This window comes from Xiphophorus hellerii, chromosome 11 (assembly GCF_003331165.1).
Source record: "Xiphophorus hellerii strain 12219 chromosome 11, Xiphophorus_hellerii-4.1, whole genome shotgun sequence".
In the NCBI taxonomy this organism is placed as follows: domain Eukaryota; kingdom Metazoa; phylum Chordata; class Actinopteri; order Cyprinodontiformes; family Poeciliidae; genus Xiphophorus; species Xiphophorus hellerii.
This window is the reverse complement of record NC_045682.1, coordinates 1,824,166-1,885,113: the sequence shown is the minus strand read 5'-3', so window position 1 is coordinate 1,885,113 and position 60,948 is coordinate 1,824,166. Positions and strand designations below refer to the sequence as shown.

The following is a 60,948-nucleotide window of genomic DNA, read 5'->3' as shown; positions in this document are numbered from 1 at the left end:
AAAGAAACTGGTTTTTCCGAACCCACAACTGTCCTTAGAGGAAGGAGAAAAAAATGTTTGGCAGAAAAAAGGTGCACAGAACAGGAATATTCATCACCATGGGAGGGATGTGAAGCAGAGTCAAGCATCTAGTCAAGTTCATAAAGCATTTACTGCAGCTACAAGAGCTAACGCTAGCTGCATTTCCATTGATTTTATAATTGCTCAAGTTGGAATTATGAAAATAAATTTGCTTAATAGAATCACTGCAATAGTGGATTTGCACTTGTTCAACATTTGAGAATATTGACAAAGTTTTGCTCACATTTGTGAAGGAAATGCAGGTGCAGATGCAGCCGGGTGATGAGCTGCAGCTGTGAGACACAGTTCATCTTACTGCGCCTTTCAGTTACAAACATCTGAGAAGAAGAAGACGAAGAGCCAGAACTGGATTGTAGCTCAGTGGTTCTCTGTTCAGATGAAAGTAAAGTTTGTATTTCATCTGAAAATCAAAGTCCACAATCTGGGGAAAGAGTGAGAGAAGCCATGTTGCTTGAAGTTTCCAATCAGTGATGGTTTGGGTTGCCATGTAATCTGCTGGTTCTGCTCCACTGGGTTTTCTATAATTTACAGTCAACACAACTGTCTACCAGGACAGTCGAGCCTCCAAGCTTTCTTCTGCTAACAAACTTCATGGAGATTCTGCTCCAACACATCTCAATCAAATGAATGAAGCAGGAAGTGGTTTCTGGATGATCAACAACAAAACACACAGCAATAAAACCAGCTGACCAATCTGGGTAGGCTTCCCTTGCTACGGAAGGCAGTGACATTATATTCAGAAGATTATTGAAACGACTCATTTCCTAGACACCAAAAATGAAATAACTTATCAATAAAATGGGTGTTTGTTTTTTTCAGATGCAGTCGAAACCCACGTGGAAGTACAAAATCATGTAAAATGTCAATTTTATCTAATAGAGCCCCTTTAAGATAAAATTAATGTCATTGTCATGTCATGAAATTTGGTTAAAAACATTATGATCCCACCTTCAGGAATCAGACTCCGTGTTGTGAGCTTTGAAACCTGCAGCTTTAAAGTCCCAATGACAAAAAAAAAAAAAAGTGTCCAGCCTAAACTCGACCTTTAACATGGCGCTGCTAACAAAGCTCCTGCTGCAGAGTGAGGAATGTGTTCATTTCCTCCATGGTGTGAAAGTTTACTCTCTGAATGTTTTTCCAACGCTGCCTTTATGAGTCCTGCAGGGAAGGAATGTGTGCAATTCCTCCTGAGCTCACATCTCAGAAAATATCTATAACTTCTATGATTTCATTAAATGTCAGCATTCTACTGAAGGCAAAACTTAAAAGGCTTGAAGTTAATAAAAAAAGAACAATAAATAAAATAAGATTGGAGACTGGAGTTGTATCTCTTAACAAAATGTTTATTGGTGAAGGAAATGATTATTATTTTAGGAAAATAAAATCTGAAAGACTCCCCAAAACAAACCAGATGTTCATCAAAGATTTGTTTCCATCTAGTGAGTATTTCAGGGAATCACACTTTATAGAAACTTTCTGGTCTTTTCAGGATGTAGAAACCCAGAACTTTGAAACAAGGTCTCATCTTCACTAACTAAATACAAAATCATCATAATTAAGGTTTAGAAAACCATCTGTGAGGAATTAATCTATATAACGTTTCACTTTGGGAAGCAAGTTACTAAAATAAATGATTTTAATAATCATTTATCATTTAATAATAATAATTAGAATGTTATTTCCAATAATATTCTAATTTACTGAATATGGCTGTTTCTTAAATTTTGATTTAGATCAGAAATTGGAAAAACAAATCGCTTGACGGCCAGTAGAAGAAAGAATTCTCCTACATTACACTGGAAAAACAAGAACATAAAATATTTTAATTAAAACTAACGGCTGAAGATGTCTCTAAAGATATACATTTCAGAGCAAACTAAAGTTATGACTAATTTTGAATAATTTTAGAAAATGTGCTAAATTTCTAAAAAAAAAACCCAAAATGGATCCCCTAACTTTCATAATGGAGCTCTACCATTTTTAATTTCTAAAAAATAAATAAAACCTTGAACTCAGAATTTATTAACAGATTACTTTTAATATAAATATACAGTGTTAAAATGGAATGGTACCTGACACTGAAAGCCTTTTACCATTAAAACAGGGAGGGAAAAAAATTACAAAGGAGAAAAACAAAAACAGACCATGTGCTGTAAATCAGTAACAATCAAAATAAAACATATTTTTAATCAAGCAAGAATTTTCTGGTTCCAATCCAGCGCCTCGTGGAACACCGCCAATGTCTTGAGTAAAACTTGGGAGGCCACAGTCCAGCACAGCTCGCTCTGGAAACACTCATGGAAAAGACGGTTTTATTTTACAGACAATCTGTGCGTAAATATAAGAAGGAAATAAAACATTTTCTTCTTTAATTCTTATAAAAGAGATCTCAGACAGACATTCCTATTGTGTAACATCCAGTTTGTAAAGGTGCCACATGGAGCATTTTTCACCATCTGTATTTGGTTGATTTAAGCTACTGTTGTATAAAATGGACATTTGGGAAGTTTGCTCTTCAAGACAGTCCTGAAAGCTTATGATGGTGGAGAGAGAACATTCTTTTAGATTTCAGTCAAACACATTTCTTCATTTTAGACTGAATTTCGATTCATTTCAGACAAATTTATCAATATTAAAATAATCTAAGTTCAAATTTTCCATGCACATAATCAGTTATATACTGGTATACAACAATTTGTGCTTATTTCCATAAGTTAAAGCTTAATTAAGCTTTTCGAAACAGTTTGAAAATGCATGTTTCGAACTTGCATTTTATTTTTGCAACAAGGTTACTTGGATTACAAAACCCTTTTGACATCTTTTATATCATAATGAGGCAATTTTTAGGGGAAATAACCAGAATTTAAAAAAAAAAACTACATCCAACCATGAAACTAGGTGACTTTATGAGGTTTTTTTTTATATAACTATTGAATAAATTCTGTTTAGATATCAGAGTATAAAGAGAAAACTATTTAAAAATGACTGACTTTTGAAAAAAAATAATGAAAATTTATATTTAATAGAAAAAAAAAGACTTTAGCTCCACATATTTTCATCTCCAAATCTGAAGCATTAACTGAAATTTTCACAAACCCGCAAGTTCAAAACTGTCCCAAAAATCTAATTTCTTTTAAAGTATCAATGGTCATTTTGGTTATCCAGAAACTTTTCTTCATAAATAAATCAATAAAATACATAAGAGAACATAAGGCAAATGTAAAGATATGAAAACTGAGAAGCTTTTAGGGCATTTTAGGAAGCTGCAGAAGAGTCAAATTAATTCAACAATTCAAAGACGTAAAAATGTGACATGTAGCACCTTTATTTTGATCATGTATCATCATGAATGTCCAACCGACCGCTTGCCATCCCTTTTCTTAAATCTTGTAGGTCCGGTTCAGTCCAACACACGGAGCCGAGTGTCGTTCCGGTGTCGCGGGTCTTCTCTCATTAAATCCTCAACACGAGAATTTACAAAAACCCGCAAAGGCCATAAAGTTCAACAAAACTCACCTACACTGGGACCCCTTGTTCAAGTCGATGGCATGAAGGCTAATGAGCTAATTTAACTTTCATTCGCTTACAAACATTAACTCCAAATTTAAGTATCAGGCACTTATAAGTACTTTACATGAATGAGCAGTGCCGTTCAAGACTGATGCTGGAGTAGTGTGCAAAACACTGTAAGAAATCTGTATAACATGCATAACAAACTGTAAACATTGTGAAACCTATGAAAGAAAAAAAAACTAGCTAGACTAAGCTTAAATATCCAAACAAAGAAAAAAAAATTATACTAGTTTAAGAAGCTGAAAAAAAAAGAGAATAAAATAAAATAATGAGTGGCATGTCATTATTATTCAATACATCAACAAAAAAGGAGCAAAAGAACTGAAGTCAAAGTTCAGGTGATTCTAAACTGGTCCAGTGGAGCTGCGTTTCACCTGGGAGGAACCAGAAGACTGATCAGACCCAGACCAACTTTAAAGGAACAGGTTTGGAAACTCAATTTTAAAAGCTGTGGTTATTAGAACAAGGATCAGTTTTAGGTTATGCATTTGTATGGCAAATGCATATTAAAGGCGCTCTACACAAAATGAACTGTAAGATTAACCATCTACCGTCACACTGATGATAAACAGGAGCTTTTAAAACAGTGTTGCCTGAGCAAAGCAGCAAGTTTTTAAATGTTTTGTGTTCTTAAAGCAACTGCAACTCAAGAAAAATGTTCACCATTAGCATCTTGGCGTACAAACAATTTGGTATAAACCGATTTAAGTCAAAAAGGACAATTGATTGATAGGAATAACTGTTAATATATATATATACTGTTAAATACAGAATCTTTGGAACAGTAATTACAATAAAAACTCTAAATGTCAGCATGCTAAGTTAAGAAAATGATCACCATTCTAGTAGCAGCAACTTTGAAGTGTTGTACAGATGAGTAGTCAAAAATTTTTATTTAAACATACGAAGTGAACTGGAATCCCCACATAGCAGATTTTGGGTTAAAGGTAAATCTAAGCATGGCAAGCTAGCATGTTAAGCCAAGAAATGTTCCACTGCCCGTACAGTACCTGCAGTACAGATGTTTGAAACTCATCATGGTCATAAATTCTAGTGGGCCACCAAAACAGCTACGGCCGGCTGGACTTAGCCCACGAGCCTCGAGTTTGAAACATGCTGCAGTTTGATAAAACTGTTTAGAACAACAAACAGTCCAGCAAAACCAAGAAGGTTTGGTGCCCGTGAATTAATAACCTAACAATGTCGGGTAAATCTCAATGAAACGCTAAAATGACTCAAGCTGTCAACAAGTCTAGCTGGCAAAATTATTACTATTGTATCAATGATTAACAAAACCTTTATTAGTTAATGGTAATATGTATATAACACACAAAAATTAAGAAGGTCCAAAAAACATGATTGACCCAAACAGCTATTTTTAAAATCTGACGAGTCGTTTATCTGATGCATTAGGATATTAGCATGTTCAGCTAACCAACGTATTAAACTAAATGATGTATGGTAGCATTCGGTCTTCCAATGACAGTTCATATGTTAACTCAACACTTTCAGGGAATACAAAAAATATGGTAAGCAGCTTAAAATGTGAGTCAGACATTGTTCCTAATGCTAACACCAAAGAGCATCATTTCATGTCAGTGCCGGTTGTTAAAAGCTTCTGAACAGCAGCTTTGTGGAGGACCAATATTATTTTTATCCTTCTTTCATTTTAAAATGTGATAAGCTCTTCAGTGAGCACCACTGTCCACATTATTTGTTCTACAAACGAGTTCCTTTAAAGCTCTCTGGGACCAATAAATACAGGTTTACTGATGTGATGAAGCAGAGCCAGACAGTAGTTACAGTAGTTACCCTGTTTGTGAAAAACATTACTGTGATAAAGAATATATGACATTTGTAGTTTTTTTTTTGCCCAATAATTATTTTACAATAAAGAAGGAAAACAAATGAATTAAGTAAAATTGTAAAAATACTATCAATAGCAGAATTATACAGGAGTCTGGTGGAGCACTTTGGTGCATCTGCCCATATACTGAGTACACATTGTTTTGTCATGCAATCATTCACAAGTATTTTTGCTGAACATGGAACCAACAGTCAAACAAATCTGATAAAAAATAATTACTAATAAGCAAATTTTTTCATCTTTTAAAATCATTTCTTTAAAATATTTTCTCTGTGGATAAATCAATGTGAATTTTTCCACCTTTTAAAAACTTTCTGACTTGCAGCGTGACAACATTCTGAGCCTTGAAACAAGTCAAAAAACAATGTGGCCATGAGCTACATAACTAGGAAAAACAGCACCTATTAGTTCGAGTCAAATACAAACGCTGAGAAATGAGAGACAGTAAATTATAACTGGCTTAAATATGACAAAAAGCAAAAGGAGTACAGTAGGTGTGCAAATCTGAACCAGCATATGTGGTGTCAAAGCGAACAGGAAAGTGAGTTAAAGAGATACCTTGATGTTTGACAGCAAGAAAAGCGACATATTTTTTGATGCAAGATTCAATTTTAGTTTCTCGTTTCTAACAAAAGGCTTTAACCGACATGAAATTCCTGGAATCACAGGTGTATCTAAAGAAATTTAAAGTGAGAATTCAAGTTAACAATTCAGTCCACAAAGTGAAACTACAGAAATGTCATGGATTCATTACAGAAAGAGATTTATTTTAAGCATTTATTTCTGCTTTTGGTAATTATAGCTTACAGGTAATGAAAACCAATAAAAATATACTCTAGTACATAAATGTTAGGGAGGCAAGAAAAGGTCATTGCTACAGAACTTGTCTATCCAGAGAGTGCTATAGCAAAGAATCTAAATGGAAAGTTTAGTGCAAGGAAAATCTGCTACTCCACAACCACGAGTTACACTTTCTGAACTGAATTTATGGATCAAAACAAACTCTTTGGTGATTTTCTAAGTTATAGAGGCGCACCTGTACAGAGCATGAATCCCAATATGGAGGCAGGAGTTGCTCACTCTGAAGCTGCAGATACAAGATTGGTTTTGATTTCAAACTTACTGATTTGGCAGCAGCCTCTACCTGCTGAAGAAGGAAGCTACAGATGTTGTGGACCATTCTGAGCATGCTTTCAACTCAAACACATTGGGATAGCTTTATAATTCTCAAACAGGGTATAAAAAAATGGGGGGAGGGGGAGAAATGAAGAACCTGAGGTAGTTTAGACTGTCGGAGCTACATGTGGGATCTAAGAATCTGAACAGAGACGAAGGCGAGAGCAAGCCGACACGATGGTGAACCTGGTTGATGGATGTGTTGTTGAAACATCAAGGTATCTCCGTCTGAGTGGATGCAGGTGAAGCCGGGAATGGCGAGGGTCGCCGGCCCTTTAAGGCACGTTTGTGTACGTTTACATCAGCTAACGAGCAGGACTGAAACGCTTCACTTTCACTGGATACTTTGTGAAGACAGCTTTTCATTTTGAGCCCTAGATTACATTTAAACACTATCAGAAAATAAGTCTCTCCCTACGGACGTAGAGAACAATTTAAAAACGGTACTAGCGGACGACACCAGGGATGCTGTGGGAGGAGTCATGATGCATAGCATCACCCAAACATGATATCTTGTTCTAACTGTTGTTTTTCTGTTTCAGTTTCATCGGAACGTAGAGGAGAGAAGTGTATAGTGTTTCCGCGGGTTATGGCAGTGTTCAGGAACAAAAAGAAAATCATCTCCCGTTTTTGTTTTAACGGAAACTCATCTGTGATTGTCATGATTCGGTTTGATAACGTTCCTCCAGAGAAAATGGAAATGTAGCGAAATAAACGTCATTAAAGAAGCAAACGCCTGGCGCAGACGAGTCTCTGAGGTGATCCTGATTTATGGAAATAAACACTAAAAACAGTGTGTGTCTGTGTCGGAAGGGCCGGCTCCTTTCAGCTCCGCGGGACCGGGACACAGGGTCGGATCTCGCTCCGGTTGCTCCTTCCCCATCGACTCCTCCTGTTTCTTTGTCTCCGTCTTCGCGCCTCCATCTCCGACTTCGGTCCTTTTGGTTTCGGTCGGAGGAGGAATTTTCACAAACCTCGTCCCGTTCATGTCTTCCTCCAGTTTCACCTGGAAGGGTGGAAGTCCGAGCAGGAAGGCCCTTATGCGGCTCGGGGAGCTCAGGTCTGCTGGCTCCTCCTGACCCCTCGCCTCCACGCTCTGAACACCGGACACCACCAAGGAGCTGGAGCGGCCCCTGAGGCTGAAATCCTGCGCTTGCTCCTGGGGGCCACTGCGTGGTCTCTTGGAGGACGACGGATCCGAGTTTCTGTTGATGGCCTGCGGACTCTGCTCGGGGCCCTCGGCGCTGGGCCGTTTGGGTGGTAAGCGTTTGCTGAGGTTGAGGGGCAGCGCCTGCTCCGGCGGCGGAGTGATGGGGGAGCAGGGCGGCTTGGTGCTCAGGTCCTGCGACAGCGCCTCCGACAGCCGGCGGGTGAAGGTCTGCAGTTGAGACGAGTCCAGGTGAGCTCGCATCACCTTCCTCACCTGGACGCTGCAGTCCAGGTTGAGAGGCAGGACGCGGAGTGGAGGCGGCGGGGGCCGGCTCCTGGACGCTCCGCGCTGACCCCCATCGTCTGAGCCGCAGCCGGAGCAGTGGTGCTGGTGGAGCTGGTGCAGCTGAGGCTGCAGCTGCTCCGAGCTGGGGTGTGGCGTGTCCGGGTTCCCTCCTTTGGGCTGGAGGGTGAAGATGGCCGGGTGGAGCTGTGCTGGGTCCTGAGGGGTCAGGGCGGGGCTATCGGGGCCCCTCTGGAGGCTGATTTGGCTCCTGAAGACGTCCAGAGGGCACACGCCTTTGATGGGGCTGAAACCGCTCAGCGAGCCGGTGACGAAGTGAGGGAGAGCAGGGATGAGAACGCTGGGAGGGGGAGGAGCCGCCGGGTCGCTGCGTTCCGACTTCAGCTCCGTCGTTTTGAAGGGGAGGAAAGAAGGAGACATGGGGGAGAGGTCAGGGGTCAGGGGCATGCTGAGCGGGAGGATGGCTGGCTGGATGGGCTGCAGGGACGAAAACAAGGATGGATTACAACATAAAACTGATCTTTCAAAGCTTTCTTTACAGAGTTTGGGAACTTTACCCAAGCATTTTCAAGGTACGTTTTCACATTTTACCTGCACCACACCTGAACATCAAAACAATACAAATGAACACAAGAAAAGTTTCAAATAGAACTGATTATTGAAATAATTGATTTAGTAATCGATCAACCATTAAACTAAAAAAATAGCCCATTTACTGAAAAAACAACACTTAGAGCAGCAATAAAGCCAAAACTGTTATATATATTTATATATTTATTACATTTAACATTACAAACACCTTTTTTGTCTGTAAATATGACCTACCCAAAACTCAAGTAGCAGTTTTAGCTTCTCCTGCTTCAAATTACGTTAAAAAATTTTTTTTTTTAAAAATCTATGCACCTAAGAAAGTAACAAAAAAAGTTCTCTGTTTTCTGGCATTTACCGTAGTAAAAAGAAATAATTTTGGTACTTTAACTGACCTGAAACAAGAGAAGTTTGATCTGATTTCACTTCAGACAACGGGAAAAAAATGTGTCTGTTTTATTATCTTTAAATATTTGGTGTCAACACTCTCCAAATTTAGGCTTTTAATTAAACGTTAGATTGCAACTTTATTATAAAACTGTGCAGTTTGAATATTGAACACTTTCCAAAACACCTAAAGGATCATAAAGTCTGGCTTTGCTAAAGGAAACAGAAATGAGAGCAGCATCAGGACTTTTACCCGGTGTGTGCTGCTGGGTGTCGGTCCTCCTCTGCCTACAGGGGGCAGCAGAAGACTGTGCTGCTTCAGCTCCACCACTGCTGCTTGTTTGGTTGCTGTTTGCTGCTGAGCCAGCAGTTTGGCCTGAGCAATTAGCGTGGATTTGTTACGAGTTCCTGGCGGTCGGCCTCTACCTCGTTTCACCACCATGGAGCCATTTGGACTCAGAATCTGTTCAAGGACAAGAGGAGAAAAGGAAAAAGTCAGTTCTCTGGTGGGTTTAAAAAATTATTTTAGCAAATAGAAGTGCTAAAATGATTACAATCTAAGAAAAAAGTATGTTGTATATTCAGAAGAGTTCTTCAAAATGATTCTGAAAATCTGCCATGTCTGTCTGAAGTGGGCATGGTTATTAAACCAAATACCTTTGATGGAGAAAAACGTTGCCAGTTTCAGTCACTCTACTTTTAACAAGAAATGAACAACTGTTATGTGCTCCGGCACATTGTATTTATTTCTGTCTATTTTTTTTCACTTGGATTATTTTGTATAGAAGTTAGTTGTATGATTTTTGTTGTTGTTGTTTAATATACTTTGGAGTTTTGATAATTCTTTCTTGTAATTGGTCCGTTAATTTGTGACGCTGTTGGACAGCCTATAAATAGGCTGGATTGCGCCAGGTAAAGGCGACGCCCACTCCCAACCAACACCCAGGATGCGTTCTGACGCAGTGCGCACGTCTCCAGCCTGCCACACGGTAGTTTTTTGTTAGCTGTTTGTTTGGTTGATGTTTTTTTTGTTGTAATTTTTGACCTGGTGGGACCGGTTGTCCTGTTTTCGATTTTTCTTTAACAGTAGTTTCTTTTTTCTTGTAGTCCGGTACTAGCAGGGGCTTCGACGGCCCTGTATAGGGTTGGCCCCCTGCTGTACCGTTTTGTTCTTTTTGACCGGCTCATCAGGTCCAACTTTCTGTTTATACTTTGGAATTTTTGTGTTCTTTCTTTTTTGGGACACGGGGAACCGAGGATTTAATTCTCTTTTTCTTCACAGAAAAATCAAAAGAAGCTCATCTTAAAGAAAAGGTCGAGAGAATTGAAAATAAAAATTACTTTTGAATCCTCATTTTTGTCTTCGTGTCCTCAAGTATGTTGTGCCCTTTGTGGACGTAACATATTTATGGGGGCTCGTCTAAACAAGGTTTACCTTTAGCGCCTAGTTGTGTCCTGAGCTTGTTTTGCGTTTGTTCCGGTTGTGTGGTTTTTCTCTGCAGTTTGGAACAGCTGGTGTGCGTTGCGGTGGTTTAATTGAGATAGTGGGCGTGGTTTTCTGGTAGCTTTTGTTTGTGCATGGGCTTTTAGCGCGGAGTGTGGCTTGATTCTGTGGTCTAGACATGGAGTTTGACCTGGATGAGTTTGTTAGAAAGCCCACGTTTGAGTCCTTGGGTAACTGCACAAAGGATCAGTTGCTGTTGGTAGCCGATCAGTTCAAGGTTACGGTAAATAAACGTGCTAAAAGAGGAACAATTGAGGCTGAGTTGTTGGCAGCACTGGTTGAGGTTGGGATTTTTCCTGCTACAAGTTTACCGAAAAGTCTTGTTGGGTCTCCATCCAGAGCTTCTTGGCCAGATGATCCGGTTCGTTTGAAGGAACTTGAAGTTGAATTAGGACGGCTTGCTTTGAGAGAGAAGGAGCTGTATCTGGAACAGAGGAAAGTGGAGATACAAGCCGAACTGCGTTTGAAAGAACTTGAGTTTGGTGCTGCGTCTTCGCAATCCCAATCAAATGATTTTGATGTGTGTAAAAATGTTCGCTTGGTTCCTCCATTTAATGAGCGAGATGTTGATAAATATTTCACGTTGTTTGAAAGGGTGGCGCTCACACTTAAATGGCCTAAAGAGGTGTGGACTTTGTTGTTGCAGTGTACATTAAGTGGCAAAGCGCAAGAGGCATATGCGTCTCTGTCTGTGGCAGATAGCCTTGATTTTGACAAGGTTAAAAATTCTATTTTGCGGGCGTATGAATTAGTGCCTGAGGCTTATCGCCAAAAATTTCGTAAGTTAAAGAAACAGTATAATCAGACTTATGTGGAATTTGTTAGGGACAAAGAAATTATCTTTGATCGCTGGTGCTCTGCTAAGAATGTTGCGGATTTTGTACAACTTAAGCAGCTTATTTTGATGGAAGATTTTAAAAATAGCTTGCCAGACAGAGTTACCACCTACTTAAATGAAAATAAAGTGTCAGACGTGTCAGAAGCGGCAGTGCTCGTTGATGAGTACGTGTTGACGCACAGAGCTAATTTTGAGCGCTCTCATGTTTTTAAAATATTTGACAAATCGGAACATAACGGGAAGGAGTGTGTGAAGCCTGTTTCATTCGTTGAATCCGATACACCTGCTGCGCTCAATGGCGTCGAATGTCAGTCAGACCTTGTGTTGGATTTAAAACCGAATGTGACGTGTTTTTATTGTAAGAAGAGTGGGCACATTGTGGCCAATTGTCCGGTTTTACAGAAGAAGACCACTAAGCCGGTCGCTCTAGTTCAAACGGTAAATCACGTTACCCAGTCACATTCAAATAAAAAGTCTTGTGAGTATGCTGATTTTAAGCCTTTCGTTATGGACGGATTTGTTTCTGTGTCTCCTGCGGGTGAGAAAATCCCTGTAAAAATATTGCGGGATACTGCTGCTTCTCAATCCTTTATTTTGGAGGGGATTTTGCCGTTGGATGATGACACTGCTATTGGTTCGGATGTGCCGGTTCGTGGTTTTGGCATGCAAGACTTTGGTGTTCCTCTGCACAAAGTCGTGATCCAGTCTGAGCTGTGGTCTGGTGACGCTGTGGTTGGCGTGCGCCCTAGTTTCCCCATACCCGGCGTCTCCATGATCATGGGCAACGATTTGGCTGGGGGTCGAGTGTTAGTTACTCCAGACGTTACGCCCGTCCCGGTGTTGCGCACCTGTCCGGATGAGCTTGCTCTTATCTTCCCGGATGTGTTCGCGTCGTGCGCAGTTACGCGCGCAGCACTTAGGCGTCAACAAGAGGAAGATACTGATGACCTGGATTTGAGTGAAACTTTTCTGTGCAACGCTGAACCCGAACAGGTCCCATTAAAGAAAAGTGTGGAGGAGGACATGTTTGATGTCAAGGCTCTGTCATTGTCCAGACAGCAGCTGATGGCGCTCCAAAAAACTGACGAAAGCTTAGCATCTTTGTTTAACGATGCATTAACTGATGAGTCTGACTTCATGTCTACTGGTTATTTTTTAAATGATGGGGTTTTGATGCGTAAATGGACGCCTTTGACTGTCTCCCCTGTTGAAGAATGGAGTATTATGAAACAAATTGTTGTCCCAGCCCCATATCGACCAGAGATTTTGCGACTAGCACATGACAGTCCACTAGCTGGTCACCTTGGCATACAGAAATCTTATGATCGCATTTTGCGTCATTTCTTTTGGCCAGGGTTGAAGAGTGATGTCGTGCGCTACTGTAATTCGTGTCATTTCTGTCAAAAATCTGGAAAACCCAATCAGACTATTCCTCTTGCTCCGTTGTATCCCATTCCAGCCATCTCTGAACCATTTGAACGAGTATTGGTTGACTGTGTGGGTCCGTTGCCTCGAACCAAAGCGGGGAATAAGTTCTTGGGGTCTAACTTTATGTCTAAAGTATTTGCACAGGTTTTAAATCAACTTGACGTAAAGCACTGTCATTCTTGTGCCCATCACCCGGAAAGTCAGGGCGCACTCGAGCGTTTCCGTCAAACGTTAAAAACAATGCTTCGCACCTACTGTTTGGCGTTCGGAAAGGACTGGGATGAAGGGGTACATTTACAACTGTTTGCTATATGGGAAGTGGTTCAGGAGTCTCTGGGGTTTAGCCCGTCGGACATGGTTTTTGTTCACACTGTTCGTGGTCCTTTAAGACTATTGAAGGGGAAGTGGTTGTGTGAAAGATTTGACCAAAATTTATTGGACTACGTCAGTGATTTTAGACTGAAGCTGAGCCGTGCGTGCGAGATAGCCAAAGAAAATCTTCAAACTGCACAGGCTAAAATGAAGTCGTTATTTGACAGAAAGGCGGCCGTGAGGGTTTTTGAGCCTGGTGGCAAAGTGTTGGTGTTACTTCCGGTTCCTGGTTCCAGCTTGCAAGCACGCTACAGTGGTCCTTATGTGATCAAGAGTAAGGTCAGCGCTAGTGATTCTGTGGTCTCTACTCCTGATCGGAGGCGGGCGTCACGCCAATGTCATGTTAACATGCTGGAGCCTTACATCGAGCGTGCGCCCTCTGTGACTAAGGCGGTGAGTTGCGTTTCCAGTGGACGAGCTGTCTCATGCGTCGGTGCGGACGCACGGAAGGAGCTGTCCAGTGCTGACCCTGAAGGTGACGTCTTTTTCCCGGATGCCTCAGAAGGACAGTTTCCAAATTCGGAGGTGTTGGGGGACTTACCTCTCCTGTTGTCTCACCTTGATTTTTCCAAGCAGGCTGATGTCATTAATTTGATCCAGTCTTGTCGATCGCTGTTTGCAGACATTCCAACCCGACGCTCTTTCACGACTTTAGTCTGTTTACCTTATTGGATTATTTTGTATAGAAGTTAGTTGTATGATTTTTGTTGTTGTTGTTTAATATACTTTGGAGTTTTGATAATTCTTTCTTGTAATTGGTCCGTTAATTTGTGACGCTGTTGGACAGCCTATAAATAGGCTGGATTGCGCCAGGTAAAGGCGACGCCCACTCCCAACCAACACCCAGGATGCGTTCTGACGCAGTGCGCACGTCTCCAGCCTGCCACACGGTAGTTTTTTGTTAGCTGTTTGTTTGGTTGATGTTTTTTTTGTTGTAATTTTTGACCTGGTGGGACCGGTTGTCCTGTTTTCGATTTTTCTTTAACAGTAGTTTCTTTTTTCTTGTAGTCCGGTACTAGCAGGGGCTTCGACGGCCCTGTATAGGGTTGGCCCCCTGCTGTACCGTTTTGTTCTTTTTGACCGGCTCATCAGGTCCAACTTTCTGTTTATACTTTGGAATTTTTGTGTTCTTTCTTTTTTGGGACACGGGGAACCGAGGATTTAATTCTCTTTTTCTTCACAGAAAAATCAAAAGAAGCTCATCTTAAAGAAAAGGTCGAGAGAATTGAAAATAAAAATTACTTTTGAATCCTCATTTTTGTCTTCGTGTCCTCAAGTATGTTGTGCCCTTTGTGGACGTAACAACAACACAACTTTTATCTATTTTCCCATAGAAAAACTTTTAATGTAGCAACTTAAAAATGTCTTTTAATCAATAAAACTTATTCAAATGAAGCTACATGCTGCTTCCATTAATCGAGTTTCTTATATAATGGAAACAACACTATTGCGAAATTGAGTTTTTCCAATATTAGCAGAAAATCAAAAAAGCTTTGAGCACATTTGTAATGGAAATACAGCAACACCTTGCTGTATTTACTAATTAATAACATTGTTATAATTAATAAGAATCAAATCAAGTTTTGATTTGATCAGCTGTGCTTTTAGCTTTTGAAAAGAACAGAAATAGGATAAAAATGACAGCAGAACCTGAGACTGGATGAATCGACCCTTCAGTGTGTGACTTACAGGAGAAGGCGGAGCTGCAGGCGACAACGTCCCCGTCCTCCTGTCCTTGGGTTTGGGTCCGGGCTTCCTGCCTCTGGGCAGAGGTTTCCGTCCTCGTATTCCTCTGGGTTTGGAAGGCAGCGGCACATCGGGGATTTTAAACTCTGCTCCTCCTCCAGCTCTCAGGTGCTCCTCGTATGGAAGCATCAGTCTGAAAACACACACAACATTTAGAGGTTTTAAAGGACAAGTTCCCGGTTTTGGATCCTGACAAAGGCGGTCAGGACGAGGGGGTTGTTTGTTCGTCCGACCTTTCATAGTGTCTCCTGGTGCAGGTAGCTGCGCTGGTGCTGCCTGGACATCCGCCCAGCTCGTTGTACACCACCTTCCACAGGCGGTCCGAAGTCACCTGACATACAAACACACAGAACAATAACCAGAGATCCTACAGGGATCTGTTCATCTTTGACTTTGGTTTTTGTTGACTCAAATGTTGCTGCACCATGTTGGAAGCTAAAAATTTGTGATGTTTTTCCTCTGATCCAGACCTTTCTGTAATATTTTTAAGTTGTTCGGATGTTTTGAAAGTCTATCAGAGGTTCACTGTTAAATCTTTTCAGCTTTTTCAACAAAATCTCAACAAAGGTAGATCAAGTTCACCTTCTTGTAGCCACCGAGCCGTTTGACCACCGAATACATGAGGAACAGGTCGACTGCAGAAACAGATCAAAAATGTAAATCAGGTTCAGCTCAGTAAGTCTGTAAGTTTCCTGTTGAAGTAAAACTGTAAAACTACTGAATCCACATTTATCAAACTTATTTTTAAGCTCTATGATCGATACAAATGTTTCCAAATCAAAATTCTGCTGGTTTAACGTTTAATACTGAATGGAAAGTTCATATTCACAGGCAGAGACTCCAGTGCATCTTTAAGGTTTTTAGATAGATGACACCAGCAATTAAATAGCAGAGAGAAATAAGCAAGAGGTGGAAAAAGAAAACTAAAGTCAAAAGAAAATGTTCTAATGTATCAATAAAAGGTCAACACTGAGGAAAAAAAGGAAAATTTGAAAGAAAAAAAAGGAGATAAATTAACAAAAAAAAAGCTAAAAACAATGCATGGAAGGAAAATAAAAACAAAGCAAATGATTCTTAGTTTATTTTGTTTGGTAGTTGAGTACTTTATGAATTAAACATTTAAAAAACACTAAGAACTCAAATCTTTGTTAATTCGTTTGCACATTACTGTGTGAAGACTTTTGTACTGGAAAAAAAAAAAGTTGGTAACACTTTATTTGGCGGATTGTGGATAAGCCTCACATAACACTGTCATAAACATGACTTAATGAAGTGTCATTCGGTAAATAATGATACTTTTAATGCAAAAGTTTATATTTTTATTGGACTTCTAATACAAGTCTTAATGCAACTCTGCATTGAAAGTGTCATTATTTACCGAATGACACTTCATGACAACAGTCATAGACATTCATAAAGACTCCTTCATGTTCATGACAACTATAAAGTCATGTTTATGATAGTGCTGTCAGTCTTATGCACACCCTGTCAAAGTGTTACCAAAAAGTTAATTAAAAACAATACAGACTGCAAAATGGTGATGGGACGAATTGACCAGATGTAGAGGAAACATTTTTTAGTTATAAGACTAGGAGAGAAAAGCTGAAAAGTAAAAGATAAGAAACTCGTAAAAGAAAAAGACGAATCAAATGGAAAGCGTCACAAAAAAATGATATAAAAAAACTTAAAAAGTATTAACAACACAAAAAAGGATTAAATAAACTATTCCAGAGTAACAACAGGAGATGATTTTTATTGAAGGAGTGAAGGAAAACTGAACAACAGAGCAGAGAGTAGAGGGAAAACAGAGGACTCACTCTTCTTGAAACCTAGGTTGGGAACTTTATGGATGGGTGATCCGTGGCGCTCCATGAAAACAAAGAGCTGATCCAGGAACAGCTGCTCCTCTGGATGGGGGAGCCAGCTGCCCTCACAGCCGACCTCCACACTGCCCATCACGTTCTCCTGCAGGAGGAAGAAAAGAAAAAGGAGGACGGTTTGAGTCAGTCCACTTTTAGACAGTTTTCTGTTAAAGTCCCGCTTCGTCAAACTTTCCTGAATAAATTTCCATATTTTCAGAGAAACGCAGTGAAAGTGGAGTGGGTTCAGTATCAAACACTGTGAGGATCAGGTTCACCCACATCTTCAGATCTTCTCTGTTAACATTTTGTGATCAACAACAACAGTAAGGATCACTTTAGTTGATCTGCTTTGACTTCTGATACTATTTTTTGGTCTAACTTCTCCCTGAACTCCTGTGTCTTTATCAGGGTTTGGAAGGGAAGAATGAGCAGAAGATGTTTATTCAATCAGAGTTGGGCTCAATGAAGGCTTTGGCTTCAGATAGCAGAGAAAGGTTCTAGAACAAAAACATACCAACCTTCATCTTTTCGATCCAGGACTCTGGTTGGCCCGAGGTCGGAGAGTCTTTGCTGTCGCGACCTTTCCTCTTACGAGGTCGTCCTCGGAGACTCAGGGATGGACACCCTGCAAGAGAGGGACACGATGAGGACAAACTTTAAAAACAATAACAAAGTACTGCAGAATCTAAAAGAAAACATTAATCAAGACGTCCAGCAGGGGGCAGCGTTTCACAGGCAGGCTGTAAGGAAGGAAGTGACGTTTTTGAGTCTGTTGGTGACAGACAACAGAATTGAAATTATTTCTGAGGCTGCCAGAGAACAATAACTCGATGTGGAAGATCATTTCAATTCCTGAACAGAAAAACCACAGAAATCAGTTTAATTTGGACTAACAGCAACAGATTAACCGCCTTAGTGGACAAACGGGACTGTGTATGTATGTGTGTGTGTGTGTGTGTGTGGGTGTGTGTGTGTGTGTGGGGGGGGGGGGGGGGGGGGGGGGTGAAAATTATTTACCCTAATCAGCAACTAAAAGTCAGAGTGATATGAATAATCATTAACATGGTGGTGAGGTTAAGTTAGTTAAACGGGGCTGAAATTATTAATCCAATTAATTGACTGTTGAAATAATTGTCAACTAATTTAGTAATAGATTATTCAATAGACTAAAAAAAAATCCATTTGCTGAAAAAAAAACATATACAGAGAAGTAGTTAAGCCAAAACTGTACAAAATATTAATACATTTTGAATTCAAGATAAAAACTAATTTGCATGTGAATATATTTTACCCCAAATTCCACAAATGGCATAGTTATAACTTCACCCGGCTCATATTCACTAAAGGAATCCTATATTATTCCATTTTAGGCAATAAAATGTTTATTTTCTTATTTTAAAAATGAATAAAATTGTTTCTTTGCATCCTTTAATGCATTTCTAATATTGTACGAAAAAGGAATTAGTGGTCAAATGAAAAATTTGTAAAATATGGCAATTTTTAAAATCTGATTAATTGCCAGAATAATCAATTACAGCCCTATTATTAAATATTGTTGAAAAGGTAATTTTCAAACATTTGTTCATGCAAATTTTATTTAAAATGTTTCTCAGAATATTACATAAGAACAACAATAGTATATTTAACACAGAATATGGACAACTTTTCCTTACTCTGCTACTTTCTTCTCCTGCGACTCTCCTGCATTATTCAGTTATTTTAACTGTGAACTTGATGTTTTCTTTGTTATTTGCTCTCCATAGAAGCTACATCTGGTCTTATGTTTTGTTTTAACTGCGGTACCTTCCTGGAGGAGGGCATTGGCTGACATATTGCTGCCATCAACTAAATGTTCTCCCTCTCCTGCTATTAATTTTTGGTTTTTATGAACATAGAAAGTTCTCCTACATCAGTTCATGCCTTTATTTTTTGTGTCTGCTCTGCTCTGTCTTCTGAAACCTCCAGTTGGTCATGGCAAGTGACAGCTTGTACTGAGCCATGTTCTGCTGGAAGTTTCTTCTTGTTAAAGGTGAATTTTCCTCTCCATTGTTGCTATATGAATACTCAGTGCAACATTCATATAGCAACATGTAGCGATTGTCACTACATGCTGGTCCAGGAGGAGTGAATGCTGCAAGTCAGTGATTCAATGCAATCTGCTGAATTTCTTTAGACAGAAACTTCTTAAACTAATTTGAACAATAAATTGAGATTAATTTGCTGTCTGATAACTAGGATCAACTGGAATGATTGTGTTATTGAATTGAAATGAGTTGTTGTTGCTAATTGTCGCTATACAAACAAAATGAATTGAAAAAAAGAATCTAAGCAGTAGATCTAAGCAGCCTCTGAAGGTTTCCAGTTTCACTCACTGAACTGCCAGGAGAAACAGGCGCTGCTCTCCAGTGTCGGGTGGTTGAAGGTGTCCCTGCAGTACATCACCCTGATGTTGGGCAGAACCTTGATGGCCCCGAGGGCCAAGAGGTATGGGTCCTGCAGTGCGGGGCCCCTGGCTCCATCCTGGATGCGTCTCTGCAGGGAGCGGAAGCGGCAGTACTGTGGGTAGCTGAGAACCTTGACAGTCTGCCGCTGCGACAGCTCGTCTGCGGGGAGACAGCAGAGAAAAAATGGCCGCTCAGAATCCGCATGGTGACCTCTGACCTGGCCTTGAGGAAAACACATGCTGCTGAATAGTGAAGTAACATTACTGCTGACAGGGTCAGAACTTTGATTGACACTTTGATTGACTGATGTCTCATTCCAAAAACTCTTTTTTTTTTCACTTTTCATAAAATCACATCCAAGCTTTCTCCAAGGAGAAACACACCAGCATTTAACATTGCAAAAATAATTATTACTCTACTGGAGAGAAGCTAATTTTTTAAATAAAAAAGAATCATGGTCATATTTGATCTTGTTTCCTACTACAGGATTACAAATATGAACAAAACAAACTTGTATGCTGATATAAAACTACTTCTGTACACGTAAATATCAATATATTTCTTGAAGAATGGGGGGAACTGTCAATATCTGTAGGTTTTTTTAAACAAAAATATACACACATCCAGAACAAAGATGAAAAAACTAACCTAAGCATGATTTTGAAGGCAGAGAAAAAAACAATTAAATCAGAAATTTAAATTTAAAGAATTGCAAAGACAGTTAAAAAAATCTTTTCAAACTTCTAAATCTTTTAAGATCAATGCACCAATCAGGAATTTTCTACATCAACGCTTTAGCTGAAAATTCAAAAAACAAACTGCAGCACAAGATGACAAGATGTCAGCTGATTGGTTTACAGAATAGTTATACTGTCGCTTCATTCTTCTGTGGGAACAGCTGAAATGCTTTCAAACAAGGCATTTACACCCTGTGAATATTTCAGTTTGTTTTATATTTCAACACCACCACTGAAAAGTTTGGACACAACTCCCCACTGAACAGGTCAAAACAAAACGTCCTGTTTATGATGAGAAAAATGAGACCGAACAGACAGGAGATGAACATTACTGTTAATAACAAAAAAGTAAAAAGTTACTTTGCTGTTAAGAGTTTCAACTTTAGTTCTAAAAGGGTCATACCTCTTGACCCTTTTATATGTTCTCTGGTGTTTTTAAATGAGATTTTACATTTGCAAGTGCGGAATAATTAAAGAAGAAAAATTAAAAATTAAAAAAGGGACTTCAACATTTTCTACAGATAAAAATGTTGGGGATGGTGGAAAGAATTTGCTTTGCACCATCCCAGGTCAACACTTTACAGAAGCAGCTTTTACTGCAGTGACAGCTGGAAGTCTTTTGTCTCCATCAGCTTCACGCACATGGGGAATGAGAACGTTTTGTAAACTCTTTAGGAAAACAGCTCAGCATCAGTCACACTGGATGAACAGAAATTATTCTTCATTTTAAACAGATTTTATTCCAGAAGAAAATCATTCTTACGGCATGATACTGCCATCACGATGTCTCATAATAGAGATGAATTGCTAAGAGTGAGTCACAGTTTTAGTTTTCTGCCACAAAACATTTTAGGTAAAAATCAAAAAGTTACATTTTTGTTTCTGACCAGACCTTTGAACATTTTTTTACAGAATTTTTATTTAACAAGTCAAGAAGGAAATATAAACTGCTAAAATCAAGATGTGATTTGGCAAATCAAGGACATATTTAATAAAGTAAACACTCAAAACAGGAAATGGAGAAAAAAATGTCAGGAAAAGTTTGACATTTTTCCAGACTTTTTATAAAGGTGTAAAATAATAGAAGCAGATTCTAGATTTTTCAAGACTACAAAGGAACGCCATAAATCACACACAGGTTGGTTTTATTTACCAATTAGCTGATTTCTAAAGGAGGCAACAGACTTTATTTTGGGATACCAGAACAACAATCTATTAAAATCCCAACAAAATACATGGAAGTTTGTTGTTGCAATGTATAGAAATGTGGAAAAACAGATGGGTGTGAACACTTTTTCAATTCACTCCAACATCTCTGCTTTGCAGTGAGATTTGCAGCTGCTACACGTTAAAGCTAGCATGACTCAGTTTTTCCTCCAGCTCTTAAACCTCGGGGTTATCTCTCAGACTGAGAAGTGTTGCTGAAAAGCAGGAACAGGGAGCCGACATAGAACTATAAACTGCTACATTTCTGTAACTCCTGCACCAGAAACAGAAAGATAGAGGACAGAAAATTCCCAGGGAGAAACATGTCTGGCTGCCTGCAGCAGCTCCAAACATATCCTGTATCATTTTAGAAAAAGTTAGAAAACGAATGAAGTGGGCTTGACTGAAAACACTTTTCTTCTGCTCATATATTTATAGAAATTCATCGGATGTTTGGTTGGGTTTTCTTTACCCTCAGTTTTGACTTCCAGGAGCTCATTGTTGTTGCTTGGCATGCCACCGCCGTCGTCTCCGCCGCTCTGTGGAGGTTCGTGGACACCGTTTGTCTTGACCACTAGAGGCATTGGGCCACCGCTCCACCCGGCTAGGTCGGCACGCGACCATTTCACCAGGTCCTCCACCCGTACCACCATCTTCCTGGACACGGCCAGTACCTCATCCTGATGAAACAGAACGGAAATTTGCTTCAGAACTGCTGGAACAGAAATGAAAGTTTCAAATATGCAGGATTAGTCTTTATCCACTTGTAGGTAAGAAATATACAGTGCCTCTAAAAAGTATTCACCCCCTTTGGGGATATTTTATAATTTGGAGTCTGTGACTGACTTAAAGGGGTGAATACTTATGCAATCAATGTTACTTTTTTTTTTCTCGAATGTCATTTCATAGAAATCAATTTCACTTTGACGTTAAAGAGCGTTTTCATAATTTAAAAAAAGACCAATTTGTGATGGATTTTTAAGCAATAAATTGAGTGAAACATCCAAGTGAGTGAAAACTTTTTATTGGCATTATGAAGAGTGAAACTTGTGTTTTTATATCCTTTTATTAAGGTAATCAGGTTAAGCCTTACTGCTGATTTAAATGTTTATGATGATGGAGATTTCTGCTTTGTAAGAGTTCAATGCTACTGGCTTCGGAGACATCTTATGTCCTCTGAATTTAAGTGTCTCCATTCAGAAATGGAACTGGATATATTTGAAGGTCATGTGACTGTACTATAAGGCTAATCAGATCAAATCAGGTGTGGGGAATGTAACGACATTAGATTATGATGGATTAGAACATCTGCCAAAGCACAGCATAAGTTGTAGTTCTTTGCTCTTAGACATTTTCTCAGTTTTCCTTCATCTTTATTGATCTTCGTTCAGGATGGATGAATCTGTTACTGGTTTTGATTACTGGGTAGAAGCATACTGCTCTGTTTGTCTCTGCAGCTGCAAGCAGAAAGCAGTGAAAGTGCAGCCGGCCAATTTCAACCACCACAGAGCAGCAGGTGTTAAATTTAGCTGTCCTTTGGCCTTTATAATGCTACAAGAAAGACTTCTGAAGATGTTTAGTGCCCACTACCTGCAGAGACGAATTATGACAGCACTCCTTCAAAGCAGTTATTTGTTGGCTAAGGGCTAATGCTAAGTAAGAAAACATTTAGCCGAATGTTTGCAGTTTTCTGACAAGTCTGATCCATCTGTTCAACTTCCTACTGCATCAGCTTGGTGAGATGTTATTATTTTTAGGAAAATAACATCAGGATTCTATACCTCCCTTTTATATAATTGATGTTGCGAACCTTCAAAATAATAACCTGGATAAAATGATGAACTTTGAGTAGTTAACTGAGGCTAATTAAAACAGTATCAGCTAAATGCTCGGCATATGGGACTGCAGATTGAGGTTTACTGCTAACACATGTAAGGGCATAGAGTGAAAATTAACATAATTACTGATAACACATGTAGGGGCATAGAGTGACAGCATAAAAATTAACATAATTAATGCTAATAAGTTAGTATTTCTACTAACTGATTCATTTAGGAACAAAAATTACGATACAAAATTCTCCTACTGCTACAAACCTGCATGAGGAAACTTTTCTGAGTTATGCCACTTATTAAAATAAATACATATTGTTTGGGACACAAAATGCTTTAAGTCTCAAGTTTGCTGACCTATTTATGTGGTTCACACAAGTTGCTAAAATTGTAAATTATCACAAACATTTTGATTTTACTGTACAAAAAATATGATGAATTTTTACCACGTCATATTTCTCTAAATTGAGAGGCTTTTCACTCTGGAACCCATACATTAAGGGTGTTTTCATATCTGGTAGTCTGGTAGACTGTTTGATTGGGAAACAAAATTGCAACACTTGTTATTTTCAGCTGATGCAGCTGTTTTTCCCTTCGCCTGTGGTGGCACTGCAACAAGAATCAATGAAGGAAACGGCATGAAACCCTCTGAAAAAGTCAACTTCCTTCTTCACAAAATGTAAACAAAAATGGAGTAATGTCAGATTTTAGCAGCTGTAGGATTTCTCTTTTGTCTTTGGCAAAAAAACCACAAGCCGTTTCTCCCGCTAGCGCTAGACACTCGCGTTTGTTTTGGTTGTATTTACCCAGAATGTTTTGCACTATAGTTGTCTTCTTGCTGTTGGACCGGGCTCTGGTCCACTTGAATCCACATATGCATTCGAACTGCACTAGAGTTCACTTCGACCAAACAGAGACCTAAGTTTCTAAGGGGACCAAAGTTAAATTTTTGGTCCACATCAGGGCTAGATTACACGTTCACAGCGCCACAAATGAACCAGATTAAACAGTCAAAACTTTAAAAATCGTTTAGGGTTCTTCAACAGAAGTCTCCATGTGAACGCGGATCGAAAACATTAAGAACTTTTGCTCAATAGGAACATTAAAAATAAAATGTGCAGCTCACATTTTATCATTGAGTGAGTTTTAAAAACCAAAGACACAGCAGCAATAATCTTTAATCATAGAACTTGTGTTCATAAATATTCGTTCCTTGGCAACAAAGTGCTTTAAGAGTTAAAAACCTTACAAAACTAACTGTTTAGTTCTTTATAATGTGAGACTTCAGTGTCACTGATAACAGACAGAAACCTGGACAAGTCAAAGTATCCGGTTTTTGATTCCTGCTCGTAGAAAAATACCTAGAGGCCTTGAATAAACCAGCTCTGTTCAGCTCCTCCTCCATCCCACCTGAGCAGGTGAAGACATCGAGCTGAACGTGTTCCAACAGAAGAAAACACGAGGACACAAAGGAATCTACAGAGAGCAGGATAAGATAAGTCTGAACTGCTTAAGAAAGGTTTTGTGATAAAATATGACTGCAAAGTAGATGTTTCCAGCATTTCCCTACATTTTAAGATTTCATGTTCCAGTCCCTTTCCTCCAGGAATATTACGACAACTGGTCTGAAAACAGCTGTTTGAACAGCTACGCTTTAACAAAAATTAATAAAGAGATGTGGCCCCTTTGCTCGGCGACAGATGATGTCAAACAAACACACTAACTCATTGCAAAACACTCCAATATGAAACAGGAAGTTTATGAGAGGTTTTCTTCTCTTTCTGTTCCGTTGAGTCATTCTAGAGAAACATTGTGAGCTCGACGGATTATGGAGGATTTACAGCCAAAGTCGTTGTGTTAATACAAGATTGAAACTGACACTATACCCAAATTAAAGACTAAAAAAAAATGTAAAAAGTTTGAATCCATGAAATCTTTCACAACAAAATATTTCTGAACGGTTGTTTAATAAAGCCTTCCTTGAATTGTTCTCTTCTCCTTTGATCCAATTATCTGCCTGACTTTATTGTGCGACACAACTACTAAAATTCAATGTTTCAGCCAATAGAGGTATAAATTTCTGACTCATTTCAGGCTTTTCATTTTAGTCTGTTTTTCTTTTCCAGGGTGGAATGGTTACCCAAAAATAAGACAATGATTTCTGCACATTCTCTTCAATCTAAATGGGATCAGCACTAGATATACACGGTAAAGTATATACGAATACCCTGACTAATATTTTGTGAGATTACTGCAGTGAATAACAGAATTATAAATTAATATTTGACCACTTAATCTTTTATGGGTTGGTAAAGTTGAATGCATATATTATCTAAGCCTGTATATTCCTGACCCTGTTTGAAATCAAATGTATGCACCCAATTCTATTTTAGTTGTATCATTATTAAATCTTGAAAAAGAATGATTGAAATTGAGTAGTAAAACATTAAAACCAGGGGATTATGGGACAGAACTTGTAGCATCAGCCTGCATGAAGTGGAGCAAGAGTTAATGGCCACGTACACAGCTGATTTATCTCCACTGCAGCAGATGAAAATGTGTCTGAAACGTTTAGGAAGTCTGTGAAAAAGATGAGCATCGTCGTCTCTTCAGACGTCTGCAGGATGACAAAGTCAAACGGGTCGAGCTGCAGCTAAACGGCTGATCATTTAGAAACAATTGTGTGATCATCTCCACCTGCGCTTGTACTTCCTAATTGAAATATTTTGAACGGCCAATGAGAGCAGACCAGGAAACGTTTTAAAAAAACAAACTATTTAAACAAGTCTAACTGTAGCTTTTGCACATGAAGTCCTTCAGGTGTTCCTGAACAAACAAGCAGGAGTCATGAATCAGTTTACAGTAAAGGTGGAGCTGCAGCCGGCTCCTCCCGTTTGGTTTGTTGGTCGGGGGTTTGGCACTCCTCCAGTGACCTCCACCTCCTCTCAGCTGCAGCCAGCAGAGAGCTGCTCAAATTCCTGCTGCTGCAGCTCACAATGAGCTCATCCCAGGGAAAAATATGGCCAAACTCAACCTCTGGCCTCTATTTGTGTCTAAAATAAGCAAAGAAAAAATTCTTAAAATATAGAAAAACATTTTAATATGCTAGCTAAGCTTTGAATTTAATTTAAATCAATTTCAAATGTTAAGAAATGGGAATGGGAATAAAAAACAATAGACACTAAAAAGGCAGAAAGCAACATTTGTCTTTTATTTCTGTCCTAAATTTGGCCACAGACTCTAAACAACCTACATTTACTTCCTGTGTGTAACTCAAACAGGAACCGGAGCTAGTCTAACATGTTTTCAAACGCACCAGAAAGTGCAGATGAAACAGCTGATTTGGATTTGTGAGGATCCACAGATATCAGATCGCTCTGATCAGAACCAGAGAGATCCTGGGACACAAATGAACCCTGGAGGATCTATTGACAGACCACTGAGCTATTCAGAGAACAGAAATTCAGTTTAAACACATCCTGTCCTTTGTCTTTCCTTAATCCTGGTGAAGAAAACCACTAAATTAACAACTGAAACAACGTACTGCACTCAGGAATGGGAGGAACCGATGCAGTATCAGACCTGACATTCATGTATCGAATATTGGACTGAGGAAATGGAACATATTTTGACTTCTTTTATTCTGTGCATTTAGGCTTGCATTTAAAAAAACTTGCTGCACTTAATTATAAAATAAACATAATGTCATTGTACATAAACAGATGTTTTAAATACAAGAGTAGACAAATATTTTAAGTTTATTAAATATTTTTGGATCTAGACTGATTTATAAAACATTAAGAAACCACACAAGAACTATCAGCCAAAGCAACTCCTTTAACCTTTGTGGCTTCAGAAAATGAATTAGGGTAACTCAGAGACGTACCCACTTTAACAACAGATTATGACTCTAATAAATAAAATCTGCCAACATTGTGTCTTTTGGTTTGACTAGAGAACCTAATCTTTCATATTTCATGAGTCAACTGCTACAAATGGTAATTAGAACCATGATAAACTGAAGTAGGATGCAATGAAACATTCACAGAAAATACACAATTAAATGAAACTATACCAAACATTTAAGCATTTGAACAACTATTTATCTCCAAAAAAGATTGAGATACCAAGCTAGTAAATGCAATAATAAAGTAGACCAAGAAAGGAAAAAAAGTATTTTTATGCAATGCAATGCTGTAGCTGTGAATCGTGGAAATCTGAATGATTGGACTCCAGCCAGAATGTTAGTGCAACAATGGAGGACGTTTGGTGGAATCCACAGTCATTTTCTGGCTCGTGAAAATGGTGCAAAAAATGATGGCAACACGGGAAGCTGCTCTGCTTCCCAATTACAAATGTGATGAACCTCCAGCTGCTGCCAATCAAACGCATCTTCAGCTGAGAAGGTTCAGTGGAGATCAAAGGCTGCTCTTTATGAAACAAGTTGCTTTAAAAAAAAAGACATTTTTACAGCTAAAACACAGGATGTGGCAGCTGTCAGCTGAAGCTTAAAACCACAAAGAAAACTACTGATCATTGTTTGAAAATGAATGAACGTTGGCCCAAATTGAGCTGAAAACATTTAACTGTGGGTATAAATATGATGCTTATATAGCATCATATAGCAAAACTGATGCTTAGAAAATTTTAGAAGATAAGAGATGAAGACAGACTGTATTGACAGTAGGATCAGATGTAACTACATATTATTACTGAATTCACAAATTAATAAATGTAATTTAAAAATCAGAGACTGTTTTAATTCTGTTAACTTAAAAACAAAAACATCCCAGATCAATGTTTGAGTTCAGTGTTGAGACTTAATTTTTTTCCCCTGTTAATCTTATGCTTAATTTTTCTGACAAAAAAGTGACTGCTGATGTATCTATTCCAATGTAAATCACTTTCACTTTGTCAGTGAACCACTAATTAAAGTCATTTGTGCTAACCCTAAGGTGCTAATCATAAACATTAGCGATGCTAAAGTGCCAATCATATTATTTTCACTGATACTAAGCGTAACGCCAACACGGAAGCTAATGTTACAGAGTAAAATTCAGCCATACTATTACCCATCATGTGTCAATGTCAGGTTGCACCACAGCATATCGCCCACAATAAGGTCAAATTTGTTACTGCACACCTTCCTGTACAGCTTCAGGGAGTGATTCTTTGGAACAAACCTTTCACTCATGGTTTCAGTTTTATAGTTGCTAACTCTGTTGGAGATTTTACCTAATTGACCTTGGTCAGAAAGAATGCAGGACATCATCAACAAGGCATTCTGGGTACAGAATAATTGTCATTTGCAGCACTGCATCACAGGTGGAAAATGTGAAGAGAGGAAACACAATGTCTGTGTAAACAGCCTTCATCCATTTCCAAATAAGAGCATGAATATAAAGATCTAACTACTTGAAAAGTCGATAACGAAAACTTCAACAGAGAAGTGAAACTTTTTCAACCGAAAGTTTACAAATCACCCAAGTAAATTATCCTGAAAAATGTATTTAGGAGAAGTTAAGTGCACTAAAAATGTTCAAAGTTATCAAAAATGCTAAAGCACTAAAAAGAACGTCTCTCTGCTATTAGCGCATTGGCGGGAGTGTGTCCCACACTGTATTTTGTTGTTTATGTATTTATGGAAGGCTGGTTGCAGGTTGAGTTTTAGATATATAATTTAAACTCATCTTATAATCAGAAGAAATTCAGAATCAGCCTTGCTTTCCAATGTTGTGTTTTCAAACATAATCTTATTAAATTTAAAACTGCTGTTTCAAATTAAATAAAAACTTCGTATTATTGCTTTTATACCTCAGATTTTTAGTTCAGAAGTTCAAGAAAATATAACTAATATGGATATGAATCCTTCATGATATTTAGTGTAACAACTATTGATGAAAAGTGTTACAAATTCCCCTTTTGGCTATAAATCTGCCACTGCGTACAATCAGAGGCCTCCCAATGAGTATAAAATTGGCTATTTCAGAACACCAGCGGCATTAAGAAGTGCAGTAGCACAGCTTAACAGCACACACTAATTGCATTTAAATATGCTCATATTAACCAATGCTATTATGAGCCTCTTAATATTTTTTTGATAAAAAATAAATAGTATTTTGGTTAAATGAATGAGAACATCACATCTTCCTTGGAGGGTCATAACTCAACCTCACAGTAGAAACACCATGTACAATTTAAATGAGTCACAGGAGTTGGACTTCACTTGACTAAAATTACATGTTGATTCAAGGTTTTTAAAAAAATTCCTGTTTAATGTAACATATCTGCTACACAAAATCATTCCGATGTGAGATCACCGGAAAGTTCTGCCACTTGCAGTTTGACATTGTTTTGATGCGATCGATAGTTTTTGCACAGCAGCTTAAATTCCCACCCATTTCTGCCTGAATGTAGTGGGAATTACCATAGCAACCAGTGACTATGAAAATCTCTAATAATAAAGTGCTGTTCTTGAAATTCTGTTTTTAAAAGTGTTGATTATGGGTCTTATACCACTTAAGCTGCTTAAGAAAAAATGACAAAAATTGTCAAGAAACAGATGACCTTATAACTCATGCAAATAAACTACAGTCCAATGCCTGTAAAAACAACAAAGACATTTTATGCGAGATGAAATGTGGAAAATTTGGTTTCAGACAAGTCATAAGATTTACATTAGCTTCATTTCTACAGCAGACGTTCACATGGGAGCCGAGCATCGGACTGCATGTGATGAAAAACACTCCATCTCATCAGATAATAGTTTTCATTAACATGGCTGACTGTTGCAGCTTTGCTGCAGATTAAGCCAAAGACATCTGAGCAAAGATGCTGAGTGAGTTTGATTTTTTTTCCAGGAGGAAATGTAGTCTGGATTTTAACCTGTTTAAATTCCTGTGCAGAGATGTTTGGTTCTAAAAAGGAGCCAGTGATCCTGTGGAGACGATATTATTAGATGTTCTTTAAGTGCAGCTCCGGCTATATTAAGGAGACATTTATTCTCAGTGTTAGTCTACAGCTGCAAGATTAGATTTCACATCGTTTACATTTCATTTATTTTCGCAGTATTTGTCTATTCTAAATACATGTTCTTCTTAAAATTAATTCCTTTAGGAAGTACAGAAGGAACATTTAGAGTCTGCCGGTTGTCTTTGTGGTCTGATCTGCTGATTCTGATTATTAATAATTTTTCTTTGATGAATCAAAACATACCAGATGCAGAAACATTCAGGTTCATTCCTAAGAGTAGCTTTGAATCTAACAATAAAAAAGGGAATTAACTAAACTGGATTTTTATAATTTAGCAAAAAAAAAAAAAAGTGTGAGATTCTCAGAAATAAAAAGCCATTTTCTCAAAAAAGTGTTTTGTTGACCTGCAAAGTGTTATGCTTCCTTTCTGATTACATGAAACCATCTGCAATACAGTCAGATATGAGACAAATTAAAAGATCATGAAGGTTGGCCGTTTTATTTTATTGTTTATGTTTTCACCAACATGTCTTTGCCTAGTGAAAACAATGTTGATATTCAGAAGCAGTCCTGACTTATTCTGGGAGCTACAGATGATGGTGATGGCAAGAAGGCCTTTCAATCGCAAACATTTGGAGTTCATAGCTATTAACAAAAGATTTCCCCAAAGATCTCTGAGAAATTATTTTAACCCTTTCATGCATAGTGGTCACTACAGTGGACAGCTATCTAAAAGCCATTTGTGCTTGTGCTTCTTGTTGATTTTTATGTTATAAATGCATCATAAAATACACTATCAACTACTGGCCATCAGCTGCAAAGCAAGAAATTATTTTTGTTAAATCCAATATGGCCGACAGACAGAAAAGCATGCTGACCGACCCAGTCCTTCCTTCTACTGCAGGTAAAAAAAATATTGTGACATCAGATAACCCCTAAAGAACAATACTACTGATGTATTTTTCAAATCACAACTTTGTATTTGGAGAAAATTACAATTGATCACCTAAAAAAAATAAAATAAAAACATTTTTTTTACAAAATTTTTTTCCTACCTTTTCGATGCCTTAAATTTTTTTTACAAATTTGGAAAAAGAATCCTGATACAAAGGATCATAATTCATGCATGAAAGGGTTAAAAGTTGCATTTTTTCCATAAAATGTAGACATATATATAATTTTTTTCCAAAACTGATTGTTTGACGTTAAGGGATTAACTGAAACTTTCCCTGTAAAACTGCATGTGTGAAGTAACGGCAATATGAAAAAATTTAATGCAAATTAATCCTGGCATTAAAATAAGTTTCTTTTTGAGTTTGAGGCCAAACCTCAAAGAAACCGCCTGTTTTGTTTTATTAACCTATCAGGCTTACTTTATTAAAATCTCTTTTGAGTTCTTTGACAACAAGTGGAAAGCATTAAATATTTTTATTTTTTATCTTTAATAAACTCAGTTTAATTAATTGATTCAATAAATATAAAATATCTGATTTGATTTTGATAACTAATAATAACAGGTTGATTAATGGACAATAAAAATCAGAATTAGGTTGATGAAAAAGAGATTGAGAAAACCTTAAATAAATGATAGCAATTATCTTTAAATACCTAAAACAACAAAACCTTAAACGCGCTACCTCTCCATGCTCCCTGGTTCGGCCCTTTGGAGTGTCCTCAGGCAGGAAGTAGAGTCTGGCGCTGGCCAGCAGGTGGCGCCGAGCCTGATCTTCCCACAGCAAGGTCACCTGTACAACAACAAAAACAGACCACAGCTGTTTTTCAACCATCTGAGAAACCGTCAGTTATGCAGCATCTGTTTAAATCACTTCAGATTCTGGTGAAGTTTTACTTTCAGTTTCATTGTAATGAATTCTGCTTTCGAACATCTGGCTGAATGAGCACAAAGCTGGAAACTTAGATGGCTTTTCTGGCCAAAACTCAAGCTCTAAATTGATGTGAACAAGCAGAAGAGGCAAACAGAGGTGAGTGAGGAAGATGACGATTTAAACGTCAAACAGATCAGAATTAAAGATGACATAAGGGAACTAAAGGAGGACAGACAGGACTCTCCACTGACTTTTATTGGAAGCTCACACTGAAACACCCGCGTCATCTGTTGGAGGGCTACTGGAACTTTGCAATCTATTCAAATGTATTTGAATAAAAGCTGCTCTTGGTGGAGCCTCAGGAAGCTACTATAGACACATTTTTTGAGATAAAAAAATATCTGAAAACACCCCCAAAAAATTAATTGGATTAATCAAATATTGAAATAATCGTCAACTCATTTAGTAATCGAATAATCGCTAACTAGAGTATAGAGATTGAAAAAAGGCCATTTGCTGAAAAAAAAACAACCAACATATTCAGAGCAATTAAGCAAAAACTGTTTTATATATTGCATTTAATGTAAAAAACAAACACAAAAAACAAACATATTTTCTACATTATTTTACAACCCATTTATTCACATAACGGATAAACAGAGCTATGGTGAAATATTCCATTGTGCGATTTATCGAGCCAATTGATATAAAGTATAATAATCTGTCACCATCTGTATTTTTTGTGGACAGAATCTTCAGGACAGTTTTTTAAAGAGAAATAATCTCAATAGAAAGTAAGTACTAATAGTTTTCCTCCAAAATGCTGCATCTTGATATTGTCAAACAAATCAGGTGCTAATTTGTTTTTTTTAAGGTTTTAAAGGCTGAAGTGATCTAAAATATCGAAACTATTTCAAAACAGGAGAACATAAACAAAGATTTTGATGCTCCACATGGTTTTGTTACAACAAGAACCATGCAGAATAAGCTGATGAGACTAATCAGGGGACAGCTGATGAACCAGAAAAAATAAAATACACACTCACACACACACACACACACAAAGCCAATTCTAATTATTTTCTGAGGTTCGATAGACCGTCTGTCTGCTGCGGTGACCAGTTCTTCAAAAATATTTGATTAGCTCTCTATCATTCAGACTTTTTCCAGAAGCTTATGAAATTAATTATATTTGGTCTGTTTTATTGACCCAATCCATTGAGCAGTAAAATGTAATATCAGTTACAGTAATACTCATAATACAGTGAATAAATGCTGCTTGAAGTTAAAGTAAGTCTCTTATTACTTCAACAAAAAAAAAGTAGTAAAGTAACAAATGTTTTCTTAGGATTTGTATGATGATTTAAACTATTATGGTTTTAGTTAAAAGACAAATATGAGCTGTAGATTAGTTTATGATGGACAATAAATCAATCTCATCAATAAATCATTCATTTATGAAGATTTCATTTTTGGAAAATCTGAATTATTTTCCCCACCAATCCCCTCCTGGGGCTTCCACAGTTCAGAGTGACGTCAGAGGCAGCCATCTTGTTTCACAGCTTTTAATCGTTTGGACTTTGAATTTAGGTAATCTATATGAAAATAAACAAATCTATCAAAGTGAAATGTTTAGCACTCTAACAGAAAGCCTCTGCATCCAAGAACCTTCTCCATTGTGTTCTACTACTCTTCTATTCCTGGCACCTTCACTCTATTATTAATGTATCTATAATAGTGGCATATTGACTCCTGTAGAACAGGACAAAATGTCCACAGATTGGGAACACTTCTTTTTTTTTTTTTAACAAGTATGAGTAAATGGGAGTAATGGTGAGTTTACTGCACTCAGTATTTTAGAATTGTTACAAACAATAAGCTGCTTCAAGTAACTTTAGTTGACTGATTAAAAGAAATAACTGTTTGAACTGGGGTGTTTTGAGTTCAACGTAGCATCTTTGTTCTTCGGTCTGATGGGAGTCAGACAAGACAAGGTTTCAGAGCTTTTTCCAACACCAATTAGCTGTCATGAACAATGCACTCTCCCTCCAAAGGGAAACGTCTGAATATGTGAAGCAGCTTCAATAAAGGAGAGAGTCTGGATTAAAAAGGATTCTCACCTCGGCGATGCAGACGGGATCCTCCGGCCCACATTGGATAAAGTAGAACTCGCCAAGCTTCCACACCTGGAGCGGCCCGTCAGGCTGAGCTCTGCTGCTCACCGACTTGTAGAAGGCATAGCTGCCTCTCTGGCAGGAGGGAGCACCCACCCACTGAGGAGGAGGAAGACGACAAAGAGTTAACATGGAGCTCCACTCTTCATCACTTACCAATGTGAACAGCTCTAGAGCAAACCAGAATGCAGGGGCTCTTATGGTTTAAAACAATCTGCAGGTTTCCAGGAATGTTTTGGTTCTTTTCCCGTTTAATGTGTGTGACAACCATAACTCCTCGTTTTATCACAAAATAACTAAAACGATCCGGAGGGTATGACTGTTGATTTTTGTTTGGATTTCAAACATTTGTTTGGCAAACTTGAAACCTGAGTGACATTAGAAAATGTAAAAAAAAACACAAACTCCATAGACTAAACATGAGCAGAGCAAGACAAAATTCATGTGTCAACTGTATCCTTAGAAACTGAAATGCGGCAAAAACATCCGAGATCAAAAAAGAATCTCTAAATGACTCGAATATATCCAAAACTAAAACATTTCCTACATAGTAAAGTTAGAATGTTTACATACTTACAATTTCAAATCAATGGAATTTTCTATTGTACAGTTCTTGCATTTTAAACTTATTTTAAAGAAACGTCACGGAAACTACAGAAGGCAGCAGAGCTGTGCCTCTACTCCACCTATTGCTGTGCACTGCTGGTATTTGTTTGGTTGCAAGGAAGTCTTGGCTGGTTAGAAATATTTCTGGTATCCAAAAACAGAGCTATGTGAAGGAAATGAAACTGTAAATGGGGCAAACAATTAGCAGCAAGTATAGTGAGTTCTTATTTTTATGAGCTCACTATGAAATTGTATGAATGTTTGTATCTTGAATGTTAAGGAACTTTGGATGGAAATTAGAATTTTGCTAAATCTTACATATTGACGACAACAATGTACATTCATTAATATGGACTGTCCTATTTAAATAAAATCAATTAAATAAATAAAATAAAATAAAATCAATTAATCGATGAGCAGCTGACTGGAGCTGCTCATCGATTACTTAGCAAAGTTAGTAGATAACTTTGCTAACTCATCAGCTAATAGCTCGTTCCAGTTTTGTTACTCTATGAAAATTGGAATCTTTTGATAATAACATTCTGCATAATGAAATAACACAAATGATTCAAAGAACATCCATATTTGTTCTATTATTTCAGATGCAGTATTAATCATTTTTGATTTTTTTGCTACAAACTGAAACAATAATACACATCACAGTCCAGTTCACACAGGAAAGAGTGCTAATGTGATATGGGCCATGACATCTAAAGAACTCCACACCAAAGTAATGCAGGAAAAGTTACCAGAAATAAAACGCCATAGCTTTAAGATCTGCTTGCATACTTTTAGTCAGCAGCTAAAAAAAACATTTAATGTTTCCTGTAATCTACTAAAGCATTGGAAAGCAGGTAGAGAGGTAAAATAAAACCATTCCATTTTATATGCATAGCAACGCCTAAAATCATAGTTAAACACTCCAACAGGAGGCTAACAAGCACCAGCTGGTGTTTAAACTGTGTAACAGTTGAGTTTTAAACACACCATTTTGCATTTGTACTTTGTAAGAAGTTATTCTGCTTGGGGGTTTTTTTTCTGGCCTTTTATTTTACCTGGAGTTCAGACTAAATTAACCAAAACAAACATATTTTTTATTTCCAACTATCTTTATAACAAGAGTGATGCCTGGAATTTCAACATTTTGTTCAACATGTGATATGAGGAACAGTTTTGTTCCATTTATATGAACAATATATATATACATATATATTTATATGAACTATATATATATATGTACTGTATATATATATATTTTTATTTTCATGTTCAAGAGAAGTTCGTACAGATACATCTCGCTACTTGAAGGCCTCCTCTCTAATCGTCTCTCAGTGGTTTGTTTATCCATGTCTGTAATTAATTGGATCACTTTCTGATTAAATAAGTGAAAATAACCTAAAAATTTGAAGTTTGGTTACTTTTCCTGATGTACAGAACCATAGCCTAAAACCTGAAATTGGTACTTAAGCAGAATTTAGAACATACTGTATATGTAAATGTGTAATTAAAAAACTATTTCTCACTTCACAGGGCAGAATTGCAACCATTTAAAAACAAAAAAAGCCAACAGGCCTACAAAGTTATCAGTATTTCAAACTGCTGAGGAACAATGACATTAACCTTTTGCTGTGACCCCTTAAAATATTTTGTAGGGTATGTTCAAACAGAAATTTTGCCAATTACATGCAGCAAGGCAGCAGTTTCACATTTTATAAACAGCTTTCTGAACAGGAAATTGTAATATATTAAACAACTCAGGGAGGAAATGTTAAAAATTAACCCCTTACACTGTTTAGGCTGACAAGGCAGGTCCACATCCTTTCACACTCACTCTGAATCTGTGTGTTTCAACCTTTATTCAAACTGCCTGAACGCCATGACATGCAGAAACCTGTTCCATCTGAATCACCAGCGTGGGCTTTTCCACAGAATTTCTTAATGTGGGGATTTAAAGAAAAGAAAAACATGGCACAACTTGGAAAAACATTTAAGCCCTAAAAGGAAAATCAAACCAATAAAATGTTAAATATAATATTCAGATGGTTTTTTTTATCTGGAATAACAACTCAAAGGCCACATTTTTCCAGAAACATGTCATAAACTTATGAAATTAAGTTAATCATTCAGAGTGTGTATTGAGGACGATCCAACATGCAAATTCAGGGACTTAGTCTGAACCTCTTCTTAATGACACTGCAACCTTGTGACTAAAGAATTTACAAGCCTTTATAATGTTGGTTCAATCAAACACTAGTGCTAAGTTTTAACCTTCTGAATATTTCAATAAGTTTTATTTTTATGACACTTTGTATGAAGAGAAACACTTCCAGTCACATCCAAATATATTTCAGTCATGACAATCATTCACATTCAATCCAATATCAAGGCATAAAATACAATTTGATGATAATTACATTTCAACCACAAGCTTAGCTAATGTAAACACGACATATTTTCATGTTCGTGGCTTTCAAACTTAAGTTGTAGGCTGCGGACGTTGTCAGAGAAAAAGGCAAGGCAACTTTATTTATATAGCACCTTTCAGCCAAAGACAATTCAAAGTGCTTCTACAAGAAAGTTAAAAAAAACCCCTGAAAGGTTGCAGCGTAAGCTGCCAGATTGTACGTCAAAGCCTGTGTCACACTGAGTGACATTTTTGTTGAAATCTGATAAACACTGTGCAAAATAGAACCAAGCATTTTAGGTTATTAGCAGAACCAGGGACTTTTCATATTAAACAGCAATGAATTGCTGGATAAAATACATGACAAATGGATGGAAGGTTTAAAAATGAGCTTTTTAAATAATTTTCTTATTGAATGGGTAAATCCGTTTTATTATTAGACGTTTACCACTAAGTGCATCACATTATACAGATTGATTACCCACAGATGGAGGTTTGAACGCCTTAATTTCTGTTAATTTTAGAATATTACATTAGACCAATCAAAAAACTATTTTTAAAAACAGAAATGTGGGCTAAAAGAAAAGAGAAAAGTAGGCTTAAAATACTTCTTAAAGGCTGCTATTTTTAAAAGGTACTTTTGAGCTGACAAAAGAGAGTCATCTGGATATATATTCTAATTTATTGAATATGACTGTATGTTAGTACCCCACCTCTCCCCCGGAACGTTAGCTGGAGATAGGCACCAGCCCCCCTCCCAACCCCACTAAGGACAAGGGTGTTAGAAAATGGATGGACGGATGGACTGTATGTTACCAGTTTAACAGAAAGTTTTGTTTGCTACTAAGCAACAAAGCAAAAAATATTCTCTATTCTTCTATGTTTAGGATGCAAGAAATAAATAAATGAATATCCCTCCAGCACAAAAATAGTAAAAATACCTTTTATTAATAGATGAATTTATCAGAAAGAAATTGCATGTTCAGTTCTACGCAAGAGGGAAATACAAGCTATGTTTGATTGTTACGTCTAACGAGGTTGAGGACGAGTCTGATTCAACTGCCAAACTCTCTACCCACTTCTCCAAAACAAACACAAAGGGACCCTGTGGCAACTACTAAAACTGACATAATGCTTCATTTCCCTCTTTACTCTACTAGAACTAATTATTACAGCTCAAAATATGCAAGTTTAACAAGCTCTTTTGCCGCTGAATAAAATAAACATCTCCCAAAACAGAGTTTTAGCATTTTAAAATCAAAGCCAAGAACATTTGCAGGTGTAATGCAAGACATAAATCAACTGATTTTGGGAATAAAGCTGATCGAAACATGAATTAACACAATAACACTGCTTGGCCGTAAAAAAAAAAAAGATCAGAAGAATATCAGATTTTTGGTTCAAATTCCATTTAAATGACTTTGATTCTGCAGGTCAGCAGGTTTCATTTACCTTCACTAAAACCATCATTTCACAACTGCTTTCTGTATTTACTCAAGTTCTGCAAAAAAAAGTGCAACAAAAACAGGAGGAAATTTGTAAAAGTTGTAAACCTCTTGTGTGTATGTTGCATGCATAAAAAAGTGACGTTTATAAAATAAATGTAATTCTGATAGTGAAGAGACCCTTTCACTAATTCTACATCACTGACAACATCCAACATCTTGGGTAAATCTTGATACATTTGCAAATAAACTTGCTTCTAAACATATTTGAGGGCTACTTAAATTCCCCTTTCATCTGTCACACATTTTTCTTTTTAAATGACAAAATGTAAATCCAAATATTTCATTTGTTTCTCTAAAATTAGAAGAACATACAATAATAACTATTAAAAGCATATTTTTGAGGAGCTTGTTCTAAGTATTTATTAAATCTACAGCTCAGCTTTCATAATTAACTTGCCTCATTTCATAAGCAGCAACTGATCACTTTTTGAATTGACCGATGTGGAAGAATAAATCAGGAACACCTCTGATGTACTCATACAGATGAAAGCTGGCATCTTTCTGCTGTTAGTGAATAAACCTGCAGCTCTGATTTCTCTGCTTTATATCAGGAAGCAAAATGAAACGCCAATACCTGAGAAATGAAAGAGCTCGGTCTTTTCAGTAAACTGGATCCTCTGAATACATTTTAAGACAAAATCCTACAAATAAACAACCCGAAGGATAATCTGTGTCTTTCAAACTGATGAGAAGCCACCATTTTGGATCAACAGCTTCACTGTGCTTTTGTGTGACTTCTTGCACATTTTTCAGAACTATTCACAACATGCAAAGAACATGTGATAAAGCCGCTACCACGTTGGAAATTATGCACAGTGAACCAACAATTAGGTTGCTTAGTCGAAAGAAAATATATTGTAAAATTATTTTTGAGGATTATCTTTTGGAATACTGTCTGCTACTTTGATTTCTTAAGGTTTTTATAAGCAGAATTATCAGATTTTATTTAAATTCATCTCCATATACAAGATTAAATGGATGTCATATGAATTATACACTTTTTTCTATTGAAAAACCTTTTTCAGCTTTTTCATTGTTGGCTTAAAAAAAAGTTTACATATGTTTTATTTAAACACACAACATGTAATTTTGTGTTTTTCCATAAAATATGTGACCAATTACAAAAATAGTTGGAGATTTCTTCTGTCTGTACTCATTACATCCGTTTTATTTATTTGGAGATCATTACATTCTTTCAAACTACAAATATTTTCTGGAATAATAATTTTAAACTCAAATTTTAAAATGGAATTATGCAAAAGAATGTTTTCATTGTGTCAGAAAAAAATGGTTCAAAATCAAGTATTTTTTGAAGAGAAAACAAAATTGTTTGGTTCTAATGAGGAGTGATTGATATCAGATGTATTTTTTAGCTGCAGATGCATCCTTTGCTACAATGTATTAGGCATAAAAGGCTTTTTAGGCAAAAATGAATCCCATATTGTTTCATTTTAGGCAATAAAATGTTAAATTTTCTTCTTTAAAAATTAATTTACATACGTTTGTAATGTATTTTTAATATTGAACAAAAAAAGTGATTAAAGGAAAAATAAGCAGAATGTGCCAATATTTTTTAATCCGATTAATTGATTGTCAGAATAATCAACAGAATAATTGTTTACTAAAATAATCGTCAGTTGCACGCTAGTTGGTACAGGATAACGGAGAGAGATCTGCTGATGGCGTAAATTAGACAACTTTACATGAATGCTCAACTCTGTAGTAGTCTCAAAACATTAGAGAAATCATGCATAAGTTTATGAATTTTCTAAATATGATTTTGCACAGGAAAAATACTGTGTAACACAGACTGCTCTTTCCCATAGTGTCCCATAATATATTGTCAGAAAGACTTTTAAAGGGTCCTTTACAGTTATAACCTGCTTTTTTTATTTTTAAATAACCTTGTATAAAAAAATGTAAAATCAACACTTGTTTTAAAGCACGTGAATCACATCAACATTCCAATAAACACATAGGTACGTCATACATCAGCCAGCTGCTTTTTGTTATTACTCTGACATTAACAACTCGGATTTACCAGAGTTTAATTTTTATGGCAAGTGTTAGGCGACAACTTCTGATTAGTCTAATCATACGTACTAAGAGGCAAAATATCATGGCAAAAGTCAGCAACACAGCTGATTACAGGCTTGGCAGCAGGCTGCTGGAGAAAAGTGGATTCAAGCAGAATGCTTTTTTGTTTCACGCAACAATGTTGTCTGTCCATTTCAATTATGAAAATTTCTTTTCCTACATTAATGTTTGGCTCAATAAAAGGCCAATTAGAAATTGCTGCAGCACAAAATTTTATTAATATTTGACTGTAGGTCACAATCTTTTGTGATCACAATATATATACTGAGGAACTCATTTAGTCAAAATCATGAATTGTTTAAGCAATTCTACATCTGAAGCCAGAAGAAACATGTTGGTGTCATTTACAGATTACTTTAAATCCAAATCCCACAGGGGTATGAATAATTTTGGTCTTATCAGCATGTTGTTATTCAGTAGGGGAAAAAAACCCCACAAATCTCTGCTCAGACTTTACGACTCAGCTGTAATCCAAACCAATGTAAGAATTTGCGCACAATTTGTCCTGACAGTTGATAATTTAAATCATTTACTTCCATCGGAGTCTCCTGTCTGATCATGTTTTATTTAAATAAAAACAGATAACCAGGTAACCATGGAAGCAAGCACAGGCAATACAGACCTCATGTTGTCATGCAACATGATGTTACATTTCTTTACACTTTTCTATTTTTTGTCAAAAACAGAAACCAGGGAGCAACAAAACAACATATTTTATTATTTGGTAGTTTCGACCCTTTGTTTCCTGCTGAAGACTAATCTTTTAAAGATAATCAAGCTGATGCACAGAGAAAGCAGCACACATGCTGTTTTATACGGAACACGGCTGACAGGATGGGCTCAGTTTTTACAGCTCCACACTGCAGCAGCCGCAGAAACGCTGCTGTGGCTTAAACTGAAATCCATCATGCCGCCTCAGCTGCTCTGATCTCCTGTTTGCAGCTAAAAAAAATAGCAAAAAAAATGTGAGTCACAGAAGCTTCACAGTAAACATAAAGAATGTACCTACAGCTGGAACTGACCTAAAATATTAAACTGATATTTGAAAAAGATAAATATAACTGATTGCATGATCATTTTTGATTTAAGGTTATTATTAAACTATCGTCATGCTGCATAAATATAAGCACTGACCTTCTACAGGAGCTATGAGGTTTTTAAATGAGTGGTTCCGTCTAACAAAAAGCAGAAATATCCCATTTAGCTCTCATTCATTGTACAATAAACTATTTAATTTCCCAAAGTGCATTTGGTTCCGCTGTGACCCATTAAAATTATTACTGGTTATATGCTGTTTCCAGTATAGATCAATACAAAAACAAGCATAAATAAATTATTCTATATAGAAATAAATATGTAATTTTGAAGAGAGCTTTTTAAGATTGGATTTTCAGAAACAGCAGAATTTAGTAGTTTTCTTTATATCAAAATGAAAGTACATTTAATCTTTTTGGAATCTTGGACTGATCCCAAAGAACAATAACTTGAGTTTGTCTACTTTGGCTTAATGAAGTTCTGACTATTTCAAATACATATTCAAATTAATCATTATACCATGGACCTCTGGTATTCACAGGGATCAGGGAAATAACTAAATACTTGAGACACCCTCTAAAACACACATAATGACCTATAATAAAAGTTCAAACACCTAATATACATTAATATGTATTAAATGTGTGTCAATTAGCAATATGCCAAGGTATTTTCTTTTGAATATGTTTTACGGGAAAAAAAATTATAAAAATATAAATAACTTACAAATTTATTTACATTTGAATAGGCAAGTTATGTTCCACAGAATTACATTGCATTAGATGCTTAGCAAACAGTAAGATCAAGGTATGTGACATGCCTGGAGGCTTCAATGGAGACAATCCTCAAATACTTTCATTTTCTGTTTTATTAAAAACTACTTCCTCCATCATGAAATCTGAGGTGCATTTTCATGATTAATGTTTGCTGCATTTACTTGAAAAGCTTAGTGAAAATAAATTTGCATGTGGTAAAGTTAGACCTGTGTGAATTAATTGTATATTAAAACAAATTTAATTTCCATTTGCATAGTTTATTGTTTTTCATTTTTCTCTCTCTTTCTTCTAAAAACTAGATGACAGAAGTTTTCAGGCTGGTGCATTGATCTCAACAAGCCCTTTTTTCTGAAGGACAATTTTGTTTACAGAGCCTTTATAATTCATTTTATTTCTTGGTTTTGTTGCTTTGTTTATTTATTTTGGATATTTAAAATGTGTTCCAGTTCCATTGTTAAATATTCATTAGAATTTAAAGTTTATTGATCTTTGAGAAGGTATTCTTACATTATTATTGTAATACCATTATATTATTTGAAAACAACAATATTATCTTTTATTGCAATAACTACTGGGACAATTTATCAGTCAGCAACAATTTATCAGGCCTAATTGTAGTAGTAAAAATCAGAATTGTAGAAAAGATAAGATCCCAAAGAAAACTTGAAATCACCAATAAAAGCCTGACTGAAACCTTTGTGTAAAATATTAGAATGTTAAGCTTAAATTCAGGATCTGTTTGTTTCTAGATGCTTCTTGTTTTCAGCTTAATGTAGAAAAAAAACAACAAATCAACTAAACTGATCGCAAAACTTAATATTTCATTCACAGGTTAAGTTACTTTAAATAGAAAAAGGTGTCAATTCTTACATTTGAGAAGCTCAATGCAAAAATACAGGGAAAACTGACTTAAATGTCCAATTAAATAAATTTTAAAAAGTTCAAGGACCTGTTGGAAAGATCTAAAATCATGTACGCTTATATGAACTGTGATTAAAAAGAACAAATATTTATATTTTATGATAATTGATGTCTTTTCCATTGATCAGCCTATGCCTGCAACTCTGAATTTAGGCTTCCTCTCAGGGGCTGCACAGTTTTAACTGAGTTTTTCTTCCATGTTAAGTGTACAGCTATAAATCAGGCAGAGGTCTCTTTCCCCCAGCTTATTATCCACATGAAATAAAAGACCCAGTGTATGAGTTGAGGGTGTGGTCTACATTGGAGAAGATTTACCAAACAAAATGCATATAATTTATTTTCTCTGCTTTCCAGCCCAGAAATAGTCGGCAGGGGCGTGTATTTCTAAACTGCAGCTTCTCACCAGCAACCAGTCGTTCCTGTTCTGCTAGTAGTTGCCGTGACGTGAGCTTTCACCTCCTCTCTGCTGTTTAAAGGCTGAATATTCTCAAATTTTCACTCCCCTTTCTCCTCCTCCAGCACACCCTCCCCCTATTGTACCCACCACAGGCTGCCCTCCCCCCAGCCCACACCAGCCCTCGGAGCGCTGTGAACCAGCTCTGGCAGGCCCTGGATCAGTTTTACAAAGATAAGAATAAAATGTCACAGCAGATCATTTGGTAAATAATGACACTTTAAATACAAAGTTGCTCTAAAAGTTGCATTGAAAGTCCATTAAAAGTGCCAACTTTGCATTATTTTATAAATAATGACAATGTAATGCAAAGTTGGCTGCACAGTGGCGCAGTTGGTAGCACTGTTGCCTTGCAGCAAGAAGGTCCTGGGTTCGATTCCCGGCCGGGGTCTTTCTGCATGGAGTTTGCATGTTCTCCCTGTGCATGCGTGGGTTCTCTCCGGGTACTCCGGCTTCCTCCCACAGTCCAAAAACATGACTGTTAGGTTAATTGGTCTCTCTAAATTCTCCCTAGGTGTGAGTGTGTGTGCATGGTTGTTTATCCTGTATGTCTTTGTGTTGCCCTGCGACAGACGGGCGACCTGTCCAGGGTGTACCCCGCCTCCCGCCTGGAACGTAGCTGAAGATAGGCACCAGCAACCCTCCCGACCCCATTAGGGACAAGGGTGAACAGAAAATGGATGGATGGTAATGCAAAGTTGGCACTTTTAATGGACTTTCAATGCAACTTTTAGAGCAACTTTGCATTTAAAGTGTCATTATTTACCAAATGACACTTCATGACAACAGTCAGACATTCATAAAGACTCCTGCACGTTCGTGATAAACATTACGTTTATGACAGTGTCATGTCAGCCTTATACAAAGTGTTACCGATAATTCAAATCAAACATCTACAAGGTCTTCTTTTTATACAATGAAAAATATGTATATCTTACATTTTCTGTTAAAAATGACACTCTTTATAAAACATAATTGATACCTCTAGCGACAGTCAGAACTATACTTTATACCAACCCTTGGATGTTACAAAGTGACAAAGCTAGTTTCGTTGCAAGAGTTATTGCTATAATAGTTTATTTTAAAAAATGTAAAAAGAAATTTGAATCAGCATGTACAGATTTTATTTAGTGAAGGATTTATAACTAATAAAACCATTAAATAACTTTCTTCCTTCTATAGTTATCATGATTTATAGAAGAAAAAACATTAAATTGGAACCTCAGGCCTCAAAGAAAGTTGAAAATTGGCCAGGAAAGCATGAACACAAACCTAATTGCTTTAGGCATCAATAAACAAATGCTACATTTTTGTGCAAAATACGATTAAACAAAATTATTGTGTATGTCACACGACTTTTCTCAATATGCTGTCAATAGTCCATTATTGAAACATTCCTTCACAAAATAAAATTTGGACATGCTGTCTAAAATGGAGGATCCTTTACATGTTCTAAATAAACAACAATAATTTACTCTGAGCGATACTAAGTTTGTCACTTTGTGGCATCTCTGACGACAGTCAAGACATCAATTGGGTTTTATAAAAAGGGTTATTTTTAGAAGAAATTGTATGACATACATACAGAATTTGTTGCCCTGCATTAAAAGAAAACTGTTCAACAAATATTTTAAGTCAGAATTACCTAAATTACTTTCTATTTTCCAAATGCATGAATAATGACAGGAGAATATTGTTAACATTTTACAACGTAATAATTCTACATATTTGCTATTATTTGGTAGAATTCTCTTGGGCCAACAGTTGGTTACCTTCAACAGAAGCTAACCAACTTCTGTTTGGTTAGCTTCTGATAATAGTTTGTTAGAAGTTAGACCCTTTCTTCCTGATAGAACATGAGATATTTCCACATATTCTTTTCACAGGATACCATACGTTGTATGCACCAGACCCTTCTGCATCTATTGACCCTTTGCACATGACGTCACATTCTTCAGAACCCATTCCGTCATGACGGACATAAAACCAACCAACTTGCTCCTTTAAAGCCAGTCTAAAGACATCTGCAACCTAATATCACTTCTATTTAGTTACTTTCACTTTAAAAATGGTAATTGGGACCTGCGCGGCCAGCTACACAAACAGACAAGGATGCAAACCAAACTTGTAATTTTATTTTACAACTTTTAATGAGGGAAGACAGAGAGGCGAGATAGAGAAAGAGAGAGCAAAATATCTGATTACTCTGATTAATCATAAAAATAATTGATACAGTAGTCGATTACTAAAATATTCTTTTACAACAGCTCTGTCAGCCCTCGGTGTCATCGCGAATTTGCACCGAACACTTTTTACAAGGCAAGAAGACTAACATTTACATACTTTATAAGTAGGTATGATTACAAAGATATCAAATATCACATTATGGAGAAGGTAGGCATCTAACCATTAGTAACCATGGAGATAATGCCGCACCATCATGTGGCAGAACATGTATGGAAAAATCTGGTTAGCATCTCATCTTTTGTACATTTTTAAGGCTGCTCCAGGGGAAATGCCGTGATATAAATCATGTGGTGTGAATTCAGGCAAAGTCCGCAATTTGATCAACACGTCAGGAAGCAAGAGGTATGGGTTGGTTTCTAAGCTAGCTATTTCAAACTTTTGTATATACCACCATCTATGAGCCTCAGGTTCAGGTTCACACCTGAACGTAACACACGTTCAGGTAGTTTGACTTGAACAAGTAGAAGCCATGAATAAACAGCCAAAAACAACTTTGGAAAACAATTTAATTTGCTCTGTTCAATACTCCCATTTCTCACTTCCGACATACGTCATGGTGCCTTGTCATGGTGTGATTTAAGTGATGTAGTTGCAAAGGGTCAATAAGGCCCACCCTACATTCACTGCTGCCCTCAAACTTAACAGCTGGGATGGTGTTTCAAGCTTCCCTTTTTCTCTCCCTGAATGTCATCAAACCTGACCCTGATACTGACTATAACAATTAAGTTATTTGTCCAAGAGAATATTTGAAAACTGTAATCTGGGTTTTTGTTTTTCTTTATGTAACAGTGTCTTTGTGGGTGACTGGTCTTTTAGTCCATGTCAGTAAAGAAATCGTTAAGCAACTGATAATAACCCTTTTAGACTAGCTTTACCTAGCATCTTCACATTTCCGTTTGCTTTTGCTCTGGGATTGGTGCACATTTTGCACCAAAACATGTTAATCTTGGGAAGCATTTGCCTGTGGTGTCATACAAGGAAGCAGTGTGTTTAAGTTATCGTTTTAAAATACTTTTACAGGTGTGTCTACAATCAACTGAAATGTTATGAGAAGCTCACATAACTATGACATCGTTTGGGCTTTTCCAAACTGTTTAAAGGCACATACAAGTCTCCAGACACTGGCATTAGGGGAGCAGAAATAACTTGATTCTTGATTTAACCACTACTGCCTTGTTTATGCAATATTAGAAAAAAAATTAAAAGACGTAAATGAACATAATTCAATTCCCTTTTTTAAGTAAGAAAATAAAAATGCTATTGAGTAATATGCAATAGCTTTCCTTAAATAAATCTAAACTGGCTGAAGCTAAATCTATGCCATTTGAGAAGCTTTGGCAAAAACATATTTCCTAGATGGGCGTAATTGTCCTAAACATGTGTACAGAATTGGCTTAATTACTGCTCTAAATGTTTCTTTCTTCACAAATTGCCTTTTTTGAGTCTGTATACTCCTGTCAACAATTAATCGATTACTAAATTAGTTGATGAATATTTCAATAATCTATTGATCACAATTAATTCTTTCAACCTTAATCTGGTTAAAAACAAACATCCAAGTCCTCTCATCAAACTTCTTCCAACAGCCAACCCAAAATCGTGGCCTGGTACGTGTCAACACTACTCACATCTAAGGCTGTACAATACATCACAAGTATATCATCTTTGAAATATCAGTGTGCAATATTTATATCGAAAAGGAGTGTTTGAAGTGAAGGAATTGTGCTATGAATTTGTATTTTTCATGTGCGATATTTAACCAGTTGGACAACAGATTCTCACAACAGACACAAAAGGCTTTGCTCAAAACTCTGAAGACTATGATGGAAGTGCAGATGAGAAGGAAAATAAGACAAATTTCACAACTGATCATCATTGCAATATTTACCCATCGTTATCATCACTGCGTTATTTTCTAATAGTTTTGGAGGGTTAAGATATAAATTTTATAGTTATATATTTTTATTATATTTTATCCATCCATCCATTTTCTAACACCTTTGTCCCAAGTGGGTTCAGGAGGGGTGCTGGTGCCTATCTCCAGCTAACGTTTCGGGCGAGAGGCTGGGTACACACTGGACAGGTCGCCAGTCTGTCGCAGGGCAACACAGAGACAGACAGGACACGCAACCATGCGCACACACACACACACTCACACCTAGGGAGATTAGTGAGACCAATTAACCTAGCAGTCATGTTTTAGGACTGGAGTACCCGGAGAGAACCCACGCAAGCACAGGGAGAACACACGCTCCATACAGAAAGACCCCGGGGCCAGGAATCGAACTCAGGACCTTCTTGCTGCAAGGTAATATTGTATTGTATTTGACTTAACTTTCAGTATTTTTCTATGTGTTCCAAAACTTTGAAGCGCTTTTTTTTTTCTTCAACATTAAAAGCAGTCAGACTGCTGCACAGCTTTCTGTCACAAGCAGATAAAACAACATACTTAGACATATTTTATGTTTTTTAACCATTTAATGATTTTGGAATTTGGACACCAATATGTTGTGAATTCCAGAAAAATGGATTCTCATTTTTTGCATAACCCAGAAAACGGAATCAGTAGTAACTGCTTTGACTGTTCCATGTACTGGGAGTGGCATAAAAGAGATTACTTTAATAATAGCCTTTATTAAAGCCACAAAAAGCTCAGAGAACAGTTTCCACATTTCAGGATTTTAACTTTAAACTGATATTTTAAAAACCAAGGCCAGACGTTCCCATTATCTTTTAAGAGACAAACTTTTTGTGCAATATTTTGATACAGGTAACCTGAGGTTAATATATTATGTGCCATCATAAATACATGAAAACTAAATTAAATACATCAATGTCAAACTGACTCTGAACAGCTCTCCATTTTAAGGCTACTTGTACTCATTCTGAATACTCACTTTACTAAAACACCATGCTGTACTGAAAGTTTCTGCCTTGTTTTCACTGAAATACAACAACCCTCATTTAAATCTAGGTTATTTTGCAGTTGAATGTATTTTTTAAATCAGTGAAATGATGGGACACATTATAGAAAATTTTAACATTTCAAGCAACATGCATCAACTCGCTGCATGAAAATGATGCAGGAAGTTGATGCATTAGGTGCATACACCTTGAAGATTTGTGGATACACCTTTCCCTAAAAAAAGCACAACAAAAAAGAAAACTCTACTTCAGGTTCTTAGAGATTTTCTATAAATTTGCTTACAGTAACAACAAACAAAAGAAAATCATATTTTCTCTAGTACATGACGAAAAATTTAAAACTGGTTCTGGCCTAAGATGGCCCATGTTAGGTCAATAGACAGGAATATCTCAAGCCCTATATCATTCACCAAGAACTGGCAAAAAAACATTGGAACATAATTTTGATCATATTAAACAGTCCTAAAAGACAGTAGAAAGAAGTCCCGTCTATTAATTCTAAAACTCCAACACTGAACATTGTAGTTGTTTTTTTGTACTTTTAAGCTTCGGTTACCATAAAATGTTAACACAATGTACTTGCAGATGAAAAATCGATACCTTCCAAGGGGAAAAAAAAAAATCTATAAATATCGTAGAATCGATATAATTATACAGCCCTAAGATAGATTTGGGGTGGTACTAGAAAAAAAAACTTAATTCCAAGGTGACTTTCAAACCTTTCAGTTAGAAATTGGTCATTTAAGGTTAAAAACAATATTCATGTATTATTTTTGTTCTTAATACTGCTGAATAATTATAAATAGATAGCGGTTTGATAGAAAAACCACTCAGCGTTAGCCCCAGAAAACTTGCTGAGCCCAGTGGCCGGTTCGCTGAGGTGGTCCACCAGCAGCCCACTGTGTTTTTTAATAAAAGATGTTAAGTTGACAGGAAATGTAATGACATTCCTAGGTAACTAGATATTACTGGAAGACATTGTCAGTGAAATACTCTTTAAACCCACAACTATAGTGTTAAAAACAACCAATAAAAAATGTATACAATTAAAATAAATATCAATTATTTGCACTTCTGTTAAATTGAAATTAAATCAGCAGTTCCTCAAGGCACCCCAGGCCCTCAAGAGCCCCATAAATGCTAACAATTTAACACAGACCACATATATAGAAATTTAACATTTGTTTATTGAAAATGTCAATACTGTTAAATTTCATTTAATGGTTTCAGCACAGATATAAAGATTTAAAAGTGTTTAACATTTAAATTTAAGATATTAAGGAGCTGGCAAGTTTACTTTGTAAAAGTGCAATAAACAATTTTCATAGTTCGACTGTTTTGCTGCCACAGCTACAATCTGATGGTATGAGTTTAATCTTTGAGTTTCAGCTCCGTTTGTTCGTCAATACATCTCAGTAAATTATAGTTAGCACTGATTACTTTTAAGGTTGGCCAATTAAACTACCATCCCTCTTCCAAATTTCTCTAATTCTATGTTGAAATGCTGTTTGTGGTGCTGATGTTCTTAGTAGCAAATCAAATTCCCCCCTAAATCAAATTCTGCTCAAGGCCTCATACAATCTTGGGCCGGTCCTGCATGATGAGCTAAATCTGCTGCACTGTGCATCTCTCTGCTGGATACAGAGAGACAAACGGAGATTAATTTATGTGGCTTTAGTAATTCTTCCATTTTGTGCCTATTGAGTTTTTAACAACTGGTAAAAACTCAACCACAGAGACTGGTTTGGTTGACGGAGCTTTATGGGATGAGGTTTTTTTTTGGAAACCCTTGCAGCCACACGCAGCAACTCTACCTGACTGTAAATAGACAAAGCATTTGATATAGCACAGTTTGACAAATCTTGTCACTTCAAAACTTATAAAGGATAAAAAAAATAAAACCAGCATGCTGCGTGACTATGAGGCGAGTTCAACAGCTTCTCCACGAGCTGGACTACTGGCCCACTAATGCACCGAGAAACACATAAGTAAACTTTATTAGCGCAGACAGCGCTAACAAGAAGGGTGTGTGAGATGTAAATGCACACACCGCACAGAATTCCTTGTTCACGTAACGTATATTAACAACGCACACCTCTGAAAGCGCAACTATAGGTTATATTTGCGGTTCACATTAAGCTACGCAAGCAGAGCAAACACATTGGCTTTTAAATCTGGCTCATACCTTGATAAAGAATTCTCCAAAGAAACATGAGTTCTCACAGGGGATTGATATAAATCTCAATACAGGTGAACCTGAGTCCAGTTTGAGTGAAAGGAGGCGCACGCAATCCGCGCTGAGGTAAACATCGGAGATCCAGCTGTGACTGTGCGCTAAGCAGCCAACACAGAGAAGCACCAGTGGTGTGATTTGTGCGCTCTCCTGGCTTTGTGCTCTGTTAAATGCATCAACCCAACTTTCAGGAATAATTCTGCCAGTGAAATGCACTATGCAGCAAAGACGCTTGTAGTCAGCTTATGTAAAAAAAAACATAAAAATAAAAAAATATATATTAAGCAAATTCTTTTTCCTTGCTTAAACAAGAAACACTCCAAAGGTTATAAATTTAAGCTTACTGCCTCAACAGCAAAATGACAGCCTGAAATTGTAAACTGCTCAAAATAATAAACTATAGAATGATAGAATAAGATAAGATGCCTATTCCTAAAACCTAAAAATCACATTTTAAAAAAGGTTTTTTGGGAGGAGGAATAATATGCAACAGAAATTTAATGATTGAACTTATTTATTTCAAAGTACTTCAGAAGTCCCAAATATTTGTCTAAGTGTAATGTTACTAAATCTTTGAAGAACTACAGAGAAAGAAACAAAAATATATTTTGAATTTTTTAAATTGTCAAATGTCAATTTTTAATATTCCATCGCAATGAACAGGTTAAGAGGTTAATATGTCTATTTTAGTTTTAAAGATAAAAAATATGAAATTATTAACAAACAGTGAGTCAGCTATTCATCTTAGTTCTATTTGTTTGCATACATAAACATAACATGCATATTAATGACAAAATGTTGCCATAAAGATAGTTTCTGTCCAAAATGTTACATCTGATTCAAAAAACTTTAAATTGCTCACTTTTAGTTTTATTGATTATTTTGTCATTTCATCACTGACACTTTAATTTTTAAAGAAAAACAGATCAGATATAATACACATCTACCAAAACTAAAGCAATCATAAACCTATTTAGTGTAATTACTGTCCACTGACTAAATATACAGGGGAAGGGAAAGGTAGTATATGTATATACAGTACAGACCAAAAGTTTGGACACACCTTTTAATTCAATGAATTTCCTTTATTTTCATGACTATTGACATTGTAGATTCACACTGAAGGCATCAAAACTATGAATAACACATGTGGAAATATGCACTAAACAAAAAAGTGTAAAACAACTGAAAATAGCCCTTATATTCTAGTTTCTTCAAAGTAGCAACCTTTTGCTGTGATTACTGCTTTGCACACACTGCATTTTCTTGATGAGCTTCAAGAGGTCGTCACCTGAAATGGTTTTCACTTCATAGGTGTGCCCTGTCAGGTTAATAAGTGGGATTTCTTGCCTTATAAATAGTCATGAAAATAAAGAAAACCCATTGAATTAGGATAGCTGCAGGAAAATGACCATAAAGTAAGAAAATACTTTAAAATTAATGTTATTCATTTTGTATTGCCAGTCAAACTAGAAATAAAAACATAGATTTTAAATGCATTTTATGGTGATTGGTATTCTAGAGTCTTGCTTTTTTTATAATAAACTGTCAGTGTCAAATTTTATTCATAATTGGACCGCTTAAACTTTACTTAATTATTAATGTTATTTTTTTATTCTAAAAAATATTTTTGTATTTTTTATGTTTTGTTAGCTCATTTATTATTGCTTTCTGATTATAATATTTCCTTTTTGGGCTCAAAATTAAAAGAATTTTTCCCTTTCTACTGACTGAAATGATTTTTTTATAAGACTGTCAATTCCTTTTTTCAAGACGCCATGCACTTAATTACAAACTCTAAACATTAAATACCATTTAAATAAAACCTCATGTAAACCCAATGCTCTCATGGTTCATCAGATTTGCATACTAAACATTTCTAAAAACTGGTCACATTTAACAATTACTTTTTTTGTGTTGCCTAAATGAATAACAAATTTTTCCAGCTTTTCCAGTGATATTATTCATTTAGATTTTGATTTGCTTTACATTTTCTTTTTTGCAACACTGCAACATAAAATGGCTGCCAGTTATTTTGTGTGCACAAAATAACCTTTATAATAACTTCTGAATATTGTAGAAGCAAGCAATTTTAGCCATCAGCTGGATTTTAAAAAATATTTTTGGCACAGATCACCATCAGGCATGTTGCTAATTTATTCTCTGATAGTTGAGCTGTAATTATGAGCAGTGAAACAAAGAAAAAGACTACAAGAAGGCAATTTATGTGTTGTTTAACTCCCTAAATCTGCAGTGTGCATGTATTTAACTTGATTACAGTGACGATGCATGATAAATACCATCATAAAGTGAGCAGGCTGGGTAATAAACATACTATTATGCAGTGTGGCAGTGTTGTATGGATATCACAGAGCTCCAGTCTTTTTTTGTGGGCCTGGGGGAGGGCCAGCTGAAGCATTGCTCCAGCCTAGCGGCAGGCAGGAAAATAAAAGCCACATAATATAATCTGAGCAGTGAACACACACACACACAAGAATTTAAGATGGAAACCCTTAATCTGCACCATGCCTGCGTCAGTTCTCGTGATATTTCTCTCTTTTTTTTTAAGTACAGTTTTCAGAACATGAGCGAAAGAGGAAGGAGGGAATTATACATGAATATTAATAATAACATGTCCCCTGCTTTGCACAATGAATAAATAAACCAACAAATAAAATCCAGCCAGCACTACTGACCTTGGCTATATCCTGTTATTGAAAAAAAACACTGACAACTTCATCTCTGGGGAAAACAATACATACTACATCTCCATTTCTCTCCTGAATTAATATTTATGCAAGGATATTATTAAAAACACACAGCCAAACTAAAATAAAAAGATTTCTGTCAAAATTAATTAGTTGTATATTAAGTAACCACACACACAAATTCATTGCCCTATCTGAGTGTCCTCTGCATGTTTCTTGGCTTTTTAAGGCAGGACTATAAACCAGTTATTTCAAGTACAGAAACGTACACAATATTAACATTCCTCCTTAAAAACTGCTGGAGACAAAATGTCGGGGTGGATTTGGTGATAATAATATCAATATGCTGCTTCCTATTATTATTATTTCAACGAACTGCTCCTCCACCTACTAGTCGATGTCGAGTGAAAAATATATATATTTGAATGTGCAATATTGCGTCGGTAAAAATATATTTTTATAAAAAAAAATAAAAATGGCGACGCGGCGGTTAGCTAAAAATGTGACCGAGCTGAAAAAGTTTCCTGATATTTTCAGGCAGGGGGAGAAAAAAAAGGAGGGCAGAAATTTTTATTTTTATTTCAAGCTAATGCGGGTGGGGGTTGGTAGCCGGGAGACTAATGTCGACACGACACTCACACACAAAGAAATTAATCATTAACACGGAGAAAATATCTGCGATATTAAACTGAAATTTAACGGCTGCCTTCCAGGCGACAGCCCCGAAGAAATAACCAGTCTGTTTCGGCCTGAAAAGCACAAATATCAGCCGTTTATCTGCCACCTCCGGAGGTGGAAGAGGGGGGTTGAAAAAAAAAGTTGAGGCTAGCTGAATAAAGTTGTAATTGCAGTCAGACCAACTCTCGGTGGCTGATATGGGAAAACAATCAATACGACACGGCTAAATTCGGCTAAAATAAAGGCGGAAATTGAGTCGATTTTACACAGACGTATGGTTAAAATATCCCCGGGTTAATGTATGGTAAAATCTGCGTTCAAAAACGGATAAAAACGACATTTATTTAGAAATTATATCGGCGTTACCTGTATTGCATTGTGCTCCATTGCAGTCCTGCATTCCCTCTCAGTGAGGCCCCTCTCTCCGGTTACACCGCCGGGACACGCCGACACGCAAACAAACGCACCACCGAGGAGGAGGGAAAAAAATAAAAAAGAAAGGCTTTTCTTCTATTCTACTTTTTTCTCTTTTTCAAAATGGGTGGAAATGGCACGGGATCTAGGTGTGGCCAAAGTTTGCCACAGAGTACAACTCCATACGAAAATCACATTTAAAGGGGGGCATTTTTACTTCACTAACATGACGTATTTCCGACTGAAACGGAATACGAAGGCGGGGTTAAGATAAAAAAAAAAATCTAAAATCGAATAAAAATCCATTACATTGTTCTTGCATTTGCCAACACATTCTCGCTGATATTCTGAAATTGTCAAACCGCTCATCTCTCTGCAATCACGTAACTTATATTAACTTATAATGTTAATAAAGTGCATTCACACACAACAACTTTCTTTAAAGTTAGCACCCTTAACACTTGGTTTATCAGCCTAGATCGTTAAAAGAATAAAGCACAACAAATACTGGCTTAGAGTAAAGCTTAACATACTTATCTATTCTCCTCCCTGTTTTTGTTTTTCTTTTTACGAAGAAGTTTCCTGCTTACAGTTGGCAAAAGAAAAAGAATAATAGTCATTAATAACCGTATTAAATCAATCTTATTTTACATTCTGCTTGATGTTTTTATAATTTATAATATTAATTTATAATATATAATATATAGCTACAAAATAATTTAAACTCATTGAACGTTTTCACATGTTACCCTTTTACCAGCCACAAGCATCATATCAATCCATGGCAATAAATTTGAAGGGAAATTACGCCTTTTAAAAAAAGAACTAAACATTTTAATCATCCAATCATATTCAACCTCTGACAGACCAAAATCATATAGTACAATTAACTGCTTTCAGAAGGTTCCTTGTGTAATTTAAAGTTAGTATAAATATACTAGTTCTCTAAAGAATTTAGTGAATATGCAGCATCACAAACACCAAGGAACAACAGACCACTAATGGGTACATTTGTAAAGAAAGTTATTTCAAGTTATAAAATAATATCACTCTCCATGGTGACACATGGTGTTGGCAGTATCATGCTTTTCGTCAGCAGGGATAAGAAAGCTGGTCATAGTTGATGGAAGGTTGGATGGAACAGTCCTGGAAGAAAATAGTAAACAAACCTAAACAAAGAGCCCCTACCATTGATGGTTCAGATCAAAGCATATTCATTTGTTAGAGAGGCCTAGTCCAAGGACATCAGCAAAGAGAAAGACGAGTTATTATAACTGACATTGTCATCACAATATTTTCCAATATCATCCCCACAATGTTTTTTGAATATTGTGCAGCTCTACTCCATGTTCAAAACTGGTACAACAAAATAGCCTTGCAGGTGCAAGGTTCACTCTGTTTATGTTTTGATTTGTAAAAACATTTGAAAACAAAGCAATGTTTTCCTTCAGTTTCACAAAAGTGGAAGACATTAGCAACGGCCTTAAAGGAGCAACCTCTACTGCCCATTTTATGAAGGATTACATTGTTTTCAGGATATTTGAAATCCATCATTCTATGGAGCAAAAATATTTTTCTGTCCACCCATCCACCCATCCATCCATCCATCCATCATTTCCAGTATAGTCCTTCCAGCATGTCTTGGTTCTTCCTCTGGGTCTACTCCTGGTGGGATGTGCCCTGAACACTTCACCAGGAGACAACCTAACCAGATGCTGGAGCCACTTCAGCTGGCTCCTCTCAATGTGCTTAAATATTTTTCAGAACTGGAAAACATGACCACTGGACATTTTCCAGACCTTTCAGGGCTTGATTAGAGGGTTACTTGTTAAAATTCTTGTTAGGAAAAGATTGAATATAAACTGAACGAGTATGGCTTGGATGTTTGGAAGACTGAAGGAAAAAGTTTCTTCTCTTTAAGGAAGATGTGGCAGCACAACTCAGGTTTGCAAAGTTGGATCTAAACGAATCACGAGACTTCTGGAACAACGTCCTTTGATCAGATGAAGCCAGAGTAGAGATGTTTGACTTTAATGCACAGAACCATGTTTGGAAAAAAAAGAATCAAGTGTGAGCACACATACCAGATTTGTGGGTTGTTTTACAGCTATGAACTTTGGCACCATGTTGTCATTGAGTTTCCCAGTGTCCTTTGTGTTTACCAAGATTTTCTAGACTCAAATACTATTATGCTGTCAGCTTAAACCTGATCCAAACAGGGTCATCAACAGGAAAATATTCATAAACATTTCAAAAACCTGCAACACAATGTCTCAAAATACCCTGAAAGTCCATCTTAAATGCAACTATTGGACATTAGAAGAGATATGAAGAAATTGAGCAAATATCAATGAACTGTAACAAAATGAGAAAGAAAAGTGGGCCAAGGTTCCTCCATAATGAGATACTGAAGAAGTTAGAGAGAAAGAGTATCAACAATTACTGCTGCTAAAGGTGGTTCGCATATGCTAAGTCTTATAATTGAGTGTGCTTCATTCTTATCATTAGTGTGAACATAAAGATGTCACATTTGTCTTTAGTTAGAGCCAGTTGGTACTTGGGAGCACCCACACATATTGTGTTGTAAAGAGTCTGTCCACATGCTGAGCAATGTCGTCTGACCCATCAAACTCCACCAGATGCAGATACTGTCTAATGCATTTTAAGGCTGACTTACTGGATACTCGGGTAAATACACCTCTTCTCCATGCGTGATGCCTGCACTGATGCCCTCTGGTGGCCACTCTTGACAATGACATCTCCTTGCAAATCAAATCTTTGCAATAGGGGTCCTCGACAGCTATTATCCTGCAACTTTTTGATGCATCCCTGCTCCAAAGCACCCGAATCATATCAATAGCTTGTTACCAAGCCTCTGCAGAGCTGAATGACTGAATGCTGAGGAGGGAATTTAACCATTTCATTCAGATGTGTTGGCACAGGGAGGCATCTAAAAGTTGCAGGGTAGTATTTCGAAACCTTCAACGTAAACGATCGTCTGTCCTTCTGGGTGCTTAAATGATTCTGTCTGTTAGTGTAATTAATTATGGTCTAAATAAACAGTGTTTGATGTGAAATGTCATCTGCTGTCATTGCTGTTTTTAGGGTAATTTTCTGTTTACTTTTGACCACATACAGCTGCTTCCACTTTAGACTCACTTTAGTCTTATTTTTTCAATATGAGTGCAAATTCAGGTCATGTTTGCCATTTTTCACATTTAATCCTTGTTTGTGATGTTTATTAATTACAGATGCTGAAAAACAATTTTGCTCGATTTTAAACTCTTAGTCCAGCCAGTCAGCAAAGGATCCCTCATTTGACAAAAGCTGCTGTAACTAAATGATCTTTTTATTAGGGGCGTTTTCTGAAGCTTGTGCTCAGACTGGTTTGTAACAGTACACCCTCGGCCTGAATTGCAACTGGTGACATGTAAAACATGCAGGAAATAGATTGTGTTGTTGACTCAAACTAAAGTTGCAGGAACGTGTCCACATCAAATATTTTGAATTGATATGAAGGAAATTTTATGTCAGCCACAGACTTTTTAACTTCATTTCATTCATTGAGTAACGTCAATGAATAAAGAAAGGACAAAACTCCATCAGATGCATCAGATGCAGACACATCTACAGCTTAAGTTAAAGTGAAACTTCTTGTTTGTTATTCTGAAGTTCTGCTAAACATGCTGTGGCATTTGACACTGCTTTTCCTTGTTCTAACATTTCTGGCTATATTACTTTCAAAGGGTTTTTTTCTAGAAGAAAAATTGATTTGGAAAAATATTTCTTATGCCTGAGTCTGTAATTTTGTAATCATGCTATTTGCTTTTATAATTCTTTTCATGTTAGTTTTTAAAATAACAATTTGTACATGATTTTACAGTTTCTGTCAGCCTTATGACATCATTTAAAAAAACAAATCAGATGATCTGATCAGTTACTTAGTACTTGAGAAGCCTTTTTGCGACCCACCTGTTACTAACAGTATCTGAAAAGAGGAGAACCTGAAAAGAACCTACAAGGATCACTGTAAGATTAGTAAACTCCTTGGAGAAGGACCCCAGGCTGGGATTTGCATCCAAGATCTTCTTGCAGCAGTACAATACCAAATTAAAACTTAACAATGGATCTCAGAAATAAGAAGGAAAGAAAAACAGGTAGAAAATAGAATATTGAACACAAAGGAATCATTGGGGAAAACGTGGTGGTAGACCTTGGGAGTAGGACTATTCTTTCACAAGCCAACACACACAGACTAGGGATGGAGCAATGCACTTTTTCACTTCCGATACTGATACTGAGCTTTAGTATTGGTCGAAACAGAAAAGCAGTCCTGAATTGATTTAAAACAGGTTTTTTTGAACGCAGACATGCTGAATAACACATTTATTGATAAACTTGCACCAGCATAGCACAAGTTTGGTCAAACAAATAAAAACAAGACAGCTTTAAGTTGCTCAGTCAGTGCATTTAGGTGTTAAACAGCCATGTTTTCATTATAATGTGTCCAAAACTTTGTCAATATTCTGCTAATGTCATAGAAACACAGTTTTGCAACAGCAGTGTTTCCATTAAATAAGAAACATGATTAGTATTATATATGAATACGTTTCTTCACATGAAAAACATGTCGCACCATGACCCTCCAACTGCTTCCAGTCATCATCTTATTTATGGTTTGCACCAGTGGCAGAAGCATTATTTATTAACAAAAATAATAAAGAAATGGACTCTGACCAAAGCAATAGTCAGTTTTTGTCTAAACTGACTATTGTCAACCATGTAAAAATAAACCTCAACAAACCTTCTTCCAAATGGTTCATAAACTACAATGAGGAATTGCAAGACAACAGTGCTAACAACTTTTGTCATTGTGTCCAAACACCTTGGTCCTTGTTATGTCTGAGAAACAAACTTTTCTTCTAACAGAAAAAGTTTATCCCACATGGGAAGCTGGTGAATTCAGTCAATCTGGAAGGTGTCCATCTGGAACAGGGGTAAAACTGGCCAAATTGTGGACAGTGTCAGCGGCTTTCCAGGGTCTGAGAGATAGATTTAGACAAAACCACAGAAAATACTGATGAGCCTTATTAAAATAAAGTAGCTTATGTATTGTATATTGAGGTAATAATACAAAACTGAAACAACTGACATTTCTGAACATAACATTTTCCAACACTGAATAAATTTATCAGAAATTCTAAATGTTTAATTCCGCAATGCAGTCCAAGCATTGTATTGTTGTATGTTAAGATGGAAATAACATATTTAGATAAAAAACAACACTAAAAATCATTCAAAAACTCAGAAACAACCAATAAAATAGAGTCAGCATTATACAAATGATATACTCTTGTGGGTTAAGTATTTTGAATCGCTTCTCGTTCAATTTTGTAGGGTGGCTGTAACAGAAATTTCGGCATTTTAGCATATAATCTACTACCGCCACCTGCTGGCATGTTTGTTCTGTCAAACTATCGCTCTCGCGAGAGTTTCTGTGAGAGTTTGATGCACTCACCTGACTTTACTTATTAGCTAACAATCCCGTAGTCTGTGCTCCCTCAGCAGGCGCAGTTAACTTTCTGTTGTGAAATAAAATCTGCTGAGACCTGTCTCTTAGCGAGAACTCAGCCATTTATGAAATCTGTGAAGGTGGTTTATTGTGCCAGCAATTTGATTTTTTACAGTTACCGTTTTCTAAAGCATCTTTTTAAAGATGAGAATGTGAGATTTAAGTGTCATGTAATGTGGAAAAAATGTAAGTTTATCTGGTGTTTTGAGATGTTAGTGTATAGAAGTTGATGAGAATGAGAGGGGCAGCAAATCATAAGATCTTATATCTTCTACCTGCTCCTTTTCAAACAGATAATGTAAAA

General features: G+C 36.7%; 1 protein-coding gene across 1 annotated transcript; it reads right to left on the bottom strand.

The window, feature by feature from the left end:
• Positions 1–2,099: 2,099 nt before the first annotated feature.
• On the bottom strand, positions 2,100–55,290 carry LOC116728431 (AT-rich interactive domain-containing protein 5B). The gene is made up of 12 exons (XM_032576550.1): positions 55,025–55,290; positions 34,013–34,165; positions 31,704–31,811; positions 21,735–21,942; positions 19,248–19,478; positions 17,394–17,500; positions 16,831–16,978; positions 15,596–15,648; positions 15,247–15,344; positions 14,957–15,146; positions 9,379–9,588; positions 2,100–8,627 (listed from the first exon to the last, which is right to left on the bottom strand). The coding sequence occupies exons 1-12, from the start codon at positions 55,043–55,045 to the stop codon at positions 7,482–7,484; spliced, it is 2,673 nt and encodes an 890-aa protein (XP_032432441.1). The 5' UTR covers positions 55,046–55,290; the 3' UTR covers positions 2,100–7,481.
• Positions 55,291–60,948: the final 5,658 nt, after the last annotated feature.

What these genes read in the sequence shown, in the direction of transcription:
- LOC116728431 (XM_032576550.1), bottom strand. Translation starts at nt 55,045, where the DNA reads ATGGAGCACAATGCAATACAG. An exon ending in CAACCTAGGTTTCAAGAAGA is followed by an intron (nt 15,649 to 16,830) that starts GTGAGTCCTCTG and finishes CTGTTTCTGCAG; the next exon opens with TCGACCTGTTCCTCATGTAT. An exon ending in GGCTCGGTGGCTACAAGAAG is followed by an intron (nt 15,345 to 15,595) that starts GTGAACTTGATC and finishes TTTGTATGTCAG; the next exon opens with GTGACTTCGGACCGCCTGTG.